Genomic DNA, 72,089 nt, shown 5'->3' with positions numbered 1-72,089 from the left:
TTCAAGAATCGATTTTCTCAAAACATAAAGATTTCCTCAGAAGTTGATTTTCCTTTTCTTCAGAAAAGTTTTCCAAATACCATTCACGATTTTCAAGATGTCTTCATTTACAATTTCTTTCAAGTATTTTTCAAATTTTTGAAGCAAACATCATGTTTTTAAATCTGCATTTTCTGAAATTAATAGCACATGTCTGATTCTTTATGCATTTAGGAAACAAAACATCGGTTTAGACAAGTTAAGCAAAGCACATGATTGATACTTGGTTCGATTACCCTTGGTTATGGTGCCAGGAATGGTTGAACCTCGTACTGACAGGCGAGTCTCATTGTACAAAATTTTTCCATATTTTAAAAACGGAGGCAAATTATTTTCAAAATCTTTTTCAAATGTCAGTTTAACTTGCAAAAGTAAAATTTTGCAATGATAACACCATGCGAAGGTGAAGACAGGGATGAAGGTTTGGATTTTGAAATAGAACGGTAGTAGAGACCTTGTTTCTCGCCCCAGTCCACTGACATCCCTATCTGTAAGTAGGGTTGGGCATTAAGATGGCTCAACTTGGGCTCAATCAAAGCTTAGCCTATTGGGCTTTAAGTGTTGATAGTATAGAGATGGGCTGACTCATTTACTAACGGGTCGGCCTTTGGTGTGGTTCTTAATAGGCTCGGGTTTGTAGAGCAACCCATTGACCCAATGGGCAAATGTGAAGCAAGCCGGGTCCAATCTCGTTTGTCTCAAACTCAATTACTTAGTGCAACTAATTAGGTAAATAATAAATAATTAACAAGTTTTCATGTACCCAACTAATTATCTTTCTAGTTTTCATAAAATTAATACTATTAATTAAGTAAATAATAATAGTTACCAAGTTACTATACAATTAATTTAAATTTTAAATGTTTATATTATTAAAAATTAATAAATATCTCAAGCCCATCATGCCAGCTTTGTAGTCCGCGAGTCAACCCAAACCCAGCCCATGTATATAACAGGTCGGATTTTGTTGTGCTAGCTAACGGGACCAAGCCTAAAACCTTGACCCAAACCCGGCCCATGGCGGGCCTGGTCGGCTTGGCCCATCGGGCTGCTCGGTCGGTTGGCCGCCCTTATTTGTAGGGCAGAACCTTCAATTTGCTTGCTCTTAATTTTCTGTCAATTAACATTACATGCTAACCTCAAGGGCTAATTTGCAACAACTAATAAAAATGTGAGGATGAAATTGTGCAAACATAAAAGGCCGGAGCCAATTTGAAAATCTCTGAAAAGTAGAGACTAATTTGCAAAAAAACATGAAACATAGATTATGTATGAATTATATAGAGCTCCGTGAAAACCGCTTTCCCAACTATGTGATATTTTGAAAAGGCGCTGCATGATGCAGTGCCTCTAACAGCCACCCATCTCAACATTTCTTGAGATGGAGACCACACCCATATCGAGAAATGTCAGGATGAGTTGTTGTCAGCGGCGATGCATATAATGTGAACATTTTTTAAAATAACATGTTTTTAGTATAATGTGGGATATTTTTTTTTAGAGTTTATAATATCGGATATTGAAAATATCATTATGAAACGAAGTTGTTTTTAGTATTTGGACAATATTAATAATATGATCGTAATCCGGTAAAAGGAGGACCAAAATCAAGGTTTTCACATGAATGTGTCACAAATATCACTGGTAACATTTGTGATATTTTGAAACATTGTGTTGCCAACATATTAATGGTATAAGATATTTTCAGAACAAAACCTATTTTGAAGATATTTTATCCAATAAGTATAAGATATTTTCAGAACAAAACCTATTTTGAAGATATTTTATTCAATAAGAACCACTTTTTAATTTTATATTTTTCTTTCATGTTGATCATATATTTATATATTTTATACTCAACTATATTTTCTAGATATTTTCTTGAGAAGAACAAAATGGTAAAAAGATGAGTGTTTGTTTGTCATGATAAGTTTCCTAATGTTTTATTTTAAATATGACAAAATTTTTGTAATGTTTTTGAGGAAACTCTTTTTTATGTATCATGGGAAAAAATCCCAATACTGAGATTTAGATAGGGGATAAAGCACATCACCTCAGGGAATAGTAAAGATTAGGGACATTTTAACTCTTTTCTTAAGCATGCAGCATGTGCCACTGCAGCCCTCATTTGAAGGGACTTATAAAAAAAGTAGAATTATTCTTTTTTATAGTTTCCTGCCTAAATTCACCACATGTAAAATAGTAACTTTTTGGTTGAAGGTTAATTGCTTGTCTTTTTTAAATTTAAATCCTATTAGGAGGGTGGTTTTAGGTAATAGAACATAAAAGAACATATGAAATCACACTCTAGTTAATCAATTTCCTAACTGTAATTGATCTTAATCTTTTCTTTATTGCATATTTGATTTTAAACATTGGGTTTGTTTACTTAGAAATGCATGTAAAGAGTAAATATGGAAATGAACTTTGTTGAATAAGTGCAATCATTACATAGTGTAAATTGATGAGTAATTTGTTATGTATCATGGCCAAGTTTGATAGGAATGTCAACAGGTCAGATTTTATTTAATATTGGACTCAATTGACTCTCTCACTTTTGTCATCCTTTGACTTGAGACCTAACAACCATAGGTTTTGTAACTTTTTGGTCAATGAGGGATGCCACAATCTATCCAACATCAGCCTTCATAGGCGTATGATGAGAGTCTGCCATCTTGCTATAAGTCTATAGGTAAGTATTGATTTTTTTTAGCGCATGTTTTTTTCTTCTAACCTCTACCATAACCTGTCATCTCTCTATGGATTCGAAGTGTTAGCATGAATACATTATTCTTTCTTGTGTTTTGCTCATTCTTTTTTTTTGTATTTTTTTTAATGTTTTACACTCTTTTAACGTTTTAGAAAGAGGTTTTTGTAAGAGATCAACCTATAAGGCACACTAACATTGAAGGTATTCTATACTCAACTCTTTTCATGTAAAGTTGGTTGCCTAGGTCTGTTCTTATGGGCTAGGCACTTGTACATTAATATTGATTTCATGTTCTTATAATTTGCTCATATTTGTATATAGAACAGAATTATTGAATTAGAGTCTTGGCTTCATTGTACTACTTTCTTACCGTCTCTAAAGAATAGGACATCCCATATTATGGGGTCTTGCATACAAAAATAATCCTAAGAACAACCCGATCACGAATAATATTTTTTCAAATGTGATGCATTGAAAACTCAAGTTTGGTATAAGCTTTCGTTTAGGATATGGCATTGACTACATCAGACCCAAATCTGAACCATTTACATCCCTATAATTCATGGTTCTAACCATTCATATGAATGAATTTGGGCTCTCATATTCTCAACCAAGTTGGACATTGGGTTGTTCGATCGACAAGACGCACTCACTCATACATACTAGGTTTTGGCTTCCAATGAGCTATGGCTAGGCTCAAGCTGAAAGGTTAAATTGGGTTTGATCAGGCTTTAGCCCATAATAGGCTGGTCAGGTATCCCAAAAGAAACGAGTTGAGCAAGGTCAATCTGACCCAGCCTAGTGTTAGTCATTTGATTAGGTTGGGCAACTCATAAGCCATGGGCAGCCCAATCTATTTTGGGCCAATTTTAGGCTATTGACTCAGCCTAAACCATCCAAACCAAGTGTTTTTGGTAGGTCAAAGATGACTGCATCGTGACCCATCCAAAATGTGTGCCAAGTTTGCTTGTCTTTCAGTCGTATCATTGATTCTCATATTGGATTTAATGTACCGGACTAGGTCAAATATCACACCTTGTGGATATAAATAAGATGGATAGTAGGCATAGCACATGTTGGACTAGCAAGATGAGATGGCTACAAATAAACTATGGAGATTAATTTGCAAGGTCCAATTTATGAGGCACTGAACAGTTTGTTGAAAAACTGTTGTATTTATTAAAGAATTTATTAGTTGAAATTTATTGTACTCCTTAAGCTTTATAATGAATATTAGCTAAAGTTTTTTCACTATGTAATAATTTAACCACAACACCACAAAATGTCTCACCATTTAACAACTAGGTTTTACCTAAACCAGCTCACCATATATTTCTATCTATTTAAAAATCATTACAAGGTTTGTTTTTTGATATTTTGAATTAACAAAGAGACTGAATAGAGAAAGAGAGATTAGGATTCAAAAAAATGATCGTGATGTTTTTGCAAAATGGTATGTTTCTCGAAATAACTAGCAATTTGTCAAAATCTTCCACATATCCAAAATTTTGATTTTCAATTTTTTTAAGATATTTTTACCCATCCGTAAATATAGTATGACCTTCTCAACTCTTACTTACGAATGTCTGCAAAATGTGCGAACCTCCGCTAAAAAAACAGCACAGGCAAGAGAATATGAGTTGTGAATGTCGAACGTTCCCCTGCTTGTGATTTTTTTTTTGAGTACATTCTCAAATGTGTGAGGACATTCGCGTGCAAATGTCATGATATTCGCAAATGTGAGAGCATTTAGTTAAAGAAAGTTTACACATTTTGGGGACCTTCTCAACTCATGGTTGTGAAGATACCCAAAATGTATAAACCTTCTTTAACTAAATACTATCGTGTTTACAAAAAAATAGTAGTAGCTTAATCCATAGCTACCTAAATGGGATGCACTGATCAATAAACAGTCACCACATTTAAAATAAAAAAAACAGATGTTTTAATAGTGGTTCACATATTTTGGGAAAGAGTAGTGAAAGTCGTGTTGTATTTGTATAAGGGTAAAAATATCTTTAAAAAATAAAAAAATCAAAATTTTAAATATGCAGAAGATTTTATCAAATTGATGGGTATTTCCGAAAACATAACATTTTGCAAAGATAGTACGGTCCTTGTTGTTATTCTACCACCTTCTCCAATTATTGCCTTTTGTTGGCAATCATACTAGCGCCATCAACCGGAACAAGATATTATTACTATGTTATATGAATCACCAAATGTAACAAAATAGCATTTATTACATTATAATAGTTAACACTGCGCATGAGGTGAGATGATCCCGAGTCTCATGACTTAGCTCCACTCAATACTTCTTGTCCTAGAAATGAGCTTAACCAACCACATTAAAACTTGTTTTGTTCAAGCTATGTTTATATGGACATTCATTTGTTTTGAGGTGCAGAAAAGGGGGCTAGGAAAAAGATATTTCAAATAGTTATAAACACGAAGAAAAATGCATCTTTTGTCATCTAAGAGTAAAAACAAAACTTTAATAAGCCAAGATTATCTAAATCCAAATATGCTTAGGCATTTTTGTTCACAAATAAATTCTGAACGAAGCTCAAGCTTAGCTAACCAATCAATCAAGCAAGTGCGACATGATCGTGTATCAAGCTTGAACTCTAGCCAAGCATCTCAGTTGATTGTGAACCCTTAAGTAATTTATGGCCCTCTCAGGATGATATGAACAAGCAAAGTCAAATGTAGACACCCAAAAGTTTCTACAAAATCCCTAAAATGATAAACCTAGGGATCAAGGAAGAGAACCCCTACAAAACAGAACATAAAAGCCCCCATTTCAGATGGGACGACAAACCTAGTTTGTGGTCCCATCTATTGAATGGCAAACCAACTTTGTAGTCCCACATCGAACGACAAACGTAGTATGTGGTCTCGCATGGGATGATAAACTAGCTTTGCAGTCTAGTCCTATTAGCTGAGTAGATAAACCTCTCAAAAGAAGTGTGTCCTAGTTGGACTCAACCTTCCTCTGTGCATTTCGTGTGCGACCCTTCTTGGATGAGTCGTATCCCCATGAGGATAAGAACAAATCCATTTGGGTTGGATTAAAATCCAGAAAACCCCAGGTCTGTATCTCATTCAGGATTTCTATAAATAAGAGTTGACCCTTAGAGTTTGAAATATCTTAAAATCTTTTATCTAAGTGTTGACGCTAGAAAAAAAGTGATGTAGACTCGGTAAACACTGATCCAAGATCCAAACGGATTTTAACACACACAAAAGCTTTCACAAAGATGAGTATGAATAGGACTAAAAAAAATAAGTGTTTTGGGACTTGTGCACTCTGTTTTAATAGAGGTGGTCCAAAGAGAAGTTATGCATGATTCATGCACCTTTCCAACGAATCCAAAATCACTGGATTCAGATCATATTTGTCTGTTCCACGGGCTCAGAACTGAGATGGATAGACACATCTATGATAGATTTTTGGACTCTGTGGATAGTATGTTCTAAGAGGTTTTTGACTCATCAAATAGTAGAGTTTGCAAAAATCATCAACTGAGAAAACGTAGGTCAGATTCAGACCTTTTCAACGAACTAAGATTTGGATTTTTCTGAGTTTTTTACAAATCTCTACAAATTTTTGAATTCTGAAGATTGTATGAGATATTATCAAATGAATCAAATTTTCAACTATTCAATAACAATAAAAAACTGATATTTTTGAGATACCTAAATGAGAATTCAGCTATGACTCAGAACATGAAAGTTTTAGATCTAGGTTCTAGCTTTCCACAAAATTAAACAAATCATTTTTTTATGCAGAGAATCTCAAGATAATTATAAAATGCCAAACATCTTTGGGTGTGTTCTGAACCAAACAAGTGATAGTGGATTCTTATCAGATTGAAACTTTGTTAGTACTTTTCAGGGATATAAAAGGTTGATTCATGCAATAAACTCAACTACAAAGTTGTAGATAATTGTCTTAGCTTTCTGGAAAGCTAAAGAATGCTAGAAACCAACTAATATCGAGGCTGACATGATCATTTTTTTAGTCATTCCAGATAACTCGGGATTCAGGAATTCGAGTTTTGACTGGAAACTGAATTGTGAAATAACAAATCTAACTGGATATTTTAGTGAATAGTAGAATCACTTAATAACATGCATACTTCAAACATTCATTCCAAATATTCAGGAAATAATCCACTACAACTCAAAAGCAATATAGGGTTTTCAAAAATTATTAATGAAAGTGAATAATCATCCTCATGATAATTTCTCTCTAGTCTATAAGTTTTTATTTAAAGGCAATTCGCTTTGTATACCAGACTGCTCCCTAAGACACCATTTAATTTCCGAGATACATAATGAGGGATATTTTGGTCGTGATAAAACTATGCAGTTGGTTTCTTCAACCTACTTTTGGCCCCATAGTCGAAAGGATGTGAATAAATTTTTAGAATAATATCATGCGTGTCATATCACTAAAGGAAACATCACCAATGCAGGGTTATATTTGCCTTTACCTATTCCTAAAAAACCTTGGCAATATATAACCATGGATTTTATTTTAGGGTTGGCTAAGACCACTCATGGTCTTGATTCTATTTTTATGGTCGTCAATCAATATACAAAAATGACCCAATTTATTCCATGTCGAAAAACCATGGATGCATCTCACATTGCAGATTTATTTTTCAAAAAAAATTATAAATTACATGGCATTCTGAAAACTATCACTTCTGATAAAGATGTTAAATTTGTAAGGCATTTTTGGCGACAATTATGGAAAAAATTAGGAACCCACCTCCAATTTAGTATTGTGCATCATCCACAGATTGACAATCAAACTGTAGTTGTTAACCGATCTTTAGGAAACCTATTGCAAGCCTTAATTAATGATAAACCTAAGACATGGTCTCAAATACTTGCACAAGCCAAATTTGCTTTCAATAAGTCTGTGAATCATTCTACTGGATTTAGCCCTTTCACTATTCTTTATGGTTTTAATCCATGTTCTCATGTTGATTTAACTCCTATTCATGTTGTTGGTCTTGTTTTAAACTCTGTTCAAGATCATATTTTTTTTCTGCAAGATATTAATGAACATGTATATTTGAAGCTTCAAGACAGTATAAGTAAGTATAAATCAAGTTATGACAAGAAGCATCGACAAGTATTTTTTGAAGTTGGAGATCTGGTATGAATAACTCTTACTAAAGAATGTTTGCCTTATGAATTACATGGTAAGTTGACGCTTAAGCACATTGGTCCATGTGCAGTTACTGATATCATTAATTCTAATGCTTATAGGGTTCAGCTGCCACCTCAATTCAAGACTTCGAACGTGTTCAATGTCAAACACTTGAAGATGTACCATGGTGATGCCAGGAACAAGGAGCCGACTTTGAGGATAAAGCATTTTCAACCTAAGGGGGATAATGCAAAGCATCCAGAGGTTCAGAGTTCAGAAGCGGAGTTGGATCCCAATCCAACTCTCTAGACCTGATTCGGGCATCGCTACCCGAGGTGATTCACCCACTTGCAAGTCATCCCTTGTCTTAGTGGATTCACAATTTAGTCGATGCTCGCCTTGATCCTTCGCTTGATTCCATTACGCTCTTCGTGGAATCACGTTTTGGACATTTTGTTGTCAATCCTTATTCTATATAATTTTATTTTTTTAGGTACCAGATTCTACAGATCTGGATAGTTCTAGTGCTCTGTAGGATTGTTTTGTGGCACTAAAGGGTGCATGGGGTACTCAAGGTAGTTTTTTTTTATTTAAAAAAAAATCAATATTGTGAAGGGTTTTTGAAGCAAAAATATCAATTGGATCTTGGATCTTATCTAAGATCCAATTCAATCCAAACCCTAATTGGCACCGCTTTGGGTTGGATATATATAACCCCCCTTTTAATCAGTATGACTGTAGGAAGTCAAAGAGGGCTGTTGGAGGGGTAATAATACTCATTCTCAAAAGAAGCCCATGCATTGGGCAAGTGGGCAGCAACTTGGAGAAGCCCACCCCCCTTTTGGAATGATTGAGGCTTGGGGGTGGCATCATCATTCCACCCTCCAACAAGCCTTAAGAGACCATGGTGGTTAACCATGGGGGGGGGGGGGGTCTTCTTCTTGTTTTGTGACAAAAAAAAAGAGAGATAATAAATGGTGGAGGTTTTGTGAAGAGCGAGTTGTAAGCATTCTTCTTTTTGGTTGGTAAAGGAGAGGAGGAGTTTTGTTTTGTGGAGGACCTTGTTGGTGAAAGTTACGGAAGTTGCATCCTAGAGGAGTTTGCACCTTCACCCCACTTGTCACTTGGTGAAGAATCCGACTGCTGCACCTTTACATTTTTCCCTTGTCAACAGCCGAGCCTTGTTTGATTTCTCGAAATCTTGTTCTTAAGTTTCGAACTTATTCTTACTTTATGCAACTTTCATAACATGCAGTTGATTCTAAATGAATAGAGAATGAAGTTTGATGTTGTTTATGTTCTTAAGAGTCAATGAAGTTGTTTTAACATCCTACAAATTGTGGTTGTGTTAATTTTAAGTTCTGTAAAAAAAAATTGATTCTCGGTTCTGGAGTTGTAAAAGGCAACTCCAAAGAATTGTCTGTATATGCAAAGATACTAGTTTGATTCTGGTGTTCTTGGGCTTCTTGAAAAGCTAAGATATGGACCTACAACATTGTTGTTGAAGTCATGGCCTGATTCGCCTAGAAGGATCCCAAAAAATCAATTTCAAGCAGTCATTTGGACAGAATCTCTCAGACCCTATCCCATCCAGAACACTGTGAACAGTGTTCCATATTTTAGGAATTTCTCACGATTCCCTCCATAAAAATTTGATTTCTTTGATTCTGTCGAAAGCTAAGACAATGGTCTATAAATTTCATGTTTACCATTTTTGTTGATTCATATTGTAACTCAAAAGTGTCAATCTTTATGCATCTACCGTAGAACTGAGCATGAGATTTTCTGTTGTAGAATTCTGCATATGATTTCGTAATTTTTTAATATTTGGAGTTTTACTGTGAGATTTTTAAATCTAAAAATTAGTCTGGTTAGCTAACATCTTTTTACACATTAGTAAAGTTTGGGGTTTCTTCCAAAACTCTCATTTAAGTACCTGAATCTGGGGTGATTTGAATGATTGAATAGAACCTTCTGTCGTGGGTTACGACAGTTGAAACCTAACAAATCAGAAACTTTAAAAATTTGTAGACACCCGTAGGATTACCTAAAAATTCCAAACCATAGCTTTATGGAAAGGTCTAAATTAGACCTTCAGTTCATCTGTTGAAAATTTTTGCAAACTCCATCGTCTGAGGAGTCAAAACCCTCTTCAAACAGGTTGTCCACTGAACCTGAGGAGCCTGTCACAGATTTGACTATCAGTCCCAGTTTTGAGTCCATGGAGCAGACATTCCTGATTCGAATCCAGTGATTTTGGATTCGTTGGAAAGGTGTGTGAGACAGACACAACTTTCCTTTAGACATTATCCGTCGAAACAGAGCACACGGGTCCCAAATACCTTATCTCCAGAGTCTTATTCAGACTCATCTTAATGAAAAAACTTTCGCGCGTATTGAGATCCATTCGGATCTTGGATCATGGATCAGTTCTTATCGAGTCCACATCAAAGAAAGGGGGCTATTTATAGCCAAAGAAAACTTCTCTTCCAAGTTTCCTTTTTCTCTGTTTGCCATTGTCTTTCTAGATAAAGATTAGAGGTTCATTTGGTGTGAGGCCCACATGGAATATTTAATGAAATATTTTGTGGGTCTTATAAAAAATTTGGGTTTTCGATAAATTTTCTGAAAATTTTTTAGTATGTCGTTCTCTTCGTATCGACGTAACTAAGAAAGTTGGCTCATACAAATCTCCTAATTTTACTGTGAGAGGAAGTTATGGATCTCTAATTGTTTGAGCATATATTCATGAAGATGCAAATGTCCTAAGTATAACTTGTTCGTTGATATTGATTTGATTCATATTTTAGGTTTATATGCTATTTTCTCTTGAAAATGCATCATGAATTTATTCAAAACTTTTGCTAAAAAATTGTGGGTCTTACAGGAAAAGTGCTAAGCACCTTATTTCGCAACTTGGTGGCCATCCAAGTGAAAAAATTAGCCTAGAAAAACTAAGCTACCTAGAGAAAACTACATACCCTAAGAATAAAGGAATAAGAAATTACATGAGTGAGGCTACTCCCCAACGAAAAGGAAAGAAAGGAGAAAGGTGGACGCTTCTAATTCTCCATTAAAACCAAAGCACTTAAGTGGAGAAGCTCACCTAAGTTCAAGATGTGTCAAAATGAGCAAATAAGGGAGTATTTACAAGCTTCCGTTGAATTACCCACCCAAGATCGACACTAGTTTAAAAGACTGATGTTGATCATGGATCGATGCCAATCTATATGATGGGCTTTGATCCCCTCATAACAGACTGGATCTGGGTTGAATCAGGTTTGGATATGATCCAAATCTAGAGAATTGCCACCAGTTGTGAAGACTAGGCACTGATCACCCACAACTTGGGTTGGGTTGGATTTAGATATGGTCCATAACCCAAACTAATCAATGGTAGTCTTTGAGACTTGTGTTAATCCTTTGGATCTAGACCCAGATTGGGTCCATTTGGATCTGGATCTAGTCTAGACCCAAATACATTGGTGCCAGTTTGTCACATTGGTGTTGATTTATTGGATCTGGACCCTGATCGACTATGAATCTAGTACATACCCATATAGATCAGCACCAGACTGTGAGATTGGCATTGATCTATTAGATCTGGACCCAAATTGGGTATGTTCATGTCCAAATCTGGTTTAGACTGGACATATCAATGTCAACCTATGAGACTGGCATTGATTCAAATGGATTTGGGTCTGAATCATGTTAGAAACCCAAAATAGTTTGTACTCACTCTAATACACTCGCATAAAAATGCCTATATCTTGATATTTATAAATTCATTTGATAAATGGTCTGGTGCATTGGAAAGTTAACATCCTAGGTTACGAACAATCTTTTATAATTTAATTCGAATTCAATCATTTGAAAGGTTAAAAAGTCTCTCAAAGTAGGATCTACTTTCTAAATAGGTTATTTTGAAAACCAAAAACATGTTTTAGCTATAACTTTTCACATGTCGATTCTAAGTGATTTTTTATCAGTTGAAAAGTTAAAAACCTCTACTTTTGGTTGAAAAAGTTAAGAATATTCTTTCATAGGTCTATGTTTAGGATAAACTGGATTTCTTTCAAAAAAGACCCAAAAGCACTGAAAACCTTTAGGCATATTCTTTGAAATAAATTTTATCAAATGGATCTTTGAAAATACCCTTTTAAAAATTATTGAGTATGCATGGTGATGGATTGGGATGATAGAAAACTCCTTGTCTTATGATACTTCATATTATAGATGAATAACAAAGTATAAAAGGTTCACAATCTGAATCTCATGGAATGTGAATAAACACATCCTGATTTCTGATGAGTCATGACATGATATCGGGGTTGGTTCGAAAAACCTAAAAAAATTTAAGTGTCGACAAATGCTCATCTTTGTTATTGAGCGAGCGAATCTTGATTGATAACAAAAAGTTTGGCACACACCTAAATTCGCTCTAGACAAAATATAGAAACACCTTATAAAAAGAATCAGGAAAAAGAACAAAAACAATGACGAAGATGTATGCAATTAGAGACATGTCGGCAATCCACTTAAGGGCCCTGACGCTCATCCATGTGAGCCAAGGTCTTACCGGGTCACATAGTGGATCTCAAGACAAGGTTAGAAACTTTTTTCACAAGAGGGTTTGCAAAGCTTATCCATGTTAGATGGAGGTTTTGTTGAACATAATGGCAGTGCACAGGCTTTGCCAGAAAAAAAAAATCTCCAATAATAAAAAGACAAGTTACAATGAACAATTAGTGGATCGAAGGACGTATATAGATTCTTAAAGTAGGAAGAATTCCAACAAATATTAAAGTGCATTGGAACGAGAGGTTTTGTCCAAAAGGACAAACCGACAAAGATCAGGCTTGTCGAAAGATGAGAAAAGATCATTCGAAGGTGATGAATGAAGAGATGATCATGTTCTTTAAAACACAAGAATCACTTTGGGGAATTTTGCTCGACCACATTTTATTAAAAGAATTCTATTAATTTTTAGGAGCTTCTAGACAATTTTTTTAAAAATTTTTAAAGAGTTTTGTGCATTTACATGATTTTCTTTCATTTTCTTTGGACATTTTTTGAGTTTTATAAATTTCTCAATGATTGCAATGGTTCATTTTCTTTGGACATTTTGCCAATTTTTTATGCTTATTAGGGTTGTTTTCTGGTTTTGCACATTTTTATGAAGTTTTTCTTGCATTTTTGGATTTTTATGGATTTTAGAACTTGAACTTTATTTGAAGATGTCCACAATGGGACAAATGCATTCAATGTATATTTCATCCATGAGGGAATGATTTATCTATCAAAAAACTCTTCTTTCTCCTATTGAAAAGGAAAAAAATAATGGAGCCTTTGACATTTTATCTATGCATATGGTCAGCTGATTCACCTATGCACTCATCCACCATCCTTCACCTATATATATGCACCTTAACTAGGAAAAATCAATCTTTCCTCTTTCTCATTGTTTATCTATACCATTATATTCTTCTAAAATCTTTCCTATATTTTCTGGGTTTTTTTATCTTTCTAGGTGTTCTAGATGCTCAAGTTTGGTTTTAATATATATGAGAATGTCATCAAAATAAACAACCAGGAATTTGTTGATGTAAGGTCAGAAAATTTGATTCATGATTCTCATGAAGGTAGATGGAGCATTGGATAGGCCAAATGACATTACGATCCATTCATAGAGACCATCATGAGTTTTGAATGCATTTTTTCATTCATCGTCAGGCTTAACTAGTATTTGATGATATCTGCTGCGCAGATCTAACTTAAAAAATATTTCTGAACCAGTTAGTTGGTCTAATAAGTCATCCAATCTTGGAATAGGGAACCTATACTTGATGGTTATTTTATTGATAGCTTGACTATCAATGCACATCTGCCACATTCTATTCTTCTTGGGCACAAGAAGGGCAGAAATCGCAGATGGACTAAGACTTTCATGAATGTGACCCTTAATCGATAATTCTTCAACTTGTCTACAAAGTTCTTCATACTCCGTAGGACTCATACGATAATGTGGGGCATGGGGCAATACCATGCCAAGATGTAAATAAATATAATGTTGGACTTCTCGCAGAGGGGGTAATTCATCGGAAAAGACTTTATGAAACTCTTCTAATAGGGGTGTGATTCTAGGATCTATGGTGTCAAACTTTGACTCACCATGCGATGAATCAGAATCAACTGAGAACATGAAATAACATATGCTAGATTGATTCAATGTCTCTTGGAGCTTATGTCTAGCAATAAAAGCACTCAAAAGCTTGATTTTCGAAGGAGCATGTTTGGATGAAGTAAGGTAGAAGATTTGAGTGGTAGAAGAAGTACAAGATGATAAAGCAGATGAAGATGACAAAGACAAAGGTGATAAATCCTTGAACGATTTCAAATGAATCTTCCGTCCTTCGAATGTGAATGAGTATGAGCTAGATCGACCATTATGGATAACAGAACGATCATATTGTCATGGTCTTATGAGAATGATATGACTCGCATCCATGGGGAGTATATCACACCAGACTTGATCGAAATAAATGTTTTCAATGGAGAATTTGACCAAGCATTGCCGGTTGACACAAACATCAACACTCTTTTAGAGCCAAGACATCTGATAGGGACGAGAATGAGTCTTACAACTCAAATCTAACTTGGTCATGACTTCAACCGAAATCACGTTCTCACAATAACTGGAGTCTATGATGAATCTGTATACTTTCCCATTAATGGTACAAGCAGACTCAAAGATGTGAGTTCTTAGCCAATGATCATTCGTTTCTTATCATGGGGCTAAACAAATTTGCCTAATAATGAGTGATTTGCCTCTATCAGGCAACGACACTTCCTCATCCACACATTACTCTTCATGTTCTTCTTCAAAGGATTCAATCTCAAGATCATAAATAGGATCAAACTCGATATCAAATTGAGCATCATCTTCCTCATAAGTTCCATCAACAAATAAGGCTTTGCCACGACATTCTGTAGAATTATGATCGAGTTTTTCATAAGTATAGCACTTGATGGGGGTACTCGAGCTAGTGGTTCTTGTCTGATTTCCTATCAGGCCATTCTGGTTTGTAACCCTAGATGGGTTGGATGCATTAGGGTGATGGTAGGGTGAGATAACTTTTGCAATGAGGACTGTTGGGACCCACATTGTTGGTCTAGTCACAAGACCAAGCCTAGCTAAGGTCTTCCTTTGGGTAGACCTTTCTCATTGGCGTGCCTTTTGATGTGCCTCAGACACAGTCCATCACTCTACAAAATTCAACATATCTTGTAATTGGAAGTTCAATCTTCCAATATACTTCGATACGAGTTATTCTTCACTCTCACAGATGTCATTTTGTGCAACAATATCATAAAATTTTTCTATGTATTGGTCCATCAAACGGGTTCCTTGTTTCAGGCTTTGGTATTTTTGATATAGTTCTCGGTGATAGTTCAATGTTAAAAATTAAGCACAGAGTTTCTGCTCTATGTGCTCTCAATGCTCAATCAGGGCACAATCCTGATGTCTATGTGTTTGCTTGAGCTGACGCCACCAGGCTACAGCTCGACCTTTCAATTTGAGGGATATTAATCCCACACGATGATCCTCTAAAACTTCTTTAAATTCAAGGATTTCTCGAACTTCACTAATCCAATCTAAGAATTCTTCAAGAGTTTCAGTCCCCTTGAATTCTGGGATATCAAATCGTAAGCCAGAATTCCAATGGGATCTCCTCGGTTGTAGGTTATTTTTTCTCTCCGAACTTTATTAGTGTGACTCAAAGTCATCATCAGAATCATATGATTGAGTCTCATGAGTTCCTTGAGAATTGCATGAACTTTGCTCAGTTCATCGATCTTAAACTCTAGCATTTTCAGCCATCTAACGAGTTAATTATTCAACTCGACGATTAGTCTGGACAAGTTGTCTGTAAATCTTGCACCTCATATCGATAGTCACGATCATTGTTTCCTCTATTAAAGTTATTTTGACCTTGACCGCTCATTTGACCCCCCATGGTGAATGGTACCTTTTTTTGGGGGGGGGGGACTTTCCACTACACCAGGAATCATGTCGAATTGAAAAATGTAGAAAACATGGCTCTGATACCAAAATGATGTAGACTCAGTGAACATCGATTCATGATCCAAACGGATCTTAACATGTGTAGAAGCTTTTTATGAAGATGAGTCCAAATAGGACTTGGAGAAATAGGGTTTTCGGAACCTGTGCACTCTGTTTTGACAAAGGTAATCTAAAGAAAAATTATGCGTGTCTCACACACCTTTCCAATGAATCTAAAATCACTGGATTCGAATCAGAGGTGTCTGTTCCACGAACTCATAACTAAGATTTATAATCAAGTCTATGATAGGTTCTTTGGGTTCGGTGGACAGCCTGTTCAAAGAGTTTTTGTCCCCTCAGACGATAGATTTTCTGAAAACCACCAACTAAGAAAACGTAGGTCAGATCCAGACCTTTCAAATGAGCTAAGATTTTTTTTTTGAGTTTTTATGAGTCTCTATGAATTTTTGAATTCTAAAAAATGGTATGAGATATTGATAAAATGAATTAAATTTCCAACTATTTGACAACAACAGAAAGATGGATATTTTTGAGACACCTAAACGAGGATTCAACCACAACTTTGAACACAAAAGTTTTGAAGCAATGTTCTAACTTTCTATAGAATTAAACAAATTATTTTTTTATGAAGGGAATCTCAAGATAATTGAAAAATCCAGAACAACACTAGTTGTGTTCTCCAAGAGAGGTGATAGTGGAATCATGTCTATCTAAAACCTTATTAGCAATTTTCAAGGGTACACAAGGCTGATTAAAGCAATAACCTTAACTACAAAGTTGTAGATGATCATCTTAGCTTTCCGAGAAGCTAAATAACTCCAGAAACCGACCCATATCGAGGCTAATACGATCATTTTTTTGGAGTCATCCCAGACAACTCATAACAAAAAATCTTGTTTCTTAATAAAAAACAAGTTTCACACTTTCATAATGATTTGAGATTTCCTTTAAACAATAGAGGCAATTTGTAATATAAAATACTTCTAATAATTCATTTGAATACAGTAAATAAACTAGTATAACTCACAAGCAATATTCAACGATAAAACACATAAAAAAAATGAAATAAAGGAACAAGTGAACCAGGGATTTTGTTATCGGGATGAAGATGACAATAGGATGTCGCTGAGAAGCAGCCGACACCGAACTGAAACCTCATGAACTGCAGCTTGAATCACTAGCCAACATGAACAAAAGGAATGTTTGCTAAGCTCTCAAGGTCGATCTAGACAAGATCACCTTACACGCCTAAGTGAAAATTGACTTTCTTTCACACCAAGAAGATCTCTTTTCCAACCAAGATTTTCAGCCACCACATAAATTTTTTTTTTCAAAAAGAAGTTGTCCCCCCTCCACTTTGGTCAACCTCCACCTCATGAAGGCTTGAAGTTTGGGGAAGAGCCATTATAAAGATGGTATGACCTTCCCAAGTTTTACTTCAAAAACGAGTTTGATTGGACTATTTTTGGCTAAGACCCATTAAGGGTCCAACAACCATATTGACTTGGACTAGTCAAAGCAAAAATTTGAAATAGGACCAAAATGGTCCACTTCAAATGACACCAACTAGGGCTTCATTGAAATGGATCGAGATCCAGATCCAGATTATACAGTATATTGGCTCCTGCACAAAAACGCATTAGAAAAATGCAATTACGAAAAATAAAAACTACCTATGTTCCCCATACACCCTCTAGGGACACAAAAGAATTCTATAGGGCACCAGAACTTTCCTGATCTGTAGAATCTGGCTTCTAATATATATATATATATATATATATATATATATATATATATATATAATAAAGAATGTATGTAAAATATCCAAAAAACTATGATTTTATGAAGATGCAATGGAATCGAAGCATCTAGCAAATGAGCACGACAAGCATCGACTAAACTGTAGGTCCACTAGGACAAGGGATGCCCTACACGCATGTGGACCACCTCGGGTAGTGATGCCTGGATCGGGTTTGGAGAGTTGGATTAGGATCCAACTCCACTTCTGAATGCTCTGCATCACCCTCCCTACTCTCTGCTCCCTACACCCTCCAGCGACAGTGAAGGGGTTGAGCCCCCTCCCTGTACCCTCTGTATGCAAGGGAGGGACCGAGCCCCTTCCCTGTATACCCTTTAACAGGGATGGGGCCAAGCCCCTCCCTATGCCACTCGTTTGCAAGAGGAGGGGACAAGCACCCCTACCTGCACCCTCAGTTTCGCAGGGGAGGGGCCGAGCCCTCTCCCTGTGTCTTCTTCTTCTAGTAGGCAGGGGTGTCACCTCTGCCTCCACTAATTTCGGCAGACAGGTGTGAAGCCCCCTGCCTCCCCTTTTGTGACCAACAAGCAAGGGCCTCGCCCTGGCTCTTTGCTCCTTCGACAGGCAGGGGCGAAGCCCCTCTGCTTCCCTCATTGTCTTTGTTAGGCAGAGGCTTTACCCTTGACTCTCTTCTACCTTGTTAGGCAGGGGCACAACCCCTGCCTACTCTCGCTTTCAAAAGGCAAGGGCGCAACTTCTGACTCTGTCTAGTCTCTTGGAAGGCAGGGGTGCAACCTCTGCCTCTATATGAACCATTGTCAAACAGGGGTGCGGTCGCTTGCCTCCCAATTTTTTTTTCTGACAGCAGGGGCTTGCAACCCCTGTCTCTGCTTCTTGTACTTACAACAGGTCCGCAAAGGCACGCTGCCTCTACTTTTGCCTTTTTCATGATAGAACAATGATAGTGCCCATGTCCTCTCTATTTTTTTGATTGAGATAGCATGTTGACGTCTTGTTTTTGCAGCTCGTACGATGGATCTCGCTCATGCCTCGCGGCTCAAGCCCTTCATTACTTACGCACGAAGGCAAGCCCAACTTCAAGACCCCCCAAGGTAGGGAAAGATTGTACGAAGGACTTGGACAATTGAATTAAGTTTAAATTAATTAACAAGACAATTATATATATATATATATTTATATTTATATTTATACGAGTACGCATTTAGCTCAAGGATACAGTTTTATGATCCTTGTCCTTTGCTTTTAGTCTTTACTTTGTTATCACACTTTGCGCCTAGGCTTTGTGTTTGCACTTCTGATTTTAGTCTTTACTTTGCCATCGCGCTTTACACGCATGCTTTGCATTTGCACATCTGCTTTCAGTCTTTACTTTGTAATTGTGCTTTGCACCCAGGCTTCTGCTTTTACAAATGTTTTGTTATCGCCTTGCCATTGCACATGACGCTCATGATTTTGCTCATCACATATACTATTAGATGCATCATCGTGGAGTATGCACAGTCATTTATCACTCTCCCTCTTATGATAAGAGATGAGTCAGGGCCTTAAATGATATATCTTCCACTAAGCAGAGGAATCCCTAACAAGGATCCCAGCTTTTCAAGTGAGCAGTCATGCAAATTAGACTTGAGGATTTTTGAGAGTTACGCTAAAACATCAAGGACTACCCAAATCTACGTATTTGGAAAATGAGTGTTTGCCTATTTCAGTTCGTGCATCCGACATATCTTGGGTTACCCCGAATTGGGACTCGAATAAACTTCTTGGCGGGGGATTCTGTTGAGAAACACGTATCCCGCTCATCAAGGCCAGTATTGAGCCATGCAAGGCATGCTGATACTACGATAACGGGTGAGACATTCTAGAAAATTGCACGCCACATGTTGTCACAAGTTGTCGACTATTTTGAAAGATAAAAAATGTCAAAAGTAAATCTTGAGAAACATTACATCTTTGTGAAACACTTCGGTTGAGACTCCTATTAAGGAACTATATCTCTTTCATCATAGAGTACTTATAGACATGCATTGTTGGTTAGTACTACGATGATAAGATGAAATGGTCATGTGACCTCGAACAATGTTAAATGCACAATGTTGTAATCACATAAAATGGTGATCGATCGCCTTTGCAGGAAAGATGCTCGAGTGGTTGAAAGACTAGAGCATGTAGAATGGGTCGTCAATTATGCAACGCCTGACAGACCCTTTCACCTTTTGTTTCTGTCAAGGTAGATGATGGATCAGTATAAAAATTCTAATGGACAGGTTGTTAACAACCACCCTAATAGCAAAGATCTGACCTCCTCCATCATTGGAGTTAGGGAACAGGACTACCAGACATTATCCTAGGTGGTAGATCCCATGGACTTCTACAGAAGTTTGATACATTCGTTGCCAAGTAACTGCCTTTGGGGAATCCTCTCTCGGCCAAAAGTCGTCAACTTAGGAAAGCACTTAACTAGCTATTGGGTTATTAAAAATATATAAAATAACAAACGCCCAAACTAGTCTCAGTTGTTTCTATGATTCACGGTTGCATGTACCCGCATGCCAGTTAATATCGAAACATAAGTCTGTTCACACTAGTTGATGGGTCATAAGACTTGCTAGTTGCTTGATAGTTCACAACTTATGGTTGAATGAATCATTATGCTGTATTTGACAGTTACACTACTTATCTGTTTTAACTGCTTATCTACTTTAAGCTACTTAGCATGCTGAATCAAATGCACTTAATTCAGTTTCCCGTCGTCTCATTTGTGCACCTACTAGTTTTCGTGAAACTGACCCATTTTATAGGCATAAGTGATGAATAAGTTGTGAGACAGGTGATGACATGATTGTAAAATGATCTCAAGATCTCACTGTTTCTGCTAGTAGCTCGCGTTCTGGACTTTTGGGTATTTGGGCAAGGGTTTCCTTAGAAAATCCTAATTTTGTACAATTTAAAGTTATTTCAAATACAAATGGCTTATTAAAATGATTGCAAGTTATTTTTGTTTGATGAATGTGGATTTTTATGCTAATGCGCCTAAGGTTGTCAACTTGCCTCTTTTATTCAAGAAAAAATATTTTCGCAGATTTGTTAAAAACTCCGAAAAGAAAAGAGAATTTTTTAGTCTTTTGACCCTTTTGAAAATGTTTACAAGTTTGAAATTTTTAGGTGTTATAAGGCATGCTCTATACTGAGAGGAAAAAGACTCGTAGAATACAAATCTATCTAAAAATCTAGATTCTTTAGTGGATCTCTTAATGGTACTGGATTCCTATGACTCGAGGCTAGAATACTTATCTAAAGCATTGAGTCCTGCTATATTGGAAAATAGGATGGTTACTTCTATCTACATCATGGTTCTCGTCACAAGGATTATTTAGTTGAGGTTTTTCATTCAAAGCATTCATACTTAAAGAATCTTACTTACACCTTTCTCACCCTTGTCATCTTACTACAAACTGTTTATAGATATAAAAACTCATTTTACTTCCAAATCATATAAAGTATATTACTTTATATTTATCCCTATATCCAACCAATTGGCAAATTCTTGCTCTATGAAAAAAATTGTGTTAAAGAAAATCATCTACATACACAAATTACTCATAACAAAAAAGTAAGCAAAATTGAGTCGTTATGGTGTTTTCATGCAACACAAAATAGGACTATATAGCAAATGGCATTAACCAATGTTTTTCTTTTTCAAATCACATCCTTGTACCCCATGTAGAACTATTAATCTTGGATAGAAGAAGACAATCTGTAAGTTTTTATATAGTGATTAACCGAACATGCATACATGATTCATGCATTTTTATATTCAAGAAGGCAATAGTACTTGCTACCGAGCTTAATTTCGTGATGAAAATTTGTGCTAGTAGTTGGACGTATGATATAAGATGAAGGTTTTACTTTATCTGCTTGTGGTTTTTATAGAAAATTAACTGAATTAAGAAAGACTGACATACTCTTTCTCTACTCATCATTTTCTTTGCCACTGATACCTAATGAAACTTGGTAATGTCCAGCTTGAGCTAAAACTAGGATTAGGTAGCACATCCTATGAAGATTTTATATGAAGCATGCATTTACCTCTACAGCTAAGGTTTGTGACTAGAAAAACCTTTGAATAAAAAATATCACATATTCATGTACCCTATGTTGCTTGTGAAAGTCATAAACATTGTTGATGCACACATGCCTAGAGCTCACCCATGTGAAGCTCGGCTAAGCTCAAGAGGCCAAACAGTTAAGGCATCTTATCATTTTTGAGTTTAGACCAGTGTTGTCGGTATCAGTGCGTATCAGCCTGAATTGGCCGGTACGTATTGTATCGCCAAAAAATTGATACGATAATGATCTGAATCGGTTATTTCTTAAAAATAGTTTTTTAATATTACTTTAAAGACATATAAAAGTATGATACAGAGCCAAACTTGTGTACATACCTGTTCACAACAAATACAAGAGACCACATATACATAAATTAATAGAACATACTATTTGATTTATGCATATCAAGTTCATTAGCAATCATGCAGAATTGTGCACCTATAATTCTATATTCTACCACACCATTCTCTAGAACATTATGAGGAAAGAATACCCATGGTATCTTCTAGCCAAACGACATTGTCAAGTAACAAGTTGCCACTTGTGGACCGTGGTTTCAATTTTTTCCACAATTTGAGGCATTAAGAAAGGATGCAAGGCCTAGACTCGTAAAGCTTGCCTGGCAATATCGGTCTACAACATAATTTAGAGAGCTGGTGGGTCAACCTCGGCTAGTAGGACAGCTTGACCCAGTAGGTTGACTAGGTGCCAAGACCCATCCAAAATCCATTTGACATGGCCACATCATAGCTCAACCCAATCTAGTCATTATTTGACCCAGGTGAGTCATTGGGTTAAACTGGTAGGCTCACATGTTTCATGTGTGTATATGTGTGTTTTGTGGTCAAAATAAACACATACATATACACGCTCATTCTTTATATTAGGTGGTAGTTGCCTATCACTTTTTTAGCCTACCACCAACTTATTGGAATTTTGAAGGTTTTTTTTCGTGTTTTACTTAAAACCGACCGTACAAATATGTTCTACATGCATGATTTTATAGGAATTGACTATTTGAGCGACTCATTACGGCATGCATGTAAGCTTTTAGAGTATTTAAAATTTGAAGGTCTAAAATTTTTATAAATATTGAAGGCTTCAAAAACATGTGTTTTTTTACATTTAAAATACATGATCCAAGTGTCATTTCCTAACAAATTGATCATGTTAAACATATCTGTAGGGTTTCTTTTGATTTTATACAATCTATTTATCGATTCTCATACAAGTTTAATCTCTTTGCGTATATAAAATTGTGGCGGTGGGTGTTGAACTACAGAAATCAAGAGACTTGCCTTTGCTTTACCTTTTTCTTGGAAAAAGAATGGTTAGGGCATGAAACAAGCATCCCTACATCTTCTAAAAGATTTTAAAAACATTTTAGCAAAATCCGAGTAAGTTATTTTTCTCCCATTCAAATTTTTATCAACATCAACACATCAATAATAAATAGTGCTTAGAATCAAATTGTTGTTCTAAAACCTTAATAATATTATTGCCTATTATGAAGATTTGAATAAGAACACAACATATACTATTAGTATAGAATATTTATAATAAAACAAGCTTTTTCCCATGTTGCACCTTTTCTAGTATGAAAGATTAAGAGCATATCTTGTAGACATGGTTCCAATAAATGCTTTTTCTAGGAGTGTATGTGCATGATAGCTTAATTAATAACACAAATATTAAATTATAAATAACAATCATGGAAGAAGGAACAACATATTTGTCATCATAAAGTTATGACTGCCATGATACAAAATCCAGAGAACGAAAAAATAAAAAGAAATTTTGACAATAAGAAAAGAACAACTTTCACAAGAATTTATAATAAACAAACAAAAAAAGCATCTTTCATCATATCTTTTATAACAAATCATCCCAAATATGAGAAACCAGTCATTTCCTAATTATCTAAAACACTAAAGAAGAAACAATGTGATAGCCGGTTAAAGACCCTTATTTTGACTAAAACAGAAAGGAGACCGTACATTACCCTTCATTGATATGACAATGAAGGTCATAAGGTATGGATGTGAATGCCATGGGCATCAAACACACAAATATAGAGAGATAGAGAGAGACCATTTTCTATTTTCATAAAAGCGATAATAACTAATATTTATTTTAATAAAACTCAAAAGAATAACCTAAAAGACACAAACCACAAAAATCTAGTGAATGACAACAAAACTTAAACACTTACCTAGTCATTTTGTCAAATATTACTAGATGGACGTATTCTGATAAAAAAAAAAAAATATGAAACAAGGTATTTGTACATGGGATCGTGTTTATGGCAGGTGGCAATGATGAATAATCTCCATCTTTTAAGTTTTTAATATTTTTATGCATATGGAATATATTACTTGAGAAATTTGAAAGTCTAATTTATATAAAAAGTTACATCATTTATGCATGGTCATTAGAAAGAGCCCATTTCTTCTTTCCATAAAAACACTAATAACTATTTTTTATTTTAATAAATCTTAAAAGGATAACCTAAAAGACACTAAAACTACAAAAATCTAGCTAATGACAGCAAAATTTTAACACTTATCTAGTCATTTTGTCAAAATGTTGCTAGATGAGGGCATTTTCATTAAAAACAAAAAAGATGAAAAAGGGTATTTGTATGTTATAGTATATTTATAGCAAGTGACATGAATGAAAGAAGGGGGACCGTCCAACCAAAGGAAGGTCCAAATTCTACAACCAAATACCATAAGAAGGCTCCCCTTCTCCAATGGTTGAGCATCTCATCGATCAGACATCATATATTTGTTCTTTATAAATTATTTAGTAAGAAATATGCTTTATACGAAGGCTTTATGACATATAGACATGTTTTTTAAAATATAAAAAATCAGATGTTCACAATGCATTTAAATCTTTACAATACAAAGTATTATGTGTTGATGATTTTTAGCGCTTTAAAAAATGCAACTAAACATCAAAAATTCATAATCCAAAATATGTCACTGGTTAAATAAATGATAAAAGTCCAATATGTAAAGTTTGCTGAAAAACTCGACCGTTGTAGAAGGAATGCCATCAATTATTATCGATTGTAGATTTTGCACCTTCCTTTGGTTAGACGGTCTGGTACCCCTTCCTTGATGAATGATCTTCATTTTTAAAGTTTTTGATAATTTTATACATATGAAACATATTGCTTAAGAACTTTGAAAGTCAAATTTGTATAAAAAGTTGTATCACTTGTGCAATAAAAGTTCATTACATCCATTTAATGTGAAAGTTATGACATTGTTATCTATAGACATTTTTTCTAAACTTTTATGTGCATACATCGTAATACGACAAAAATGAAATTGTGTTTATAACATAAACATTAAAAAAATTATATTTAGTTAACCTCAAATTGTTTGGTATAAAAAACAAAAATGAGCAAAATGATGTTCACCACAAATTTGCTTTTATTCAATAAAAGGAACCAAAATGTTAAAAATTCCCATAGGAAATAATTGTCCAAACTATGTTTAAGTGAAACATATATTTAAAGATATGCAATTTTGACCAAATTGAATCTTGATATGGTGGACACCAAATGGTTGAATACATTGATGTTTACATATTTTAAGCACATTTTTACTTGAAAAAAGTGAATTATTAAACAAATATTGCTTCAGAATCTAGATTTTAGCAAGCGAGTAATTTCATTGTTACATAAAAGACATGATAAAATCCAACATGATTCTATTGAATTATGACTAAACAAATTATGATTGTGAAGATATCCAACTCTAGCTAGATCATTTAGAGTACTAAAACAATAAATTTAAAAAACATAAAAAAATAAAAATGTTATGAGGTTCAGGTCAATTGGAATAACTGGATGGTCTGAGGGGGTATTACTTTTGAATCTCCCAAAATAAAAAAAAAAGAAGGAAAAAATTCTATCATCATGTTCTTGAGGATAAGTATCAATAGGTTGAACCAATGTTGTTAGTATCTATATCGATCCTGTCGTTAGGCCACCGATTCAACTGTATCGGTTGACCGATACTCAACTTAATCATTCTATATCGGGCCAAAAATAATAAAACATTACAATGTGACATGTGTTACAACTATTAAAATAAATTAAAAATAATATTAAAAAATATTTGTAGTGTTTTTTATAATTATTAAGCTGATTCAGGCTTGCAACATGCTGATACACACCGAAACTGATAACATTGAGTTGAACATTCATTGGACTCGATAGTTTAAGACCCGAATCAGATTATGAGATACTGATACTGTGCCCTAATAAAATCTCACCAAATATACAAAAAAATAGTAAATGGATTTTATAGCGATTATATAAACTAGGTCTTGTCCATACCTTATAAACAAATATTTTTTCATATCTTTTGCACTAAAAAATTGCAAATTTTAAACAAAACTCGAGTCATATACATCTAATATGAAATTTCATAAATGATACTCAACTCCGTATGTTATAGTTCATGGGTTTGACCTCGATAATTAAATATAGCCCTTCCTTTGTTACTAAACCTTAACCTAAAGGATCTATTAGAGTTGGATCGACTTGATTTTTGAGATAATCTTGATTAAAGAAGAAACCAAGGGGCGATTTAAAAAACGAAAGTAAACAAATAAAAAGAAACAATTCATTTAGAGGCAAACTTTTAGCCTTAATTTTAAAATTAAGTTTCACTTTATTGAAATTTCATATTTGAGCCAAATTTTTTAAAAACAATCAAATAAGAACATGAGATCAACATTTATCATCTTAAAAAAATGTGATTTCTTTAGCTTTTACTCATATTTTTTGAAAATAAAAAGATATTCATTCATCTTTATAAAGAAAAAAGAAAACAGTTTGAAGTTTGAACTATAAATGATGAAGGCTACTATGTTATAATTTGACTTAAGAAACAGAGGTCAATATCTAGAATTTCAGAAGTAATGATACTAAATTTTGCAATTAAGGGCAAAAGCTTGTCCTTCATAAAAATTTCCCAAAGTAAAAAAGAGAAGGAAGGAGTCATGACATAACTTACATATACGCAAAAGAGTTTCAAAAGTTTCTTTTAATAATAATCAGAAGCACTGCCATTAACCCCAAAACAGGAGGACAATATAGTCATTGAAACAGAAACGCGTCCACAGTATTACAGCGTAGGAGTTTAACAGGTGAGGGTGGATACGGACTCAGGTGTCGGAAGACGAGGCGGGACTCTTTGATACCATTTCCCCCTCCTTCCCCCGCTCTCTATCGATGACGCCGGCCATTGTAACCCTAATACAGTAATACTCCCTCTACTCTTCTATGTTTTCAACTCTTCGCTCATTCTCTGCACCCTGTAGCTCCCAACCAGCTCAGCCATCAAAAAACCCTAATTTCCTCTCCCTGTCACTGATCACGCCTCGTTTCCTTCGACGCCGATCCCATCGCCGTTGATCTTGTGGATGAGTGTTTCTTTGCGAGATTATTCGTAGTGTTTGAGGGGATTATTGGGTTCGGTGATGGCGTGGACGGAGGCGGATGTTGGGAGCGGCGACGGCGAGGGGGAACCTGTTGTTGAGACAGAGCTTTTGAAGGGGGGAGGAGTCCAGCCGTTTGTCCTTGTGGTGAACGATACGGCGGTTTCTCGTCCGCCGGCGGCAGCGGATGCGGCGGCGAGGAGCCTCGCGGGGAAGGATGCGCTTTTGTACGCGAACATTCTTCGGTCGAGGAACAAGTTCGCTGATGCCCTAAGTTTGTACGACAGTCTTCTCGAGAAGGACGGGACGAACGTGGAAGCGCTCATAGGGAAGGGGATCTGTCTCCAGATGCAGAATATGAGCAAGCAGGCGTTCGAGAGCTTCTCCGAGGCCATTCGGCTCGACCCGCAGAATGCGTGCGCATTGACCCATTGCGGGATACTGTATAAGGATGAAGGTCACCTGCTGGAGGCTGCGGAGGTACTTGGTTTTTAGTAGATAGATTGGCTTGAAGAGGCGTTGTTTCTGTGTTTATTGCTTAGGTTTGGGAAGAATTTTTCTGGGTAGTGATGCTGTTGTATTCGTTTAGGCCACATTGTACGTGTATGGCTGTAGTATCGAATTTCAGTGATATCTTTGTTGCAAAAGAAAGTTTGGATGTTTTTTTTCCAGCTTTGGTTTGTTTCGAATTACTATACGTACAGTCTTTTATTCATGTAACATCTGCTAGTTGGTATTCCTGCTTGATTGTGATTTATGATTTAGATTTTAACACAGTAAGATAACTCTTCAGAGCTTTTTTAGAACATTGAATAACTGAAATATGATGATATTAGTTGAAAACAAACTTTGAGAGAAGGCGATGCTAATGCTTACACAGAAAATTCAGTGAGGAATATATCTGAACTAGTGATTTATTTTGAAAGTGGTCAATCCAACATGGACTCATGGGAAGTTCTCACCTGACCTCCTAAAGGTGGCACACATGTTATATTGACATATTGAATGCAAACATTGCTATGAGTTACAATTGGTAGCAAATTAGCTGGTGCTTTAGGGCTGCAGTCCATTTCCTGTCCCCCATCCAACCCCCTTTTTTCCCGATGCTTTCCAATATTCATCTATTGATTGACTCCTCCTTCCTGGGCATTTAACAATAGATTTTTCGATCAGTTGATTAAACTTTCCCATTCACCACTAGTGGTTGGAGGAACTATTAAAAGCAATCTCAAAGTCGGTCTTCCATCCAACACAGGCTCATGGATAAAAAGCTCTCACCTGACATCCTAAAAGTAAAATGCATGTTCTACCTACCCGGGCATTTAACAATAGAGTATCCGATGCGATCAGTTGATGAAACTTTCTCCTTCACCACTAGTGGTTGGAGGAACAAATAAAAGCAATCTCAAAATCGGTCTTCCATCCAACACAGGCTCATGGATAAGAAGCTCTCATCTGACATCCTAGAAATAGAATGCATGTTCTATTGATATATTGAACTTGAACACCAATATGAGTTACACTTGATAGCTAATCCCTAACAGGGGTTATCGTTTATATACAGATAAACTTATGCCATCATATTCAGAGAAACAACCCTTCAAATAGATTCTATTATTCCCATTGGTAAATCATCACAGATTGTCTGACCCTGTGTTGCTGAGGTATATCTTATGAGCCAACAGAATGTATGTGCCTATGGTTAAGGCAATTTCAGCTAGACTTTTTGGGGTTGGGTTCTCCATGATACTTAGACAAGGCTACATGGTAAGTTCCATAAGCACTCCGGAGCAGGAACTGCAACAGATGAAAAGGATTATCAATGTCTAATGTCTGTTAAACCGAATCTGGTGCTATCAGAAAGAATGCTAATTTTCTTATACAGTTGTTCGAGGTCCTGCCATTATTAAATTCATCAATTGTGAAGCATACTTGAACCTTGCCTGTAGTTGGGTGGGTGATATTAGCTATAATAATATGCATTTATTGAACATGCACTATTTCTGAGGAGCCCAAAGAAAAAGTTTATGCATGCATAATTTCACACTGAAGTCTGGTAAGTGCTAACCAATCCAAGAGTCCTTGAAATTGAATCTTGCTGTTTTATTCCTAAATCCAACTTTCAAGCTTTATTATCCATGTAATCCAAAACAGCCTCCTATTTGATGTACGCAAATCAAATAGGAAGTTGGTTAGGTATTCTCGAAATTCAGCTAAAAAAAACTTTACTATTTATCTTATCTAAATGTGTATTTAGGTAAGATAAACTTGATGTAATTTTTTGTCTTTCATTAGAAAAACACTTATTTTACAATAAATATAATAAAGAAGAAAAAAATGGAAGTGACTTACAGAAAGAGTTAATACAGTTTAACCAATGAAAAAAATAACAGAATTCAAGCTGAAGGAAAGGTAAGAATTCATTAAAAAACACTTATTTAGGTAAGATAAACTTGATGTGATTTTTGTCTTTCATTAAAAAAACACTTATTTTACAATAAGTATAATAAAGAAGAAAAAATGGAAGTGAATTACAGAAAGAGAGTTAATACAGTTTAACCAATGAAAAAAGAACAGAATTCAAGCTGAAGGAAAGGTCATCAGCCAATAAACAGGTGTCTGTTCACATTTTAGTGCATTAAAGAACAACTAAGGGCCACTAAGAAGAACTGGTACAAACAAAAAGTAGTAGAAGGGTTAATACATCATCACTGAAGGAAAGGTACCTTTGTTTTTGTGAGGAATAGATTGAAGGCTGACTGTCCAATAGAGGAAAGGATAAGAATCAAAGATATCTCAAGGGGAGGTGTGAAAAATTCTATATTTAATGAGTGATGAAATTGTAAAATGGATCTGTTATCAGAGTTGGTTGCCTAAGATCGGTATGGAAACAGGTCAAACCTCATTGGCCTCTTATGATGTTCTTTGGCACATGTGACATGGGGCTGACGTATATGATTTGACAAAGTCTAATTTATTGCAAAACTTATTCGTCTCCTTTGAGGTGAAAGAGGGTGTGTTCACTAGTCAGCCTTCATGTTTAGAATAAAAGCTAAACAATTGTAAGACAGACTGTAGTTCATCTTCATATATGACAAAGAGTGCAGAAAATCATTTCTATTATCTAAATGTTAGAGATGAATCTATACTAGATATGAACTATCTCCATTTTTGTGTGTGCATGTGTTCCTTTACGAAACTATAAGCAAGGAATGCTCTATTCAGACTACAAAGGTTGATTTTTGTTTCAATTTTCAAATTCTATGGAATTAGATGAATGAAAAAAATCTGGTTTCATATAGGGAAATTGATTCTTTTCTTTTTTCCTTTAACTAACAAAATCTCTTTTTTTTTCACTTTCTGGAGAGTAACAAAAATAGTAATTTCTCTCCCTATGAGTAGAAGAATTTGTCTTATACATGTGAAAGGTCTAGTATTTAGGTGGGGGTGCAATTAGATTACCAGCATCATGATTGTCATTTTCAGGTCACATGACACTGCTATTTCAATAATTTATGTTGGTTTATTCCCAATCTAGGATTGTTTGGTGTTAATTACTTTCTTTTAAAATTCCTAGGTTCTTGATTATTTATATTTTTAAAATCTTGTCTTTTTCATATTTATGAAATTATGATACCTTTTCTTGCAATTTTTATGATGCAACATGAAGATACATCACCTATTTTGGTTTTTGGTTTCACAAAAAGGTATGCATTTACAATGTTGCTTGCAGCCAATTTCACATTGTATTAGCAAGTAACTTTTGAATTTTATTTGTGTGGTTACAGTATGTCACCTGTAATTGTACAATTGTGAATGCCAATGACCAAGTATGCGTTGTTAAGTTATCTGGATTGCTTGCATTCTAACTGCCATAATTGTTGACAAAATGAACATTAATGCCTTCATTTCGGTTGCTTGATGCAGTCATATCAGAAAGCTCTGAAGGTTGATCCTTCGTACAGACCAGCTGCAGAGTGTCTAGCCATTGTGTTGACTGACCTTGGCACTAGCTTGAAACTTGCTGGAAACACTCAAGAGGGCATTCAGAAATATTGTGAAGCTCTTAAAATAGACAGCCAATATGCTGTAAACTTTTAATTCTGGCCCTTTTCATTTTTATGATTGATTTTGTCAAGATTTTTTTGTTTGCTTGTGTTACCATTTTTTGTTGTTTACATTTTCCTGCCAGCCTGCATACTATAACCTTGGGGTAGTCTATTCTGAGATGATGCAATATGATATGGCACTTAGCTGTTATGAGAAAGCTGCACAGCAGAGGCCAATGTATGCAGAGGCATATTGCAATATGGGTGTCATATATAAAAACCGTGGTGACTTGGAAGCAGCTATTGCTTGTTATGAGAGGTGTTTGTTCATTGTTAACAATGTTACAATGACTTTCTAATGTTTATTTCTCAGTATTTTGATTATCCGTTTCTATTTATGCTGTGTTGTTGGATTCTATTTTTTCCCTTCAGGTGCTTGCATATGTCTCCAAACTTTGAGATTGCAAAGAATAACATGGCCATAGCCTTGACCGATTTAGGGACAAAGGTGTCTTTAAATTCTCTTGACTTTCTTAGCCTTTAATCTTGCTTATTAATGGTCTTAAGATTGTTTATGTCTTTCACTAGTGTCATTTTTTCAGCATTATCCCTGCAATTGTTTTCTTTATGCGATGGAAACATGAGTGTCTTTTAACAGCCAGATAAAAGCATGAATGCTGCTTGCTCAACTTATTTGTCGTCCAACTTGAGTTTTTACCTTTGAAGCAAATAGTGATGTTCTTGTCTATTAGTTGTTAATGTCATGTATTTGGTGGTGGTATTTGTACGTGTGTTATATTTCCATTGTAAGAAGTGGTGCTACGATCCTCTAGCTTTCATTTTCTGGCAATGCAGATGTTATTTTTGTTTTTTTTTTTTTTGAAAGGCAAGCTGGGGTTAGGCAGACCCATACCAGATAACTCTTAAGCCCCATGTGGCAGAGGCAATGCAGATGTTATTGCTAACAATTAAGTTTGAACCAGTAAAGGTCATATAGAATGATACACATTAACTTTTCATTCACACAACTGTTCATAGTGTCCACTATGTAATTGTGCTTATGTCAGGTCTCTGTTTAGGTTGTTCCCATTTACTTTTCCGAGGTAAATCACATCTTCATATAATACCTCATATGCTGTTGACTTTTCTTTGCGGAGGGATCTGGTATGTTTACCATAACATGATTAGACTATTATATTGTGCAAAATGTAGCAGATCTGGTATATAGCTATTTTGAAGGCCTTCATTGAATCTAATCCATTTAGGCCTGATTCCAAATAAAGGTCATTAACCCTTTCCTCTGCTTTTCTTGGAAACACATATTAGGAAGAGGATCAATGCACACAACATCTAGTTAAACTTTTGTTTTTTCTTAGTTACTGTCTCATATGTTCTCCCTGGCTTCTGTCATTTTCTTGTTTGAGTTATTACTGCATCAAATGAAGCATTTACTCTTCTTTTGTTGCCCTTTTGACCTTGGCTACTGTTCCACATGCTAACTTTCCCTGAAAGTAGGCAGCTTAGATCTTGCTCATATATTGTATAGTGTTTTCAAAATGATTTGGTCATACCTCTAGTACACCTTGGTTTCTTTCAAGTAATGTTGTATTTATTGCTTCCCTAAAAAAAATATTGTATTGCTGATTCATCACGTTTTTTAGCTTGAACAATAACTTGGCAAAGTTCATATTTAGGTAAAAATGGATGGGGACATTAACCAAGGAGTGACTCTCTACAAAAAAGCATTGTTTTACAACTGGCACTATGCTGATGCTATGTACAATCTTGGTGTTGCTTATGGAGAAATGTTGAAGTTCGAGAAGGTAACGGATACCCATCTTAATAATTCTTCATGAAGTTTTGCTCTTATCATTTTGCTTTATACATGGTAAGTAAAACGGGCCGCACTCTGTAAGATATGCTATTTTTATGCAGAAACAGGTATCTTCTCAAATTTCATGGGTTATGTATTGTGAACTTCTATAATGCTTTCTTTCCTTTGATGCTCTCTTTTCTTGTTCCTCTATTTCTATTTAAAAGTACATCTTGTATAACAGCCTTTCCTATCTCATAGAAAGGGATCTCTTGATCCTAGAATGAGTTTTAGCTGTCATTTCAAGTCTTTGTTCATGTTGAGAGTAGTTGAGCTGTCATTTTACTATAAACATCATCATAATTGTTATTACCATAGTTTAAAAACTGGCCGGGTTGACCCAGTGACTCGGTTGACTCGGCTCGGATCGTCCAGTCACCGGGTCAAAAAACATGTTGAACTCGTTCTTAACAAAACCCCATGACTCGGCCGAGTCATGGGTGAGTCAGCCAAGTCGGGTGAGTCATGCATATATATACATATATAATATATTTTATATATAATTATATATATTATATGAAATATAATATAAATATTATGTATAATATATATAAAAATATGGTTATACATGTATTAATAAAATGATACATTAAATGTATTATAAAAAATATCATATGATGTATATTATCTATAATATATTGGTAAAATATAGATAGTATATACATATATTTATATATTTTATATAAAATATAAAGTTAACATGACCTGGCCGAGTCACAGAGTTGACCCTGCCGAGTCACGCGTCACTCAAGGACGAGCCTAGTGACGAGTCACCGGGTTTTAAAACACTGGTTATTACTAGTACTGCTACTGCTGCTGTTGCTATTTTATCATTGGTTTAGGATGGGCAGCAGCTACCTTGCTTATTATGCTTGCGTCTAATTTACTATCATTTTAAATTTTTTGATGCTTCATATATAATTTTTTTTGAACTATTATCTTGTGGTTGCTAACAAAGGATCATTCTTGGTGAAGGCAATTGTTTTCTATGAGCTTGCATTACACTTTAATCCTCATTGTGCGGAAGCCTGCAACAACTTGGGAGTGATTTATAAGGACAGAGACAATCTTGACAAAGCAGTGGAGTGTTATCAGGCAAATCCTATTGCTTGGTCTTTATGCTATTACAATCTAAATTTAGCATAATGAGTACTTGATGTTTCTTTTTTCCTTCTTTAAGGATTTTTATCTTCTTATCCTTTATATTATGCATCTTAAGCCATATGTTATTTAACTTTTGCAGATGGCTTTATCAATTAAACCAAATTTTTCACAATCTCTAAATAACCTTGGAGTTGTCTACACTGTTCAGGTTTGATCTGTTTCATTCTTTAGACAAAATCAGCTTAACATTCACATGTTAGTAACTTAGTAGTGATTGAAGGTCGAACGAACATTGTTGTAGGTCTGTTTCACATGAGAAGAAGTATATGTTTTCACCTTATTATGTGCAGGGAAAAATGGATTCTGCTGCAAACATGATTGAGAAAGCTATTGTTACAAATCCCACCTATGCTGAAGCTTATAACAATCTAGGTGCATTCCTGAGTGCTGTATATCTTTCCTGAAGATGCATTTTCCTTTTTGTAGTTATTTTCTGTTTATTTGTGAACTTGTCTCTGAGCTTGTACCAAAAGCTACGATTGATCTGAATGTTTAATTTCTGTTCATAATTTGGATATTTAGTGATAACTTTAGGGAATTAAGCATGCCAGGGTGAGACTAATACTACATTTATGGACTGCTGAGAAATATTCTCATTATACATATCTGGTAAATGTTGCTGAATTCAATTTTTATTGTCCAAAAGAGTTTGGTTTGTTTCATTTCTGGTGACAAATATTATGTTTTGATATTTAATGTTCTCTACAAGCCTTGTTTACCATCATAGTCAAATGTCACTGGTATTTTGAATTTATTGTGTTAAATTCATAGAATGTGAAAAGCATGAAAATCATTTTAAAAAATTTTCTACTTTATATTATTTAAAAATTTTTAGTTTGTTTTTTCTTTTTTTTCCATAAACATGATTTTTTTAATCTGTACACATGCCAAGTATTTTTTGCCATAACCGTATCTGCAAGTTCCTTTTTTGTACCTGAGAATCCTACTAATGAATTCAGGATGGCTCTTGTGAGGAGCAATAATGAATTATGGTCTGATCTGCCTCAAAGCTAATGTGTAGCCTTGTAAAGGACAGGTACTGCAGTGCCTTCACTGCACTTCTAGATGTCTCAAGAAAACTTAAATATTCCCCTTCATTTTCTACAATATGCTTATTCATTGCAGCACCTATCTAAAGAAGCTTGCATTGGGGCATCCTTCACTTTAGCAAAAGGTCAATTGTGTACTTTTGTTGAGAAAGAACCAATGAATGTCTTGCAAGAAAATATCACAAAGATCCAGATTCCTTTATTTGATATTATCATGTAAGAGCCATTTTACCTCCTGAATATGATTTAAATAATATAGTCATATCGGACCTTTTTGGACGCATAAATAGAAAATGATCAAACTGACTTCAAGTAAATGCATGATCAAAGAGTGCATGAGGAAAGTTGTGAAGCCATGCATAAAAGGCTTGTTTGAGACTACATGGTTTTACCAAGATGACAAACTTTACCTTTCACATCCCCTTTGTTGCATTTAGGTTGCTTCTTTATGTACACTTCTTCATGCAACTCTTCGTTAAGGAACACATTTTTGAAATCAAGTTTTTCTACTTCCCATCCTAAGCTTATAGTCAGTGATAGAATAATCCTGTCTCCATGACCATACTAAAGGGATTATCTTAAACTACTTTCTACTCACCTTCAGAAAGGTTGCGAAGATGGACATGTTTGAGATATTTTATCATTATCTGTCATTTTCTTGGGTAGGAAAGAATATGCAGAAAATAGACAAGATGCAAGACTGATCTTATAAAAGGTCCCAAAATGAAGAAGGGATATTGATTGATGTTGATGATGTCAACCTAATGCTGACATCAGCAGGGTTGAAGCGAGAAATCAAAGCCCAAAAATGACACTGGCCTTAACACTAGCATCTGCGGGGTGCAAGACTGATCTTATGAAAGGACCCAAAATGAAGAAGGGATATTGATTGATGTTGATGATGTCAACCAAATGCTGACATCAGCAGGGTAGAAGTGAGAAATCAAAGCCCAATAATGGCACCAGCCTTAACACTAGCATCTGCAGGGTGCAAGTTATCTGTCAAGGTTAGAAACAAGGAAAAGGGGCATAAATTTGATCTAGTTCAAACCTGGATTTTGTCGGTCCAAACAATGGTGCTAACACCACCAAGCCATGATGCTGATGTCAGCCTATTAGATCGATCAGATCTGAAGCAAATGATTGGATTGGTCAGATACTGTTTCAGATGGATTTCCATTTAGATATGTGACCAAAAAGGTTGAAGGAAAACAATCAAGTGACATAAGTTCAGATCTGGTCCAGATGGATCCCTGTTTAGATATGTGACCAGAAAAGGTTGAAAGGAAACATAAATCAAGGAAGTGACAAAGACAAATAAGTCTGAAAAGAGAAAAGACTAAGAAACTGTGGTTGAGCAAGACAGACAACGCAGCACAGAGAAAGCAGGGGAAGAACTTTTTTTTTGCCATACCAAGCAGGGGAAGAATTTAAAAGCCTTTAGCTCTGTTTGGGTAGCTTGCACAAGAGCTTTTACTCTGATTCCATGCTAATCAGAGGCGTTGTTAGAGAGAATAGAGAGAAAGAGAGAGGAGAAAGATGGGATGGGAGCAATAGCGATGCCAAATCATTCCACCAGTCTCTCTAGGTTGTCAAATCTTATTAATATATTATGGTAAATTCTAGAAATGCCATTTCTATGAATATAACTCACAGATATGCCACTGCATATTGCAAGGGTATGGTTTAAGAAAATGAGTGATATGTCCTTACCATCTTTAACATCTGTCATTCTAACTAATAAAAAGGTAAACTGTCTTTTTCTGAGAGTTTCAGGAGGAAAGTGTTATTTGCAAAGGAAATAGTCATGATGCAGATAATATCTAGAATCCAGCCACCGATAGAGCTCCTCTATGTTTGGGGGATTGTTCTGATAATTGAAAAATCTCAGGATATTTTGTGAGAAAAGCTATTGGCCTTCTATGCATCACAGGACATGTTGGGTGCTTTCTTTGAAAGTGTGTGTAAGGAGAGAGAGAAGCATGTGTGGCAAGTTTCATCAATGAGTATGATATGCCTTTTGATATTCTACACATCCAATATGAGTATTAGAACTAAAAAGAACAGTCCTGGTTCTATAATGTCCAGATAACACAACTTTTGTCCTACCATCTCCATAGATTGAAACATCCATTTAAATTTATAACACTTATCTTAGTAAAATAGGGAGAGATTAACCAATGGAAGCAACATCCATGGAACAAAAGGAAAAGGATCTAAGAGGATGCTCGCCTCGATGTAAAAGTGGGAGGAGCCACCCCGTGGAGTGAAGTTCCAAAGTTTGTTAATCAATCTCCAGGTGTTAGAGCTAACAAGATCTCTCCTGGTTCTAGTCCAGTTGACACAACTTTGCTCATATCATTTTGGCCAATTGAAACATCGTTACTGACGTTCAATTTATAGGCTGGTTAGTGCAGCTTAGTTTTCAATTTCAAGCTTTCTGTTGAATTGTTGGTGAAATATTCTGCTGCTGCCATTCTTTACTTTCACACTTTCGCTCTCTATCTTATGAGGTGAGAAGTTCTTTTGCTTTCTCTTTGTCAAGGGAAGAAGCAGGGAAACTCTTCTCTGGTTTTCCTTTGTCTTTGTTGTCACATTTTTATTCTTCATACTGGGATGCATATGTGTGTCAGCGTGTTTGTGTGCATGCCTGCAATGTGAAAAATTTTATTTGCAAAGTGATATTTTTTTGGTATTTTGGCTCTGCGGCTTCTTAAGTGCATATGAACTGAAAAAAGCAGCCCTTCTACCTTGATTTAATTAATTGTAAATGGATGTGTAGGTGTGCTCTATAGAGATGTAGGCAATATTTCACTTGCGATTGAAGCATATGAGCAATGCCTTCGGATAGATCCTGATTCACGTAATGCTGGTCAGGTACTGTTTTATTTTTTAAGAATATGGAATTTGCTGCATCATGCTAAATTTGCTGTGGCACTGTTATTTAATTGAGCCTTCTACTTTGTGCATGTTATGCACAAATTACTTGGTTTCGTCCTTTATGACATCATTTTTGTCTCTGTTTTCATGCTTGATACATTTTAACAAGGAGGTTGTACTGTCAGACCCTAGGGACTGATAATATACAGCTTTATTGCTGCTACTATTGATGATGCAGCTGAAGCTTCTGCTTCTACTACTGTTGTAATTATTGTTCTTATTTTTTTGTTGCATATTCATTGTCTTTGATCCAGTTGAAAGGCACAGATTCATTGGCTTGGATCAAAGTCAAATATAAGTTGGTGGTGTCGTTTAGACAGTATCTTCTTGAATGTTTTGGGACCTTGGTATTGAATTGCTGGAATCTTTTGTGACAGTTTGGCATGACCAAGTTGTCTTTAGTAGCTGTTGATGTTGACTCAAGGTTGTAAAGTGCATATTTTAACTGTTAGGGACAATTATATAGATATAAGATTATACTTGTTATGTATAAGGGTCATTTTTATCCTTACCTTAGCTTATACGTTTCAGTCTTATTCTTTATCACTAAGGGATAATCTTGTCCAAGAAATGTGCACTGTATGTATTTTTTTGGGATTGAATGAATGAGTAATGAGGTTCTTGGCTGCCCTCTCTCTCTATATATATACTAATCTTTTTCTTCATATTCTTCTTCTCTCTTCATCTTCCTCTATTGGGCACACTTTTAAAGGACACAATTCTTGAATAGCTTCACAAGAAACTGCACATAGAACCTTTAGGGCATGTTTGCTATAGAAAATGGATGGTTTTAAAGGTCAGAATTTATGGACACATGGTAGATTGAGAAGATCGAATGAAACTCAATTCTTAAGAGGAGCACTGACCACACGATCTAAGTAACACTGATTGAGTTCTACTTAACTATTGATCTGATCTTATCCAAGATTCAGATCTGATGTGAAGAAGTAGAAAGGAGAAGTAAGGAGAAAAAAGAGAAGAGCTAAAAGGAGAGTTCTTTGATTTCAAATTCGATTTCCAAGATGACACCTCAACAAGGTTGCCAGACTAAGAAGCAGAAGCAAAAAACGATACGGGAAGCGGAAGCGAGAAGCTGTGCATTTTAAAATGTATAGGAAGTGGGACACGAAGAATAAAAAAAAGAAATATAAGAATTGAATGGGAATCAAAATGAAACACAAATAAAAACTAAACTAAAAGTGACAAATATTAAATTTCATGTTTTTAGTGTAAGAATTAAATTTTTAACAAAATCTAAAAATGATGACTACCAATTTAGAGAAAGCACATGGAAGTGAGTGAGAAGGGTGAGAGAAAACACATAAAAAACAAGAAAAATTGAATAAGAGAACATATAAGAAGAATAGATGAAGTGTGTGAAAAGCATAGGAGAAGCATGGTGTAATCGAGGTTCTCATCAAGTTTAGGAAGCGAGGAGTATCGCGCTTTTGAAGCGAGTTTCTGGGAAGCGAGCTTCCCACCTATCTAAGAAGCTTTCGGTAACTCTGTACCTCAACAATTGGTGCCAATGAGTATTTAAAGCCATGGAAGTGGGTCTTGGATTTGGATCCATTCCTTATGCATGAACCTAGCCCAATTGCCCCATACACCCTTATTCTAAATGAAATGTAAGAGAATTACATGAAATGAAATGAAATTCAAGTAAAATTCAACAAGTAAAAGTCAAGTAAGCCAAACTGGCTGGGGGCTCAAGGCCATGGGTTGATTGAGCACACCCTAGGTGGAGCTGGGCCTCTTAGGATTCTATCAGTCCACCACGCTTCCAAAAGCTTGCCCTTAAGTGCATGATGGATTTGTTTTCATCTCCTTTGGAGGGCTAAAGGGGTTTCCACACCCAATATCCATGGCATTCATCCATTTCTACCATCCTCAACATTTCATAGCTCTTGCCTCTAACTTATGCATCTTTAGAGAGGCCTTCTTAGATGTTGCCCTCTCCCATGTATTGTTGTGCTTTCTCCTCAATTCTTAGGCCAGGTTCCGATTCCTAGGCCAATTTGAAACTAAAGTGGAGGGAATTCATTGTGGTCTCTACCACAATTCCAAATAATAGACCAGTGATGCTTAACAAGCTTCGGCTGTTCGTGTGCATATACTCTAAATCTTGTTGGGTGCTAGATTGCACAACTTGGTTGTAGTGTGTACCGCATGGTGCAGTCTTTAGAATCACCTATAGGCTTTACAATCATATATCTCAAATGTATCATGCATAAACTAGACCCGAATCCAAAGATCCAAGTGTGGGTCTATAAATACCCCTTTGGCACCATTTTGTATTCATAACTTGAGAATTTGAATTGAATCCAAAAGAGTTCTTCTAGCTCTTCTTTCTCCTCTTCTCCTTTCTACTACTTCACGTTAGATCTAAATCTCAAATCAGATCAAGAGTTGAGTAGAGCTCAATCGATGCTCCTCACTTAGATTGTGTGGTGAGTGCTCCTCTTAGGAGTTGAGCTTCATCCAATCTTCTCAATCTACTATTCATTCATAAATTCTGGTGATCCAACTACAAATTCCAATAAATCTCAGTTAAATTGAGGATCAAACATTTGCTTCCCATTAGATTGAAGTGAATTCAAGCTATGATCATGAAATCCCAACGATTTACATCAAATTGAGTAGATCGCTAGTTGCCGGTCACTTTCGTAGAGAATTCCGGCCTAACAAGCCAAGATCCAACATTTCTCAAGTGCTTCAGCTCTAAACTCGTCTCTATTAGCTAGATCTACTTCAAATCTACACAATTGAGCTATTTTTCCTGATAATTTGAGTGGATCTATGCTAGGATCGAGCGTGCTTGCACTTTTTCTTTTTCATCCACACGTTTAGTGTGAAAAACACTATATCTGAACTTCCCGACAGCAATTCCGGCCAACAGAGCTTAGATCCAGCCAAACACTTGTGTGATTGGTGTTATTTGGAGTGAGTAGAGCCTTCCTGAGCCTTTGCATGATGATCCGTGGTTGGAGTAGCCCAATATCACAACCAGAATCCGGTGACTCCCACAGTTTCTGTTGAGCAGAGCCCTATCTCTGTTCGGTCAGCACCTAGGATGAGTTTACCAATGTTCTCTGGCTCTGTGGAAAGCTATTTGAGTGCTTTAGAAGTTTGCTTTGAGCTTCAACCCCATATCTTGTCGTTTTTCAGCATTGTTGGAGTGTTTTCTGGTGAGTAGCAGAACAATTTCTTTAAAGAACAAACTACAAAACATCTGACAACTTCAAATATGTAATTTTCACGATCCATAAGTGCTATGGGCCTAGGATTTAGTGTAGGAGTAGTTTGAGGCGTGTAGAAGGTGTGAACTTCAGCTTCGGTACCGAATTGTGCCAAATTCCAGCTCGGTACAATGTTTTCTGGTCGACTGTCAGTTTCTTGCAGCAGAGTACAATCCTAAATTCCGGTGAACTTTGTGTATCAATATCTCATAATTCCCTTGTGCTTTGAGCGTGAATTTTGGTGTGTTGCTTAACTGCAATATTGTCTGTAAGTATGCTATGAGATGTATTGTATCCTATGAGATATTGTGTTGTAAAGTCAAGTTTAGAATATAAGTGTGTTCTGTTTTATTGTGTTATAGTTTAGTTGTCCTATGAGATATATTGTGTTATAAAGTCTAGTTTAAAATGTAGGTGTGTTTTGTTTTATTGTGTTATAGTTTAGTTTACTAAGGGCTTGTGAATTTATTTCTTAAGTTGTAGAAACTTGTATTTGAGCCAATTTTTCTGAGATGATTAAGAGGATAATACATCAAAGAAAGTGTGATTAGTGCTCCAGGGCACTAGAAAGACTAGAAATCGAAGGAAGATTCAAGTGAAGAAACTTGAACTTGAAAGTAGCCATAACTTGGCTAAGGAAGAATTGAACTCACACGGCTCTTCATTTGCTTCAAAGTTTACCGATCCTCCAAGGGTTGTATCACCTAGCACCCACCACCAATGAGCTATCAAAAGCCTTGTTGTACAGCTTATCTCCTCCAAAAATGACCATGGGAGACAACTTAAAATATGTTCTACTATAACTTAGAAACACACAATTGAACAAGCAAATATGTGGCTTATAGATGTTTCTATGGAAGTCTATATTCCACTGAATGCTACAAATTCATTTTACTTTCAAGGAAGGCAGATGCTACAACTAGTACTGAAGTCGGTTACAAAATGCTCTCACATCATGACTTGAGAAGTTAACTTCTTTATGAAATGTCAAGGAAGTTAAGAACCATTATCTTGTAATTAGTCACTCTTGGAAGGTATAGGGTGTAACATAATAGCAAACATTGCACAAGAGACAGCCCCTGATAAAAAAAATTTTCATGTCTTGTCCAGCGGGAGTTGTAAGATCAATGGGTCTATCAAATTTCTCTCAAGACTTTAAGGGTATGTTTGTGTAACACAGAAGGAGGTTCCATGCCACAATCCACGCGGAGCCTCCTTCTGCGATAACCAATTTTGACCCCTGCCCCCGAGTATGCTTTCCGCGAGGGAAGAGGGCAGTGTGTTTGTGTGGCCATAGTGTTCAAAGCTATTTGCATGGACAAGTAAACGAGACATTTTCTGTTGGTATTTAGATAGACAAGTTTCAAAAATCATTCATTTATGTAGGATCTCAAAGTGATGCCATTGTTTTTTCTTTCCATTTTTGTTTCTTTTGGAAAATAATATTGGTATCTGGTCCACTTCTAGACTTCCTACAAGACAAAGTTTGAAGCTTATACTGGTGACTTCTAATTACATAGAACTGTCACTCTTCTTCCATTGTTCAATTAAATGACTCCCTATTTTGTTATCTTAGTTTAATTAGAGCTTAGGCAGCCTTGTAGTTGACTTAATTCTTTTTTGTAGAACCGTTTACTTGCAATGAATTACATAAATGAGGGTGATGATGACAAGCTTTTTGTGGCACACAGGTAACCATGCTCTCTATACATGTTATTTTTTTGTTCTGTTATAAGTCAACCATATGATGGGTTTTGGCAATATTTCTGCCATATAAAAAAATTTCTTGTCGTCTTTTACGTCTGAACTGCTTGGCTATCATTTTCTGTTGATCTAATATCTTCTATTCTATGTACAGAGCTTGTTCTCTCTTTGTCATGGGAGTTCCCTTGCTTTGTTGATTCTCTAATGAGAGCGATGGGGTTTCCAATAGCATATTTTCTCATGCTTGTCATAAATTATCCATCGCTTCTCAATGTATTGTGTTAATAATTTCCATAATTCTAACGGTTACTCTTGTGAAAACCTCATGAACTCATCAAAGTGTTCTAGAAAGATGATAGTTCATCCATTGCAACTTAGAGCAGCTACACTGATTGCATTTATTTTATTAAAGATACCAAAGGCTAAATAGCCTTAGAGAATTCAATATGTGAATATTATTCCAATCTCGAAAATTAGTATCCTCGAAAATGGTGGCCAGGCAAGGTTCATCATGAAGGAGTCCTGCTATCTGTCCATATGCCTCAAACAGCATAAGCCTCATGAATAAGCATCTAAATTTGTGAAGTCATAGAATTCAGATATCTGGGTATAAATGTGTTGCTTATGACATGGACAACTAATAACTAATCAAACAACACTGCTCAGAGATCAAAAGAAAAGAGCAGATCGTAATTGTACAATTACCAAATATATGTGTAATATGTGTAATGCACAATATTTGTTTAGAATATTATGCTTCTATTAGATATGTTCATAATTTTTCTTTCTTTCCCGTCTCCTGCATTTTCAGAAAAGGAGTAAAGTGCCAAATAGGTGGATATTTGTTAATAGAAAAAGGTTCATTTGGTTTAACCTCACACATGCATGCCTTGAACTTACCCAAAAGGTTGCGTAAGTAACCTTCTTCCATATTTGCTTTAGAAAAGCCTGCTCTGGGAGTGGTACTCAGCCTATAGAGAGGGAAGCGACATAACTAATTCTTCTTTATTTTTGTCTTTTCTTTGGAATTTCTTTCTTTGTGCCTAGGTTTAAGCAGCTCAGGCAACATTTACAATATAAATTAGTTTTTGTGCATAGATGTGCACCACATATTTTAGGTAGGTATAATAAATAAATAAATAAATGAGATTGTGCAGCAACGAACTTTGTGCAATACCGTTAACTTTTCTACTCATAAATATTATATTGAAGTAGACTTCAATGGGAAAACTGAATCCAGTTCTGCCATCAAGAATTGGGTTAGATCCCAGAAAATTGGTGAAGGTTTCCCTTCCCCTCACACACTCTTTCTACTGAAAACAAGGAGGGTTTACACCATGTGGTTTTGACTTAGCTTCCTAGCCTTAGGTGAGAAGGTGAAGGTTTGACACTTTCTGAATCTTTTTTGAACAAAATTGATAATAGAGACGAGTGTTGATGGTCATTGGAGGTCTTTCTTTGTGATTCTAGTCCAGGCTATAGTACATAGACACGGCTATGAAGCAGCCGTACCTGTGTCGACACGGCCCGACACGGGTACAGGTGTCGAACATGGCACAGGTTACGTGCTGGTCTGGATCGGGTCCAACTCTGATCCGACCCAAATAACTTTTTTTTCCCCAACATTTAACCTGGGGTGAAAGGGCAAAGAGGAAGAAGAAAAAGGAGGAATAAGGAGGAGGAGGAGAGGACGAGGAGGAAGAAGAAGAAGAAGAAAAAGAAAAAGAAAAAGGGATAGAAGAAGAAGAGGAAGAAAAAGTAGGAGAGAGAGAGAGAGGCTGGCATGGTGAGGGACAAAAGCCCCCTTTTATTCCCTCCTCTTAGCCTAATCAACCCTCTTTTTAATAAAGAAAATGTCATTCCCCCTCACCCCCTCTTTTCAAAAATTACATTCAAACCCTTTCTGAATCTTTTGCTTTTTGAACAAAATAGATAATAAAGACATGAGTGTTGATGGTCATTGGAGGTCTTTCTTTGTCATTCTAGTGCAGGCTATGATACATAGACACGGCTATGAAGCAGCCATACCTGTGTTGACAGAAGGAAAAAAGGACTATTGAACCACAAAGAAATGGCCAAATTGCAAATCTCTAGGACACAAACTCCAACAAAACTAACAAATTAGGCAGCTTCCAATTACAATATAAGATAGAAATGACATATTTTTGTTGCAATATGTATTCATATTGCTTTGCTTCTCTTGATGTCTTCAACACAAACTTTACTGCTCAGAAAAGGAAAAAAAACTTAGCATCTTAATAGTGGGATATTGGGTTAAAATGACACTATAAAGCATCAGCTTTCCCGTATCCTAACAAGTTCTCTAATAGAAAGACACAAAGAGGGGATGACTTACTAGATTTGTTAAGAGCAAAAGCAATTCCGATCAGAACTCAAGCGTTATCTGTATCATATTCATATCGATGAGCTTTTCCCAAGACCAAACAAATTACATTGAATTAATAACGCAAGAAAGGTACAAAGATGGTAGGTTATGAGAGGTTGCTCTTCTAAACAGAGGAAATTAAATGGAGGAAGCTGATGAGAATGAAAATCTCACCATTGCAATTATGGTCCTTATGAAGCCAATACAACTCTAAACAATTCTTAATTCTCTTTGGATGTGAGCAAAGATGGTGAGCAAACTGGACACGTGAAAGTCTTGATAATTAGTGTGGCTTTCAATGTCATATGCAAGTCAGTTCGTCCTTTTTAATGATGTAAAAGATCAAATGACATTTCAAACTATAAATGCTTAAGTTTTTCCTATCATTTGTGTTGTATTATATTTTCATACGAGAGATTTTAAAAATAATATCATAAAATATAAAATATGAAAATAAGAAAAAACTTAAGAAAAAACAGCAAAGGGAAATGTTGAAAATAAAGGCTTTTGAACCGGATAGGATCAACACATGCACATGCACATAGTACACTTACATATACATGCATCTCAAGAGCTGCTGTCAAAGCATTCATATACGTTTGGCCTTTAACTCCCATGGTTTTGCTTTCACTCTTGCTTTTGGCTTCCATGTTTTCAACATTTCACTATTCATTTTATTTTGGTCCAAGGAATGAATTATGTGCTCTTTCTGCCTTTTTCCAACATTTTATTCTTCATTTTATTTTTGGCCAAGAATGAATTAGATGGCTTAGTGTGATACCAGTCGTGCTGGCAAAAGAACCCAACCTGATCTTCCTCCTGACCCAACCCATGTTAATGCACGATCATGCATGTATTTGAAAGGTTGTTGCGTGCCTGGGCCCATGGGGTCGGACTGGGTTCAACCTAATGGGTTAGATATGCTGACTCGGTAAAACTGGGTCTGATTCAGTTTGGGTTATGACAAAGTTTGGGAGAAATTTCAGTTCTCTCAAACCACTGCATAGAAAACTCTCAAATTTTAGGACAAGGCTCTAGACACTTGGAATAAGGTCCTGCCAAAATTTCAGGGCCTAACTTCACTGGGTTTGGTAGATATGAGTTTGGAAACAGGCGATAGGGTTTAGGTTCTGGACCAGGTTTTGGCTCAGGTAGGATTCAGTAAAAAAACTGGTTCTCTTGATTGGGGTGACTAAAAATTCTGATTTTGGAGTCTACGCTGGCAACACGTAGGGGAACCTAGGGTTAAAGTTTCAACCCTAGATCAGCTTCGATTTGGGAGATATGACTGATACAAGACTGACAGAAATCTGCTGCTAACAACAAACAAATTCTGTCCAGTTTTGGGTACTACATGGGTCAAGAGGGTTCCAATGTGAGTTTGGGGCCTGGGCTAAGGTAAGGGCTGGTTCTACTTACTAGGGTTCAGTAGATGTGATGGAGGCGTCTACTACTGGGCTACAGGCTGGGGTCGACTGAAGGTTGGATTCACCCGATTGAGTCCTTAGAGCTTAGTCATTGGTTCTTGCGGGTTCACCTTCACGAGTTGGACGTTGGCCTTGAGCAGCAACCTAAGTCCTTCCAGTAACAAGTTGCCTAGTCTGCTTGGCAAGAAATCCTTCAAGCTGAATTTCCTTGATGCTGCCAACACATTTTTTGATGCAACCGAAAAAGCTTTGAACTTTGTTTCTTTCATTCATCGAGATAGAGCATCAACAATATGATTTTCGGGGCCTTTCTTGTACTGTAGTTCAAAGTCCTATCCCATCATCTTAGCGACCCATTTTTGCTAGTGTGGGATCATGATACGTTGCTTCATGAGATATTTAAGGCTTTTGTGATCAGTGATGACCATGGAGTGCCTTCTGAGCAAATACAGTCTCCACTTCTCGAGAGCGAGCATTTCCTTATCGTAAGTTGATAGAGCCTTGGCAGAGTTTGAGAGGCTCTTATGAAAGCCAATAGGTGGCCTTTTTGCATTAATACTGCTCCGGTTCCGCTGTCACATGCGTCCGTTTCAACTATGAACTCTTTGGAAAACTTGAGTAAGGCTAGCACGAGCGCCTCACACGTGATTTGCTTGAGCTTCTCGAATGCGAGCTCAGATTTCTCTAACCAAGAAAATATGTTCTTTAACATTGCAGTCAAGGGGCAGCAATGACCCCATAGTTTCGCTAGAACCTCTGGTAGTACCTGGTGAGTCCAAGGAACCCTCACAAGGGTTTGAGAGATGCAGGTTTAGGCCAAGAGAGCATAGCCTCAATTTTCTCGGGGTCTGTGCTTACACTCTTTTCGTCAATGATGTGGCCAAGGCAGGACACTCATAGATGTTTAAAGCTGTACTTAGACCTTTTGGCTATGAACTGACACTCCCTTAGGGTGTGGAGAATGACCTTCACATGGTCTAAGTGTTCTTCCCACGTCCGACTATAAATTAATATATCATCAAAGAACATAAGGACAAATTTTTGAAGCATTGGGTGAAATACATTGCTCATCACTCTTTGGAATGTAGCTGGAACCTTGGTCAACTTGAAGGGCAATACTAGGAACTCAAACTATCAGTCATGAGTCCTAAATGTCATTTTGGGGATGTCCTCATTCGCTATTCGAATTTGGTGATAACCAGATCGAAGATCGATCTTTGTGTAGAATCGAGCCAGGTGCAACTCGTCCAACAATTAATCTATAACCGAAATGAGGTGCTTGTCCTTCATGGTCACAACTTTTAAGACCCTATAGTCAACACAAAAGCGACATGTGTTATCTTTCTTTAGTACTAGAAGCACCATCGAAGAGTAGGGGATGAACTAGGCCGGATCACCCCTCTATCAAGCATCTCTCGGACAAGTCTTTTAATTTCGTCCTTTTGGGAGTAAGCATACCAGTAAGGTCTAACACTCACGTGACCAACTTCTGGTATGAGAGTGATGTGATGGTCTTGTGACGTTTGAGGAGGTAGCCAATTACTTTGGCAAACACCTTCTTGAATTGGTCAAGGATCTCCTTAAATTCAGGTTTAACTTCTTCCATCTCTTTGTTCTCTTTTGGGTTCTTTGCTTCTATTTTGCAAAGAAAGGCTATGTAAGTGGCTCTATAGATTTTTAGGGCCTTCAAGCCTATTTCATCAACCCCTTAGGCCTATGAGCTTTTAGGCAAATCATTCTTTCAACTTTTTCAAAATACATCTCCATTTTGTCAAAATTCTAATAGACTTTTCCAAGATTCCGGAGCCAACTCATTCCCAATACTATATCGGCTCCTTTCATGGGCAGAACATAGAGATCCACCGTAAACTTGGATCCTTGGAGATCACACGCAAAAGAGCACTTGAGGTGGCTGCCATCTCTCATCATGATGTCGAAGAGCAGTTGTTCCTTGAATATGCAACCCATAGTTCTCACTAGATCTTCCCACAAAAAGTTGTGGGTCGATTCGGTATCGATTAATACCTCCACTTGCTCTTGGTTCCAACGTCCTCTAACCCTCATTGAGTTAGGACTTGTTTGATTTCATGGTTTGAATCACCCAACTCATTCTCTTGTTCACTCTCATCTTCACTTTTGCAAACAAGGAGCATCTAAAGGGATTTGCATTTGTGACCGAGGACCCATTTCTCATTGCAGCTATATCCTAGGCCCTTTCTTTCTCCTTCGATCAACCATTTGGGCCTTGCTAATGAGCTCGGTCTTCACATTAGATCTTGATGCAACCGTCAAGTGTTCCTGCTGATGGTGGTGAAGGCACGATTCTTTGATACAACCTTCACGGTTCTTGATGGTAGCTGTGAAAGGCACGACCCACACAGTCGTGTACAGGACCCAAGGAATAGCAATGCCCACCACGATGGTGAGACTTGAATTTATTTTCAATCGAATGTCAAATGAACAATATGCTGAATATGAATGAAGAGTAAAGACAAACTCTGAACAGTAATAAGCAAATGAAAAAACGACTGAAAGGAAAAAGGAACAAATGCTGAAACGAAAAAAAGAAAGGCTGCCGTATTCTTCAAAAGTGTCTTCACGCAACCCTAGACAATGCTTTTAAAGATGGCCAATGGATCCGGGTCTCGGGTCCGGATCCGGACCCGGACCCGGACCCGAGACAACTTCAATTTGGAACCGGATCGGTGTCGAGCCGAGCCTTCCCTCTTCTGGAGTAGGTGTGCGTTACCTTCTTGCGTTGGGTCAACTCACCTGTGGTCGGATCCTGCTGCTGGATCCCATCGTTCATTCCAAGTGGTGGGTCGGGTTCCCTGGCCGTGCCGGGGTCACGTGGTATCGATTGCTCTGCATCATTCTCCCCCGGTTGGGAAGAAGTCGACTCGGACGACTTGTTGTCCCCACAATAAGCATATAGATCAGACACATTGAAAATCAGAGAAATGTTCTAATCGCCGAGCAGTTCTAGGAGGTAGGCATTTAGACCTTGAATGGACCATATTTCTTAGGGCTCAGTTTACTATACGTACCCACGGGGAAACGCTCAGGGCATAGGTAAACCCAAACTAACTGACCAACTTGAAGCTGGGTGTTGCGACGACCTTGGTCAACGAAAGCTTTGTACGCTTCGTAACTCTCAACGAGTTTGGCTCGGACCTGCCTATGTATATCACACATGTACTCAACGACATCAAAGGCGTTTGGGGCTCGGTCGGGGAGACTGGACACTGGATCTAGATCGACGACATGAGTGGGCGACCGACCATAAATCACTTGAAAAGGAGACTTGTCCGTGGACCAGTTGATGGAACTATTATATGCAAACTCGGCTTGAGGCAAGACTAGGTCCCAGGTTTTGACATTTTCCCCTACTAGACTCCGTAACAAGTTTCCTAACGTGCGGTTCACAACTTCGGTTTGGCCATCAGTTTGGGGGTGGTACATACTACTGAACTGAAGCTTGGTCTTCAATAAGGCCCATAACGATTTCAAAAAATGGCTCATAAAACACATGTCACGATCAGAGGTAATCGTATGGGGTAAACCATGGAAGCGGGCGACATTCTTGAAGTAATAGGAAGCTACTAATGCGGCGCCGGTGGTTCGCTTACACGGGACAAAAATAGTCATTTTGGAGAACCGGTCAACAACGACTAAAATTGAATCAAAACGACGTGGGGTTCTGGGAAGACCCACGATAAAATCCATGGACACGTGCTCCCACGATCGCTCAGGGATGGGTAACAGAGTATACAAACCACTATTCTGACGATGACCCTTTGACACTTGACACACATGACAACCTTCAACGAACTTGACAATATCCTTGCGGATTTTGGGCGAAAAGTATCGTTCATCTAATAGAACAGACGTCTTATCATGTCCAAAATGCCCAGCTAACCCTCCCTCATGTAATTCGGAAATCAACTGAAGCCTAAGAGAGAAATCAGGCACACATAACTTGTTCCCACGAAAAAGGTAACCATTATGAATACTAAAACGGTGCTCGACGGTGCGATCTGAGGAGATGCACCCTTCTCAAGCTTGCTGAAAATCAGGGTCCGTCGGGTATAACTCCTTCCACTGCTCGAACCCAATGACCTGCACTGACATAGTCATCGGAAGACTGTTCTTCCTACTAAGAGTGTTAGCCACCTTGTTCAAAGTACCAGACTGATGGCGAATCGTAAATGTGTACTCTTGCAAGAAGCTGACCCACTTGGCATGACGAGCACTTAGCTTCTTTTGACTATTCAGGTACTTCAATGCCTCATGATCCGTGTACAAGACAAACTCCTTATAAATGAGATAATGCTTCTAATAACGAAGGGCTTATACAACGACATAAAACTCGACGTCATAAGTAGAATACTGGCACCTGGTCTGAGTCAGCTTCTCACTAAAGAAAGCAACAGGTCGGCGGTTCTGACTCAAGATAGTGCCAATTCTCACTTTAGAGGCATCACACTTAACCTTAAAGACTGCACTGAAATCAGGAAGAGCTAAAATAGGGGCACTAGTCATCCTGTCTTTGATGATCATAAAGGCTTTTCCCGTTGCAGGCGTCCAATGGAAACTAGTATCCTTTAGGCATTCTGTGATAGGGGCCACGAGGGTATTGAAATTTCGCACAAAACGACTTTAGAAAGTGGCTAACTCGTGGAAACTATGGATCTCTCCGATAGTCTTTGGGGTGGGCCAATCGACAATCACACATACTTTTTCAGGGTCTGCCTTAACTCCATCGGAAGACACAATGAAACTTAAGAACACGACACTGGACGTCACAAATTCACACTTTTTGGCATTGACGTACAACTTTTCGTTCCTTAAGATTTCTAGGACCTGACGCAAGTGACTCAAATGGTCAGACAAAGACGGGCTATAAATTAAGATATCATCAAAATACACAATGACAAACTTTCCTATACAAGGGCACAACACTTGGGTCATCATATTCATGAAAGTACTTGGGGCATTAGATAACCCAAATGACATGACTAACCACTCATACAACCCATCACGTGTCTTGAATGCCGTCTTCCACTCATCCCCTTCCCGGATACGAATCTGGTGATATCCGCTTTTTAAATCTATTTTGGAGAAAATGGAGGCACCAGGCAACATATCAAACATATCGTCCAAACGAGGGATGGAAAAACACTATTTGACCGTGATGCGATTGATCACACGACTATCAACACATGTGCATGGACCCATCTTTCTTAGGAGTGAGCAGGGCGGGTACTGCGCAAGGGCTAACACTCTCACGAACAAAGCCCTTTTGCAGTAATTCCTGAATCTGCCTCAACAACTCGGCATGCTCGGATGAGTTCATGCGATATGCGGGGAGGTTAGGAAGACTCGATCTTGGCACCAAATCAATGGCGTACTGGATCACCCTCATCAAAGGCAATCCATTAGGCAGGTCATCTGGCATAATGTCGCGAAACTTCTCAATAAGAGGGGCAACGTCCGCGGGAATGGATAAAGACATACTCATCCATGGCTTAGCCACCAGGGTATAACAATAGTCATCTTCCTGACAATGGTTCAAGAAAGATCGGTAAGAGAGGTCCGTGAGCCTGGGAACTCGCTCAGGCTTATCCACAGTGGGGAAACCGATCTCCTTGATAGGGAGAATGACTATTTTATGGCCCTTAAAGATAAAAGAGTATGTGTTCTTGCGGCCATCGTGAATTGTCTTGCGGTCAAACTACCAGGGACGTCCCAAAAGGATGTGGCACGCATGCATAGGGGCTACATCACACCACACATCATCGTGGTAGTGTTTCCTCATGGAAAACCAGACTAAACATCGTTGGGTGATGGGGACCTCGTTCCCCTTCTTGAACCAAGCCATCTTATAGGGTTGGGACAATTTCTCGGTGTTGAGTTTCAAGGTAGACACTACACTCTCAGACACCATGTTCTCGCATGCCCCGATATCAATGATAACATCACACACGTGACCCTCACAGTTGCACCGGGTTCTAAAAATATTATTCCTCAACCATTTTGATGGGGACGATTCCCGGGGTGCGGTTAACACATGACGGATGAACAACAAATTTTTGACGTTACCGTCGAACTCTACCATTTCCCCCTCATCCTTGTCCTCAACCAATGTCTCACTCTCACTCTTAGATGCTGACTCTACAATACCTTCGACGAGATGTGTGTTCTTGCTCACAGTGGGACACTTAGACGCGACATGTCCTAACTCCTGACACCTAAAACAACGAATGGTCGACTCACTAGGCTTGACTTTGGATCGGGTATTGTATGCGGGTCCTGACTGGTCAGGTTTGCTAAGGTCTGCTTTAGGCTTTGAGTCCTTCTTTCTAGGAGAGCTTGCTCCCTTGGTTGGAAAACTCGACTTAGGTCGACTGGACTGTTCACTACAGGAGGTCCTATATTCCTGCCTCTTTTTCAACTTTTCCTCGACGTTCATGGCATAACTGCTTGCCTGATCTAACGTCTCAACTATGATACAACTAAAATCGTCAAAAATAGCAGGACAAAGACCAGAAATATACCTCGTGACCTGCTGGCGGGCGGTTTCCTCGATCTGCACACATAGGGAAAGACGATGGAACTCAGCAGTGTACTCTGCCATAGTTCGGGTGCCTTGACTCAGGGTCAGGTACTCCTTGTAGGCTCTCTCGGCGTGATCTGAAGGCACGAATTTTGACTGCATCAATTTCTGCATCTCCTCCCACGATTGTATGCGCTCTAGTCCCTGCCGCTCTCTCGACCTCTGCAGCTCAACCCACCATGTCTGTGCTAGGCCTCTCAATTGAGTAGACGCTAGAGAAACACGACGGTGCTCAACGACAGTGTGGTAATCGAAGAAGAACTGCACGGCATAAGACCAGTCGAAGAACTGCTCTGCATCGAACCATCCCACAAACTCTGGTAGATCCAGCTTCACCGCGTAAGTGGAGGGGTGCTCGGGTGCTCTCTGCTGACGAGTCTCCACCATTTCTGCGGGATACTCGTTCCAGAAAGCGTCGTCGTCCCATACTGCTTCATCGCCCTCTGTGCGGTACTGCTCGCCTGGATGCTGGTGCTGACGAATTCCACTGATGGGTGGTCAACGCTCTGGTTGTGCCGGTCCTTGCTGATGTCCGCAACCTAAGTCTTTCCTGTAACAAGACGTACTAGTGGTCTGCCTTTTGATTTTGAGAGAGAAGCTACAAAAGAAGAAGAGAGAGATGTGAGAGAGGGCCTAGGGGCCAAGAGAGAGAGAGAGAGAGGTTTCAATCAAGGTTGTACGTATCATATCATTACCCGTATCAGTCGGGCCTAAAGTAACATCGTATCATATCGTATCGTAAACGTATCATAATTTTTTAATAAAAAATTTCCAAAATTTCTAAAAAACACAATAAAACTCAAAAAATTCTAAAAAAATTATAACACATGAAACAATGATGAATTGTACAAAATACAACCATAAAATCACATATGAAGCATTTATGTCTCTATGAGCTATACGAGACTCTTTCAATTAAGAACATGCCACAAGACTCATACTTTCATATTAACAACAACAACAACAACAACTACGCCTTCATCCTAAAATAATTGGGGTTGGCGATATGAACCAAAAAAGAAAATCATTATGGGTCTTCCACATGAATCCTTCTCCTCCAATCATTTCTATCCAATGCCATGTCCTTGGTGAGGTTCAAAGCATTCATATCCTTTCCTATCACCTCCATCCTTCTAACTGGAGCATCATTAGGCCTTCGCCGAATATGTCCAAACCACCGTAAACGATTCTCTCTCATCTTATTTTCAATGGGTGCAACGCCTACCTTCTTACGTATCTCGTTCTGAATCTTATCTTTTATTGTATTTCCACACATCCATCTTAGCATACGCATCTCAGCTACACTCATTTTTTGAATATGATGTCTCTTGGCAGCCCAACATTCCGTACCATATAGTAAAGCAGGCCTAATAGTCGTCCTATAAAACTTTCCCTTCAACCGCAATGGCATTCTACGATCGCACAACACTCCAGTTGCACTTTTCCATTTCATCCACCCAACCTTTATCGTATGATTTACATCTTCATCAATTTCTCCATACTTTTGAATGATAGATCCCAAATATTTGAAACAATCATCCACCGGTAGTTCTTGCTCACCAAGCTTCACTACACTCGTCATTACTTCGTTGCTTACTAAACCGACATTCCATGTATTCTGTCTTACTCTTACTCAACTTAAAACCTCTTGCTTCCAATGTCTGTCTCCATAATTCTAACTTAGCATTAACCCCAGCTCTAGACTCATCAATCAAAACAATATCATCAGCAAACAACATACACCACGACACATTTTCTTGAATTGATCTCGTAAGCTCATCCATCACTATAGCAAATAGGAAAGGGCTTAAAGCAGATCCTTGATGTAACCCAATCGTTATAGGAAAATTGGTTGTCACCCCTCCACAAGTGCGGACATTGGTTACTACTCTTTCATACATATCTTTAATTATTTTAATGTACTTGAGAGAAACACCTTTCTTCATCATTGTCTACCAGAGAACGTCCCTAGGTACTTTATCGTATGCCTTCTCTAAATCAATAAAAACCATATGCAAATCTTTATTCCTCTCTCTATTTCTCTCGATAAGTTGTCTAAGAAGATGTATAGCTTCCATAGTTGATCTTCCAGGCATAAAACCAAATTGATTCTCCGATATCATGACAACCTTCCTCAACCTAGACTCAATCACCCTCTCCCAAAGTTTCATAGTATGACTCATGAGTTTTATACCACGATAGTTTGTGCAATCTTGTATATCACCCTTATTTTTATATAGAGGCACCAAAGTACTCTTCCTCCACTCATTAGGCATATTACAAAAACAAAAAAAATATTATATAAAATCTCAATAATCATAATTTTCTTCTTCTCCTGCTGCTAAAATTAATACCATGAAGTTGATAAGTGACAATGTAAATAAAAATCAACTACATAATTTAAATTTTAAACACAATTAAAGCCTTAACTAACAATATTAAATTCACATTGATAAGTTATAACTGAACTACTAAGAGTTCATGATAACTAAAAACATTACATTTAACCAATGTCTTACATGCCAATCTTCATCAATAATGTTCTAAACTATAAATATCTTAAAACTAAACTATCTTCTAGAGCTTATTTGCCAAACATCAGGACAATAATTCCTCAATGTTGCATCCAACTGTCGCACGATAGTCTCTTTATCTTCGGCCATTTTTTGGCAAGTGGGTCATCATCATCATCTTTAGAATCTGGAACAATAGTTGAAAGATATTTATCTTTTTGCAAAATTCTTCTTCTTTGAATTTCTTCCGGTTCAACAATAACATCAACACAAAAAGTTGTAGAAATAGATGAATAATCAAATAGACGTAGATTTTGACAAATACTTGCAATATGTTGCTTAAATCTATGCAGTCCACTTCTAATGATATAACTACAAAACACACATCTCACTGATGACCCTGGTAGAATATATGCATACAAATTATTGACTACTTTACACATACATAGAATATATATTTTTTATCTTAACCCACTTTCTTGAGTGAAAAAATCGCAAAAGCCCTCTCCTTTGTGCACGGATCGACTCCTAAATTATTTTCACGACTCCTAGGGTGCGTGGGTTTTCCTCTAATGACCTCTACACAAATAGGGAGTCTGCTTTCAAGAGGTATTTAAAACCCAAAAAGTAAAAAAATAACTTTTGTTTTTTTTTAAATCGTGCGAAGGTGTATTCTACGATATGAATTATATCGTACAATACAACACGATACATGGGTGTATCGTATGATACACCCTATACGGATACGATTCACACTTGTATCGCGATACAAATGTGTATTGTATCGGTTTCTCCCAAAGTTACGATAGAGACAACCTTGGTTTCAATAATCTTCATTCTCCAAAACCGAAATAACAAGGCCTATATATAGGACAATGAAGGGTTTTTACAACCCTCACAAGTTACAAAGCTTTAAATTAAATCAAAAGCTAAATAAAAATAAACCTACTCTAAAATTGCATAACTCTTAAGGCTCAAACCAAAATTAGATAACACCTTAGGCAAAACCTCCTTAGACTTAGGCTATTTCAGGTTAACACCTCCTTGACTTGGCTTAGAATAATCAAGTAGCATTTAGGCCTGCTACACGTCCTCCCAACATCCAAAAAATAGGGAAGACCCCCCCCCCCCCCCCACACACACACACACACACAAAGGGCCGGCTGGGTCTGGAGCGGTTTGGAGGATCCTATTCGAGATTGGTCTGCATCAAAGGTGTATACCCATGTTAAGTTTTAGGTCTGGTTTGGATTTAGGTAGTACATACCTGAAACCAAAGTTACCCAAAGCTTCATATATAAGAGGGAAACACACTTCCCGAAACTTGCTCCAAAAGTTCTAAAACTTGATAGGACTCGATTCTCCCTTGCTTCTCTTATGCTTCTCACATGTTTCTTCCCAGCTTCCCTATATGATTCCTATACGCTTCTCTCATGCTTTTTTTTTATGTTTTCCATGTGCTTCCTTTCATGCTTCCCACTCACTTCTCATGTACTTTCTTTAATTTGGCAACCATCATTTTTATATTTTGAGAAGAATTTAATTCTTACATTACGAAATCACAAAATTTAAGAATAATCATTTTTTATTTCTTTCTCCATTGATTTACGTTTTGCTTTCCATTTGATCCCATACCACTTCTCTTTTATTCCTATTTCACTTTTAAATTGATTCCTTGTTTTCCGCTTTTATAAATTTTAAAATATCTTGCTTCTCGCTTTCTCTTCTCATTTCTTTTCCCGCTTTCGCTTTGTAGTCTAGTAACCTTTCTTGAAACCTTAGTTTTCAAAGGTGGCGCCTAGGCGCAGCCCCACTGCCTGGGCAACCAAGGGCGGTGGGGCCATATATTGCCTCCTCGGCACCGCCTATGCTGGGACCGCAAAGGCTTTTTTTTTTGAAGACTTCATTTGTTTTCTTCTTCAAGAAGAAGAAGAAGAAGAAGAAGAAGAAGAAGACATGTTATTTGTCTATTGCTTGTATTATATCTATTGTCGAGAAGAAGAAGAAAAAGAAGACATTATTTGTCTGTTGCTTGTATTATGTCTATTGTTGAGAAGAAGAAGAAGAATTAAAAAAAACATTATTTGTCTATTGCTTGTATTACATCTATTGTTAATTTTTTTGTATACATGATTTTATCTTTTGTTTATTGTTCATTCACATTGTTAATTGTATGGTTTGTTTATTCAATTGTTAATTTATTCTTAATTTGTTTGAGCAGGTTAAGGTTATGTAATATAATTTTTTCCAGTGTTCAACGACATATTATTTGTCTATTGCTTATTGTTGATTGATTTTATGTTGTATACATATTTTTTATTATGTATTTTTAAATTTTTTATTTGGGGTACCGCCTAGGCCCTGCATAGGCCTTTTTAGGGGCTCACTGCCTATGACAACAAAGAACCTACTTGACCTATTACTAAGCTTGACTTTGCCCAAATCTGATTAAAAGCTATTGTCTCCTATGTACAAGTATGTCTATATCATAGTCACCTATATTGTTCAAGGTATTATCTCGAACCGGGTACTTCTCGGAGAGATTTTTAAAAGTTGCGAAATCTCGGGAGTTTAAAAAGTTGAAAAAAATATAAATAATAACCAAAAAATAAAATAATAAATTCTGCATTATTTTTCTTTCAAAAATATAAAGAAACAAGTTTTAAAGGGTTTTAAAACATTAAAGAAACAAAATATAGGAAATGCAAACTTAAAATTTAAAACAAGTTTTTTCCCCAAATATATCGTGATATTATCACAATATTTTGAAAATATCGTGAAATATTACCTTTAATATCGGCTACCTTGAAATAGCCGATATTAAAGCAATATTTTCAAAATATTGCTGATATCGGTGACACTGGTCTATATTCAATAAGTAAAACCATTATGTAAATTATTATCATGCTTCATTACATGATGAAGTGATAAATAAAATGATAATATATGAATTTATATACAGTTCCATATTTCTTTAATCTTTTTGGATTTTGAAATGGGACGTTTTGGCCTTAATGGCCTAAACTTGTGATTGGAGAAGACATGAAGAATGGAATAATTATGTGGATCTATCATGATTCATGAACAAAATGGTGGCTTGATCATGATTTTAAATGTAAGATTATCATACTTGTAAAATATGATTAACCAAAAACTTGATGGGCTGGCCCAACCCGAGATGGACCTGAGTTCTGACTTTGAGTTGCCTGAACACAGATGGGTTGTGTACATTTCTAGGCCTTTCAGACTTGGTAAATGTTGAAGTGAGCCAAAAAACCTAATTCATTCATTCTTAGGTTTACCTCAAAATGACCCAACCTGATCTATTTCCAGCCCAATAGTCGAGGATAAGCATATGAAATATTTAAATATAATGTGGTAATTTTGTGGTGTGTTGTATGGTGGTTAAAATAAGTCAACTCTTTTAAATGGCCATATGGATCGATGTTACCTCTTCATTGCCTTTTCCTTTTGAATAGTCCTTGTGATGCACATGATTTCTTACAGGGAATGGGGCAGGCGATTTGCAAGGTTATATCCACAATATACTTCTTGGGACAATCCAAAAGTTTTTGAGCGGCCACTTGTTATTGGATATGTGTCTCCTGACTACTTTACTCATTCAGTCTCATATTTCATAGAAGCACCTATTTTGTACCATGATTATACAAATTACAGGATGGTTGTGTACTCTGCTGTTGTTAAGGTAATAATCTTCTCATTTCACTTAAGTGGTATAAGTGATGTGTCTTCTTTGATGTATCATGCATGCATACATGTTTCCTCTCATAATGTTTTTTTCTCAGTGCCTCTTTTAGACGAACTTTTATGGTGGATAATATGTGAACTGAAATATATTGTTTTCTTTATGAGGAAATTTTAAAGTTATATTTTGGGCATCTTAACAAGCATTATCAAAAGATTGTATGCTATTTTCATAAATAAGGTCACGTTATTGGGAGTGTATAAGTAGGCAACATATACCAAGGAACAATACTTTATTTGGACCATTTTGTTTGTGATCAGATGTGTCTTGCATTCGATCCAATAATTTCAATACGAAGACATGACCTGCTTAAATACTTTTCTTTTTTCTTTTTTATCATTCACAGTTATAACTGGTTAACACTTTTCTATAAATTCCTTGGATTTTAAAATTTATTGGTGCTTTCTTTCTTCTAGTTATTTTGTTATCTGTTCTTTGCCCAATTGGTTCTACAAAATCATTGGGGTAGAATTATTCACTGATCATGCTTGTCCGCTTGATGCCAACATGTATTAATTCCTGCCAGATATATCCTCTGTAAATATTCGGTTCCAACCTATCAGAACCCACATGAAATCATCTTTTCTTTAATACATGACAATGTTGTGAAAGTGGTAGTGTAAGGCCAGGTGGCAAAACTTAAAAAATTCGAATAAATATGATTGGATGCATTACTTATGAAACCAACATCGTATAACTATCAGCAAATAACAAATATATTTCAAAAAGTAATATCTAGCAACATTTTTGGTGTAATAGTTTTAAGTTATGTGATCATTGAACTTTTTCAAGTAACAAAATCACTACTTCCCATCTAGGATTAATGTCTTATAAGTGCTATAAACTGTAAACAATGAGACAGAATAGTTAATACGCTTATGCAAATTAAGAGCACTCGGAAATAAATTTTATGCAAGACTGCTCAAAGCAAAAGGTATAAGTTATTCCAAACATATGGAGAATGGTTGACGTAACTACATGCATTAATTTTGTGAGGAGGTACCTGGATTTCAAAAAAATGGGTTTGGTCCACAACCCATGTTCCTACACGTGAACCCCAGTCTGAATCCAGTTGGGTATGAATTCCAAAAGAAGCATGTTTTTCATGCAAAGTTAGTCCAGGCTCAAGCAGGGCTTCTTCAAATAATTAGGGCCTTAGGCCCTAGTTCAAAGGAGCCACAAGCAGACCTGGCCCCATGCCTGGTTATGCAGGTGGTGATAGGTGAGAGAGAAGAAGCAGTAGAAGAGGAAGAAGAAAGCAACTGGGTTGCAGGTGAGAGAGAGGGAAAGTGGGTAGGGGACTTGTACATCTTTGTCTTTAAAATACAGGTTACGTGCTATCTTCAATAAATGTGAAGGTGTGATGGTCAAGTCTGGCGATTATAAAGGCAGATTCTTGTGAGATTTACAACTTGAAGTTGCTAGTGGAGCTTATGCATAAACCTATGAGGCTGTATGTCAATGGATATTTCCTATGATATAGAAACAAGATGGGCCGTTAAATTAATTACTGGTATGTACTCTTGGAACTCCTCTGGAATAATGTTCCCTTTACCTACTGAGCAACTTGATTCCATCTATATGGCTGATAATGGCATGGAGTTTTCATAAAACTAGAACCCGTAAATATTGAGTGTATTCATGTGTGCATTTGCAGTTTGACACAGATTTTCAACACACTAGGAGCTTTTTAGTTTAATTATGCTGGTATAAGGTGATGTTATAGGGCGTCTATTCAGAAATGCAATTTCTTGGTTTGCTGGTGTAGTATTGAAATTAGAAAATTCTACTGCAAATGTAAAAATAATCCTCATGGCTTAGTGATGTATAACAACTACATTAAAGTAAATCACAAGTTCATTCATAAACAAGGGTATAATGCCATGTTACTTAGAAAATTTAATCTCTCTGGATCTATGTCACATGGGTGCGGGGGTGAGGCACTTTAAAAAAACTTGGGTGCGGGAATGCAGCAAAAATATAAAAATTTATATATATATATATAATTTTTAAGTTTTAACAGTTAACAACAGATATACATAGCTAACAGAAAAAAACAAGCAAACAACTATAATTTGTGCCATCAAGTTTGATGGGAATGATTTGAATGGTTTCCTTCTTCTCCATAACTCACCAAACAACCAACTACAATATTAAAAAATCTTGCACAAAGCACAAAGTACAGAAAATTGAATCACAGTTACAGCAAGCAAACACCGCAAAACTTCAAGGATAAGCCAAAACTGATACCCACAAGAACCACACAAGAGTCACCACCCAAAATGCTACAATAGGTAATGCCAGCAGAACTATCACAATACTGGTGCCAGTAGGCAATTATTACTACCTACAGTAATATCAAGACACCAGCAACACCAAAACTAGAGTATAGAATAAAGAACCAGTTACCGTCCAATACAAAACACCCAAACCATCAATAGAACTCACTTGAATCTCAATATTAGGCACCCAAATCACATTCAAAGGCTTACTAACTCAAAAACGACCTAAATTCATCTGATTTGCATACCCAAAAGCTACCCATAAGACCAAATCTAAGTCACAGGCCCAAATCTCTTTACCACCGTCCTTGTAAATTGCATTATCTTAAAATACAGATTTTGCATCATCTAAATGAGAGAGATTGAAGTTGAGAATGAGAGAGAGAAAGAATGCGTACCGGACGGTGTCGCTCAAGGTCATCGCCGGCGTCGGGGTAGGGAGACAGGTCGTCGCCGACGTCAGGTCGGCCTCGGGGTTAGGTCATCGCATAGTCGAGGTCGAGAGGAGAGGTTGGAAGGAGTGGTCGGGAGGATTAGGGCAAATTTTTTTTTGCCCTAATCCTCCTCTCAGCCCTTTTTATCGGGCTTCATTTTTTTTAAAGTCCAAACATTGGACATTTTTGACCCTGGGTGCATTGACCACGCCCAGGGTCTGGTTGACCGCACTGGGTGCCGCACCCGCGTCGCGTCGACACGGGTGCGGCACCCGGTTGGCTGGATCCCTGTGACATAGCTCTGGATCTATCCAATACTCTCAGCTTTCAAGATAGCAGAGACGTGCATGACAATCAGATGATGCTAGCTGTATTGTCATTATGTTTTGGAGATTGATAGCTTTTGTTAGTCATATGCTTTTTTAACAGACATTTCATCTCATTTCTTGGTGCTTGTTTGGGGAATCTGTTGAATGTATATGCTGATAGAAACATTTGTTATGATTTGAGAAACATTGTCTGTTAAGTTGCTGCAGATGACCGCTTAATATCGATGGAAGTCCTTTTGATTCCTTGAGAACATCATTTGATTATTTTTTTTTTGTGTATGACTTCTAATCTTTTGCTTGAAATGTTTGTTGCTGAGAGGCGAGAGGCTTAGCTGCTTATTGATAAAACTTGGATCATTGTTTTACACACACAAAAGATGCCTAAGCTGTTGGATTAAGATATGGACAGTAAGAGAAGAATGTGATTGAAGTTACACTCCTGGACTGATTTTTTTTCTACATACACATATTATGTATGTATTATGGTGCGTGTACACATCTACACATCTGTGTGTATACATCATGTTTAATCATGTTTTTTTTATAGCAATAACAAGTCTCAATTTGTATTTTTTTAATATACAAATATATTACTATGATGCATGAAGGTATCTGTGATACATACAGTGAATGTTTCTCTTCCAACCTAAATCAAGTCCAGTCTCTTTATGATTTATCCTAATCTTCCATTATGGACAGAAATATTTTCTTAGTTTTTTATTCATCCTTGTTGATCCATTTTGTGTTTTCATATATCTATATGAAATTTTATGGAAAAAAACATTTAGATTTTTCATGCTGATACATAGTTTTGATGCATTTGCATGAACATAAGTTGAATTTTCATGTTATTCATTTTCCAGGCAGATAATAAAACCAATAGATTCAAAGAAAGAGTTTTGAAGAAAGGTGGGACTTGGAGAGACATACATGGTATTGATGAGAAGAAGGTTGCTGCCATTGTTAGAGAAGACAAAGTTGATATCTTGGTTGACCTTACTGGGCATACGGCAAACAATAAGTTAGGGATGATGGCTTGCAGACCTGCCCCTATTCAGGTATTTCAACCTTAACAAGCTTTAGACCTTTCAGTTCTTGTCATTGGCATTCAATTTTTACGTATTTTGAGAAGTTGGCAACTTGGAGAATTATTTTCATTTGTTCCTCTCTGATTGTCCTGCTTGTTGAGGGTTGTCATAATTCGAGTGTCATTGGGTTCTCAATTCTCTAATTATGGGTGGAAGGATATAATTTGAAGAATAATGCTTTACTCATGAATATACGCACGTGTAGTGTCTACTATAATGATTTTACAAGGATGTGGGATTTTTTATCATTAATGTTCAAAGCCATGCCAGTTACATCAACTGCCTTCATAGGGTTGCAGTTTGTGCTGACTTCTTGAATTTGTTGGTTCTCTAGTTGTTCAATACATAGTTTTTCTTATACTGATTATTTTATTCTATGCTTTGTTGGACCAAATTGCTTCTGTAATCCTCTTCTATGCTCTGGTCATTCACACGCAAGCACTTGCAATATTTTTAAGATATACTCCTTAGATGCTGTTTGGGTGAGAGTTTCCTGTCATTTTGGACATTGTGTCAATAGGAAAATGATGGTTGCTAATATTAGACAAATAACTCTTTATCTAGGCTGTTACTCTTGTATTGAAATTAAGAAGGCCAGTTTAATATGACTGTATCTTGCCCAAAAATGTTATTGAGTTTAAGTAAGACAGAAGAGAACGATCAATGTTAAGCAGATGGATTTCTGTTGATTTATTTTCTCGTTTTCCCTTTCAGTCTTTGCCCTGCTTCAAGTTAAGTTTTTTCAGAATTTATTAAGTACCAATCTCTATGTCCTTAGTTCAGTTTGTTCTGATACCCAACAGCTTCTCATTTGATTTCTATTCACAGACAACTTGGATCGGTTATCCAAATACAACTGGATTGCCTACAATTGATTATAGGTTCACTGATTCACTTGCTGATCCTCCCAACACAAGACAAAAGTGCGTTTCATTTTCCTTATTAGAGTTTCATCTGTTTGTCAGTTTTTAGATTTTCTAAAGCTTCCAGGTAGAAGCTAATAACGAGTAATTATCGTGTTTTTACAGGCATGTTGAGGAGCTTATTAGATTGCCAGAGTGTTTTCTTTGTTATACTCCCTCTCCAGAAGCAGGCTCTGTTTCCCAAACGCCAGCACTTTTGAATGGCTTTATTACATTTGGGAGCTTTAATAATCTGGCAAAGGTACTTCACAATATGCTATTTGTGTTATATTTGGTGTCTTTTGAACTTTCTGTTATTGTTTGGATTCCATAGGACAGATTGTCTTATAAGTAAAATTTACCTCTTTCTGCCTTTTGATGCTTGTTCCTTCTGAAGATGAACATTGATCCGCTTGAATATGATTTCTTCCAGATAACTCCAAAGGTGCTCCAAGTTTGGGCAAAAATATTATGTGCAGTTCCAAACTCAAGGCTTGTGGTGAAGTGTAAGCCCTTCTGCTGTGATAGCGTAAGGAAAAGGTTCCTTTCAACACTGGAGCAGTTAGGGCTGGAGCCACTACGAGTTGATCTTCTGCCACTGATCCTTCTCAATCATGATCATATGCAGGCTTACTCTCTAATGGATATTAGGTGAGGCTTGATTAACTTTGATTTAATTCTAAAGGTGGATCGTCATGTTTCAATATGCTTGTTTTTACATTTTTATGATTTCTGAATAGCTAGTCTGACTAAGATTTCCAGTTGTTTGTTCTTTTCTGCCATTTCTTTTTCTTAGTTTATCCAAATATGGCCATATGAAGAATAAAAGTTCTCGCATGGGAACTAAATGGTTGGCTTGCAAAAACACTGATGATGTTACCATACTCCTGCTCCTGCACATGCACACACCTACACAGGGATGCCTTTCTTTTCTGTAATAAGCTAAAAGGTTCTAGTTCTTAAAAACTTTTTGGAGTCTTTGCTTGCTGTTGCATATTCCTGCTTCTTGCAAACTCCTGTTACCTATTCCCAAACTAAAATGCCCTTTATCAACATTCGTTGTGTACAAATAATATAAATTTTTGCTGGCTCTTTATTACATTCATGTTTTCCATCTATCAGCCATCCAGTTCATTATCATGCCACAGTTCTGTTATTTTGAGGTAACTAACCTCCATTGATATTATCCTTTTTTATTCTTTTTCTTCCATGCAGCTTGGACACATTTCCTTATGCAGGCACAACAACTACCTGCGAGTCACTATACATGGGGGTTCCATGTGTTACAATGGCAGGCTCAGTACATGCCCATAATGTTGGTGTCAGTCTTCTTACCAAAGTTGGTGAGCATGTTACACTTTTTACTGTGAAATCATTAATATGACTTGAAATCTTATGTTGCTTTTTATCTTGTTTGTTTTTCATGTGGTTTATTTTTTGTTCTTTCATATTTTACTTTTGTCACATTATTTGGTGTTCTCTAAAGTAGTATACAAAGTTTTAGGCTGGACGCCAGATAAAAAATGGCGTATATTTTTAAAGTCGTGGGTAGTACTTGGTGTTAGCAATTTCACCAACTTTTATTCCACTGAACAATTTCAAATTCTGGGGTAGTTCTCTCTTCCACAAAACCAGGTGTGTATCATACATTTTCAATATCTACAATTTAATTTTAAAAAAGATTCTTTAATCTTCAAATGTCACAAATGAATGAATGCAATTGTATGTTTTCTGAAATTAAAGAATATTTAGTTTTAAAATCCCCGCATGTACGGTTTTGAGGGGGATCTGGCCTGAGACTTCTATCACATGATTTTGAATAGGGCTGGAAAATGAACCGAGCAGCTGTGACTCGGATCAGTTTGGCTTGTCACAAATTTTTTCGTGATCGGTTCGTATAGGTGGCGACCCGAGCCACGATCCGCTCATATAGCTTAAACAAGTCAAGCCCGAAAACATGGTGCTCAGCTCGGGAGAGCTCATAAAGATTAAAAAAATTTATTTTTTATTTATAATATATATTTTAAGTGTAATATATAAAAAGAATAATGCATAAAATATATATAAAAAGAAAGGGATGAATGAAAAATATATACACATGAACTATAAAGTGTAATGTATAAAATATATATATTTCAAGTGTAATATATACAAACATACATATTCCATGTATAAACAACATTGAATGTTTTTACACAAGCCAGCTCGTGTTTGGCTCATCTCATTCAGGGACAAGCCGAGTTCAAGCTCGGCTTGATTAAAAACAAACATGATTTGAGCTTGAACATACCCTGTTCGGTTCATTCGGCTCGATTAGCAGCCCTAATTTTGAAACTTTAGTGTTTAGAGAAAAGTTGGTGGCCCTCCACTTACACATTCACAAACACGCAGTCACACACACACACACACATGCGTCTCACAAATATCTTTGAGTTTATTGTGGTAAACCAATTTCCATTTTTTCTAATTTATCACAGATATCCCAAGAATTTCCTTTGCTGGGAATATCCCAAGAATATTTGTGACAACACACACAAAGGTGCACACACACAATCTTGGACCTTCAAAATTTCCAATCTGTTCTAGACTGGACAGTCAACAAGACCTCTTTCCCTCCCTCTTTGTCTGTGTGTGTGCGTGTGGTGACTTGCGGTAGCCAGTCATCATTGGCAGCCAGTGCCAGCCATCTCAGGTTGCTGGCTATTGCCTACTGTTGGCCATCACAATGAGAGGACGGAGAAAACGAGGAAGAAAAGGTGGGGGACGAACAAGAAGAAAAGTGGGTTGGCAGCCTGTGGGTCTCTGATACTGGAATATTGATTGTGAATGTCTTTGTATCTTTATTTTTTGACAACATACCGACAAATTCTGTTAGCTAACCTATTCTCTTCTGGGGTTGGGATTGAGTATGATGCTTGGATTGGTGGAGGACACTATCTTAACTTGGGATCTCAGGTTGGAAGTCCCAGCAGAACCCATCCCCTAGCATACCTCCTTGAAGCATTTGTTCTGTGACACATCTTCATTTGCCCAAGTTGGAAGGAAATTGCAAGAACTGATGCATCAATCTCTCTCTGGGGTTTCTCCATTTTTCTCCATGTTAATGTGAAGTATAAATCTCTTATGGGGCTTTCTCCATTTGTCCTGTGTAACAGAAATTCCAAAATACTGCTGGAAGTGTTGCTGGCAATCATGCTAAGGTGGTTCTTGGAATATGGATTTCTTTATTTGAAGTTGTATTTGATCATATTAAGTGCATAACATCTTTGTGTCATGCTTCATAAAGGAATAACATGGCCTGCTTTCTAAAATGCATATGCATCACTAGGGTCTAACATGTTTTCAAATAGGAAAATCCTTTGGCTGCATGCTTGAAGTTGGCTAATGGAATGATGTAATAAAAAGTGATTCTACTGTGAAGGTGGCATTAAGGGTCTTATGATGTTCACTTTGGATCCCAGCAACTAAAGATTTTATGCATGAGTTAAATTAGCTGGGAATTTAGGGGTTAATTATATGGTCGTTGTTTCTTATTGATCTCATCATGCTTAGGACTAGAATTTTGTCTTCTAGTTTATCTATGATCTTTTGGTATATCATTAGCTTTTCCAAACCGCACGAGCCTCCATGAAAGGAAACCCCTAAAAAAACAGAAAATAGTGCATATGATGCTTCTGCTTTATTTTGTGGACACATGCTATTGCTTTCCGCATGCCTATGTCGTTAATAACAATTGACTGCTGTTAATCAGATTTGAATAATTTGATTGCTCTACATTTTGCAGGTTTAAACCACTTAATTGTAAAAACTGAAGAAGAGTACATTCAGTTGGCACTACAGCTTGCCTCTGATGTTTCTGCACTTTCTACACTAAGGATGAGTCTGCGTGAACTCATGCTGAAGTCCACTGTTTGTGATGGACCCAAATTTACTCAGGGTTTGGAATCAACATATCGAACCTTGTGGCATAGGTATTGCAAAGGGGATATCCCGGCCCAGAAGCAAATTGAAATGATGCAGCAGACTGCTTCTGAGAAGCCTTCTGTGAAAATCTCAGATTTGACAAAAGTTGTAAAAGTGAACGGCATCAATCCAGTTACAGCATCAATCCCAAATCATTCAAGCGAAGGTAGTGGGAATCAGTAGAGTTAGATCTTACTAATACGGTGAAGCATAGGGGAGCTTATACAAGTGATTTGAAATATAATCTGCCTTGCATATGATCAGTTGGTTGGATAGAAGATATGTATGTTTGTATGCAATGAACTGTCACACCCCGCTTTCTGCTAAGATTGTTGGTATTCTTGAATTTATTGCAAATGCTGAGCTACATTTCTGCAGTGACTGCATTAATGCAATGCTTGCGATGCTACTCGGTGTCCATCAGAATATGCAACATAGGGAGCCGTGTAAAGACAGTGAGATTTTGGGGTTGGTTGACAGAGCTCTGTTAGGTAGTCATACAATCTTTGATTAAAAAGAGTTGCACTTCAGTTTGCTACAGTTAAAATGTAGCTACTGCTATGTGGCTAGTAGCTGGTGGAGGGGATACAAGATCCTGTTCCCTGTATCCATCAGGTGGTGTGAGGAAGACCAACAAATTTCTGCCCCTTTTTTATGCTTAGATGAAATTCTAGCACATTGTATAGTTGACAAACAGTGACCATTTTTCTATGATGCCCGAGTGTCTGTCCCCACCATAATGCTTATTATTGTCAAGGAAATTAGTCATACATGTGCTTTGAGCTTCTCATCACCCCCTTTATCTTGCTTTTAGTTTTGTTGTTTTCATGCTGAACCAGGAGGATCATCTGCGTCAGTGGATTTGTAATCTATGAACACAATCAGGCTAATGCAATGGGGCAAAGCATCTAAAGGCACACTGCATCTGGCTTCTGTATGAACAGTAGCTTCGGTAAGGAACACCCTTTGGGGGTTTGAACTGGTGATTTCCTGTCAATTTGGTGATATTTACACGGTGCTCCTACCAGATGACCGGAGCCTTTGTGGGCTATATCTTTGAGATGTGGGTGTTATAAAAGGCGTAATAACCAAGGGGGAAAAAGAAAGAATATGATGCATGATATTTTGAGTAGTTATTTTGTGATCATGTATATCCTTTCATTTTTCATTTTTTTGAAAGGCAAGCTGGGAATTAGCAGATCCCCACCAGTTATTCAACTGTACCACTGGGTTTTGAACTTGCAACGACTCAGCGCCCCACCACCTGTTGGTTATCCTTTCATTTTTATCCCGCTATGGATTCCACATCTACAATAATTATGGCTAGGGAATGACAATAGCTGCTCATGCTTCGACTCATCAGCTAGTTAAGAGCTTGTTTGGGCCCGTAAAATGGGCTTGGCAAGCTGAGCTACAATCTGCTCATTAAGTCCACTGGGTCGAGTATAAACAATAGGGTGCCTGCCCCAGCTCAGCTCAGCTTGTGTAGGCTCGTTAAGAAGTGAATGGATGTATTCTACGTGTACATTATGTAGGAGAAAGGGGTAACTTCAAACACCTGAAATGTCGATACCCTGTGCATCCTTTTTGGGACCTTAGCGGTGGTCACTGACCCCTGCTAAAAAGCATTTTGCAAAAAAAAATTGTGCCACTGATCATGTGTGTGATCAGCGGCACAATTTCGTTCAACTTGGGTTGAACTTTTTGGGTGTTCGATGATACACTCGTCTCAGTTATGTAGTGTACATTATTCGGTTGGCATTTTTTTGGTATGCTAACAATTTGCCTTGAGTTTTACATCGTATTGAAATGGCAAACGAGTTCTTTCTTTGGAGTTATAAATGAGTTGGAAAATGAGTAGGTACTGATTTTCACATCCTATAGAATTTCTAATCATGGTTTAAGTGGTACATCTGTAACGGAGAGCTTAAATTCATTAAGCAAAATGATCACTAATGGATAATGAGCTTAGACTTTAGTCAACCAATCAAGCTAAGGATTTTGAATAAAACAAAATCATTTTGCTTAAGTGGATTTTGAAAAGCCAGAGATTTGAGTTGCACAATTGAAAGGACGGTCCCAAAAGTATAGTTCCAAGTAAAGCTTTTTTAATTTCTGAGGTGGATTGGTTCTTAAGATCTGAAGTTTATAGGTTGTGTATGATTGCCTCGGACCTCAGATCTGAGGTGATAATGAGATTCTAGGATGTGGGCAATGTTGTTGATTGCCTCGGATCTCAGATCTGAGGTGATAATGAGATTCTATGATATGGGCAATCGGATCACTAGGTGAATCAGTTTCTTAAAAAAAACCTAAGAATCAAATCGAATTGTTTGTGAATCGATAACTTTTTACCATCCTCTGACATGTGTAATTAAACAATTAAAAATACTAAATCATTTTTTATCCCCTTACAAAACTTATAAGAATGAATTGAATCAGCCCCTTTTGAATCGTCATTGAGCCGAATTGGTCTGAATCAGCCAATTTAGACCAATTTTAACAACATCGGATATGAGAACCTAAGATCTCAATAAACGGATTTCCGCATTAAGGGAGATTTTGAGGATCTAATAACCGAAGAGGTGAGATCCTTTGGTTTCACACACACACACACACACACACACACACACACACACACACACACACACACACGAGCAATCAATGACTTGGGTAGGAAAACTTTAGAAGAAAGGTGCATTTTAGAAGGGTGGTATTTTCAGTTACATATGGATACTCCATTCATTATTCTTGCAATGTTAGTACACTTTGTAAGCACCATGTAAAGCATGACCAAGTTCATGAACTTCTGTGTTTCTACTATCAAGCAACCCAAGTTCTTGATCTCCAAATGATTGTTTTTCATTCTGTGCTTATGTCTAACATGGACTATATATTGTTAAGACGAGAATAAATAGCAGTAAACATTTGGCACTAATGTAGGGAGATATTGAGTAGAAATGACCTTCTTTTCATAATTTTTCAATTTAGATGGTTGGGTTAGTGAGGAATGAGT

At 36.9% G+C, this 72,089-nt stretch overlaps 1 protein-coding gene across 1 annotated transcript; it reads left to right on the top strand.

The window, feature by feature from the left end:
- Positions 1-27,032: 27,032 nt before the first annotated feature.
- On the top strand, positions 27,033-70,057 carry LOC149847224 (putative UDP-N-acetylglucosamine--peptide N-acetylglucosaminyltransferase SPINDLY). The gene is made up of 18 exons (XM_089996873.1): positions 27,033-27,829; positions 31,277-31,438; positions 31,542-31,717; positions 31,831-31,906; positions 33,093-33,221; positions 34,247-34,366; positions 34,515-34,583; positions 34,726-34,807; positions 38,267-38,361; positions 43,290-43,354; positions 59,817-60,015; positions 63,984-64,178; positions 65,037-65,131; positions 65,237-65,372; positions 65,544-65,761; positions 66,326-66,453; positions 68,895-69,239; positions 69,913-70,057. Exons 1-18 carry the CDS (start codon positions 27,392-27,394, stop codon positions 69,939-69,941), a joined length of 2,757 nt encoding a protein of 918 aa, XP_089852999.1. The 5' UTR covers positions 27,033-27,391; the 3' UTR covers positions 69,942-70,057.
- Positions 70,058-72,089: the final 2,032 nt, after the last annotated feature.

This window comes from Nuphar pumila, chromosome 2, assembly GCF_984573655.1.
Source record: "Nuphar pumila chromosome 2, dmNupPumi1.hap1.1, whole genome shotgun sequence".
In the NCBI taxonomy this organism is placed as follows: domain Eukaryota; kingdom Viridiplantae; phylum Streptophyta; class Magnoliopsida; order Nymphaeales; family Nymphaeaceae; genus Nuphar; species Nuphar pumila.
The sequence above is the reverse complement of the archived record's forward strand: the minus strand, read 5'-3'. Positions and strand labels throughout refer to the sequence as shown.

Excerpts from the sequence above, each read along its gene's own strand:
- LOC149847224 (XM_089996873.1), top strand. The coding sequence starts at position 27,392 with ATGGCGTGGACGGAGGCGGATGTTGGGAGCGGCGACGGCGAGGGGGAA. Across the intron at positions 65,132-65,236 it reads CCTCCCAACACAAGACAAAA|GCATGTTGAGGAGCTTATTA; the intron begins GTGCGTTTCATT and ends GTGTTTTTACAG. Across the intron at positions 66,454-68,894 it reads CAGTCTTCTTACCAAAGTTG|GTTTAAACCACTTAATTGTA; the intron begins GTGAGCATGTTA and ends TACATTTTGCAG.